The 53,008-nt window shown below is 42.6% G+C and overlaps 1 protein-coding gene across 5 annotated transcripts; it reads right to left on the bottom strand.

Moving 5' to 3' along the window:
• Positions 1–2,098: 2,098 nt before the first annotated feature.
• LOC111858537 (enhancer of polycomb homolog 1) lies at positions 2,099–49,833 on the bottom strand. Of its 5 annotated transcripts, none has more exons than XM_023840387.2 (15): positions 49,497–49,833; positions 41,434–41,515; positions 10,621–10,780; positions 7,278–7,423; positions 6,695–6,901; positions 6,439–6,587; positions 6,177–6,330; positions 5,810–5,974; positions 5,601–5,693; positions 5,352–5,503; positions 4,867–5,225; positions 4,326–4,423; positions 4,102–4,243; positions 3,607–3,964; positions 2,099–3,509 (listed from the first exon to the last, which is right to left on the bottom strand). In XM_023840387.2, the coding sequence occupies exons 3-15, from the start codon at positions 10,718–10,720 to the stop codon at positions 3,437–3,439; spliced, it is 2,196 nt and encodes a 731-aa protein (XP_023696155.2). In that variant the 5' UTR covers positions 10,721–10,780; positions 41,434–41,515; positions 49,497–49,833; the 3' UTR covers positions 2,099–3,436. The 5 variants fall into 5 exon arrangements, with proteins under 5 accessions (XP_023696155.2, XP_072569813.1, XP_023696156.2 ...); XM_072713712.1 differs by lacking the exon at positions 49,497–49,833 and adding an exon at positions 48,331–48,689; XM_023840388.2 differs by lacking the exon at positions 49,497–49,833 and adding an exon at positions 44,421–47,679.
• Between the last annotated feature and the right edge of the window lie 3,175 nt (positions 49,834–53,008).

Below are 53,008 nucleotides of genomic sequence, written 5' to 3' on the forward strand. Positions count from 1 at the left end.
AACCATTGATATTTGGAAAAAACAGGAAAAAGCTCTTGTGTGTTTATCATGCCGTGTGCTTGAAGAATCTCTACATGAGCAGGACACTCAACCAGGCCACCTTAACGCAGTGGTCCTGAAGAGGGTGGGGGGTTCTCATCGTTGCTTATCCTACAAAATCATTCTTTGCAGCATTTCCATCTCAAAACCCATTTCACATTCAAAGGCTGGCCTTGCACCTAAGGGCTGCTTATGACATGTAAGAAAAGGCAGATCAAAGCCAACACGCAGTACTTTACAGGGCTCACACTCTTCGCTCTGCTAGGGTCTAAAGCTAAAGCTCTCTTCTATTTCAGAGGCAAATCAGACAGCAACCAAAAGATCTGTGATGTCCACTTTCAATCATGCCCCTAAACAAAATAAATTCCCCATAAAAGCATAGCTGAAGGCTACATCGTACCATCCAAATTTGTCATTCATATAAAAGCCATACTAAAAATATCAAAAAGCCATACCACAAATCCTCCTTCAGGTTAAAACAAAAAAGAGAATCTGATTACTCTCCTGCATGTCATCTTCTGCATCAAACCCTCTGTGAAAGCCATCAACCTCACATCACATTACTGATGAAAGGACTGTTTGTTTCAGATCCGGGACACCGAGGCCACAGTCCTAGCTTTACTTGCCCCACGAAACCCCATGGTTCAAGTTTAGACTAACGAGCCTGAGGGACAAAACCTGATCTAACAGTTTAGTACTGAAGTTTAGTACATGGACTGTTTGTCCATGACAGCCGCAGATCATTAAATAACTGCTTTAAACAGAGGCCGTCCTGTTCAGACAGATGACTGAAGAACCTTCATTTGCAGGCTTCCTGCATGCAAATGAAGAACCTTCTACCAGGTCCCTTGGGGGCTATCCTATACACTGGATAGGTGAATAAACCTTATGCCCTCTGAGTTTGACCATTATACCTCTGATCCTAACAGATTCCAAGTTAGGGAGACATCCTTCATTAGAACGATATACACAGCTTGATAGTGCTTGCTGCCATCTTGCACACATCTAACATGCATGCAGACTCATATTCCCATAATGCATTGCCAACTTCAAATATGGCAGCTCACAAAGGTCACAACACACAACCATCTTTCTCTCTAAAGGCAGCATTTAACCACTCCAGCCTTTCCTGGTCACACTGTGCTGAAAACTTCAGAAAAGCCAGACTTCAGGTAGGTAAACGAACGCTAACAAACAGGAGCCATCTGCCTCCAGAAGCCACAACAGTGACAGAGGCACCACCTTCCATTTTCAAGGTAATTTCGGTCACATTCCCCACACCAGCCTCTTCCATCCCCCCAGCAACAAACAAAAATTGTAACAGCAAACATTGATGGAAGACATTTAATTCAAAGCCATTTACAGGGCTAATTCCAGGATCACACCAATCTCAACGTGTGATATTCTAACAGCACGTTGCCATGGCAAACATTCCCAGCAGCGGAAGTGAGCATCACTCCCAGGCGAAGTCAGGTAGCCACCTCATGTAAATGGCTTCCTGATCAGGTAAGCAGGGGAACCGGCAGCCCAAATTAGCTCCTGGAGAAGCTGACAATTACCAGATGATTCAGAAATAAATTACAATCCTCCAAAGGTTTTGTCCACCATTGCACACAGACAAGCACACACATGCACAAATATCAGCAGGAAACAGCCTTACGTGATCATGGAAATCTTCATCCACATTGTAGTCATTCAACCAGTCTTTATAACAGCATTGCTCAACACAGTCATCAGGGACTCACAGACAGTCCACATTTTTGCTTCCTCACAGCTTACAGAACAGCTGAACTAAACAATCAAAAACAACCAATACTTGGGACAAGTATATTGGGAGCTGGGAGGGAGCAAAAATGCGGACTGTCTGGGGGCCCGCAAAGACTGGGCTGAAAAACACTGCTTTTGATGACAAGTTAATCAGAAACAAAAGCGCTGTAAAACAGGCCATTAAAACCGGGAAAACAAAACAGATTGAACCCTTAGAAAATCCCAACCCACCCAACCCAAAAATAATAAGCAGAGACACCCACAAACAGAATCACAAAGCACAAGACACATCTGCTGGTCAACATATAATGCCCTGGGGTTTATTTTTTTGTGAGAGTTCGGTCACATTTTCATTTTCCAGGTGGGATTAGAAAACCTCAAGGGTTAAGTGATGCCATTGGACTGGGCATTCAGGATGTGGTACTGACAAAAACTACTAGTAGCCTTGTTTTAAAGTACCATACTCTTCACAGAAGAGAGCATAAGTCATTCCAAAGGAAGGCACCCAAATACTTGTGGTTCTGGCCTTGCAGCTTTCTGGAGAATTTTTAAAAAGGAAAAAGCTGGCTTTTCTCTTTTGTTTTTTTTTTTGTAATTTTTCTCTCTTTTTTAAGAAATTGGAATGATGATACACATACAATTACTGCCATTCATCTCCCTTTTATCCTTTTTCATGAACGAGTAACAAAAGAATGAAGTCTTTCGATACGAGACGCATAGTCATTACCACAAGGAGAAAAAAAATACAAAAATAACTCAATCTGTGTTTTACAAAAGAAAATGAGGGGATTAAAAAGGCATTCGGGACTCCATGTCATGAAAACCAGGGACCCAGGTTATAGAAAAGCAGCAATGATCACGATAAGGAGTATAGTGCTTGTGTTACTTCAGACGCAGGGCCGGCTTCAGGCCCAGAACCCCCTTCTTAGTTTATTACCTGTGTCGGGACAATTTAAATGGAAGATCCCACTACGTAAGGTTACCCACTAACAAATCGCAGCACCCCCAACCCCCCCCCCGCCAAACCTGCCAATTCCATATGTCACCACTGAATCCACACTACACAGAAACCTCAGGAGCCCAAGGGGGACCGAGCCAAAATTCACGATATACAAAATTACAGGAGTCCATAGCTACCTAACATTCACTACAGCACAGGAACCAATGAGGGTACAGTGTACAAAAAAAACAAAACAAAACAAAACAAAAAAAAAAAAAAAAAAAAAACCTGTAAACACAGCACAATAAATAGATAAAACAGCAGGTTGCTCACCATGCACAACGTGATGACATATCTCTGTACAACCCTCTCGTCTCACTCACCAGTTTTCTATTTTTTTCCCAAGTGCAAAACATCACAAATGAACGGTTCTGTATTCAAGTAACGTATATACAAGGGATATTACAAATATGCAGTACTGTACATATAATTGCCATATTCGTATTTACAGTCGCAGATTTCCTCCTATTAACAGTAACAAAACAAAAAAAAATTAAAAGCGTGAGAGATGAGAATTGCCATTAAGTCCCGGGGGTCGCCATGGAGACGCCGCACTGCACGCCACCACGGTCCGAATGCTACGATGCACAGCACCTAGAGGGGGGCCCCCGCGAGCAGGGCCACCTGCCACTACGTCACCTCCATGACCACCGTGGTGTCCGCTATACTGTTCAGTGCTGCCTTCTCCTGCTCATGCTTTTCCCTGCAGAGACAGGAGAGTCACACTCAGCACCAGGCCCCCTGGGATGCTGACCACTGACCGAGAACAGAGGTCATCCTGGGCCATGTGGACGTCTCACCTTGGCACCATGTCCATGGATGATGAGGCGGCGACCTTGGGCATCTGACAGTTCGTGGGCGCGGCCAGCTTTAAGGCAGACGGGACCGCGCCCATAGTCCTGGGTGGATGCCGCGTGTTCAGGGTGCCGACAGCGCCCCCTGGAGGGGGCACACCCAAGCGCACACTGTTCCCGATCAGGACCTGAGTAGTGGAGTTGGCGGCGGGCGTGTGGTGAGCAGGCTCGCTGGCAGAAATGGCAACGGCATTGCTGCTGCTGTTCGTGGCTGGCTGGGGGAAGGCGAAGCCGGCTGCCACTGGCTGGCTCACGGGAGGCGGGACTGTCGTAGTGCTAGAGAGATGCAAGCCCTTGTAGACTCCTGGGAGAAGAAGAGAGACTCCATCAGGAACAGCAGCAAAATGAGGGCCATCAGCAAAATGAGGGCCATCTTCTCTTTTCGGTTCAAAGCTGACCGTGGTAAGAATTTCGGCTTACTGGGTTTGCATATGGACCTACCTGAGGCCTGGACCACACCATTGACACTGGCTCCCAGCACCACCTCCTCTTTGGGCTTGGAGCTGATCAGCTGCTCTTTTGTCACCAAAGCGGAGGCAGCAAACTGGGCACTGACAGAGTCCAGCGTCTTCGACACAGAACCCTAGGGGGAAGCAAATTCAGCATTAGCAGGGCGTCGAGTCCGGTGTGTCACAAGATGGCTGCTGTGGAGCAGTGGCGCATACCTGCGTGCTGCTGCTGAGCTGCAGCTGCGTCTGCGCCAGCTGCTGTTTCTGCATGAGGGCCAGCTGCTCTTGGTGCTGCTGGTACTGTTCAGCCGTGACTGTGGGGACACGGCGTATGCAAGGGTCATAAAGCAGGGGTTGCTGTGGTCAACTATCGAGTAAGCAGGGCTCATGTGATGGGGGTCACAGGGGTCAGCTACCAAATACACAGGCCACTAGCCCCACTAAGCGAAGGGTGACAAACTAGTATCTCAAACTCCAACCATGAAGTTCACATTTAAATATGTGCCCTCTAAAAATGGTAGCTGGAAGTTTGAAGGCAAAATTGATGACTGAAAAACATTCTCTGCTCCGTTTAGGTCATGTCCCATGTAGCGGATAGCCCCCCACCCCCCACCCCTCCTAAAATTCTCCAGCTGATCTTAACATTGACAAGCTGAGGGGATTCCAGACTAATCAGGTTTAAACACTCATTAAAATGCTAATGCTGTGTTTGCGTGACCTATGAAAATCAAATAAACTGAGAGGGGGTGATACTCACCAGCAGGGAATGCCGCAGTGCTCCCACCCCTCCGGTTTTGAGACGGAGGTCCCCCTGCCAAGGTTCCGGATTGTGCTGCAGACAGTCGGCTCAATCCCTGGCATGGGCGATGGGACTGGGCCTCCCCTCCATGCACACTGTGTGGCGGCGGCGTCCGGGGGCGGAAGTGTCTCCGGCGGGACGCTTTGATGTTGGACAGGACGCGGTTGAGGTCATGAGAGGGGCCTCTGTCGGAGGTATTTGTGTCTGAGGTACCGGCGGGGTCTTCAGCCAGGCTGCGGGGCAAGGGGACCAGCCGCTCTGGATCTGGCCCGTCGATCGAATCGTCAAAGTCCGTATGAGCCCTGTCCAGTAACACCCTGTGGCAGGAGGGCAGGGGTCACCCTGAGGCCTGACTGGCCCCCAAAACATCTCCAAACCACCTGGCCACCCCAACGGCTTGGATGCCCCCACCCCCCACCCAATCAGAAGCGTGCAGGGCTCACCTGCCCCCCCGGCCGATTCGCCGGCGTGCTAAGCCCACGCAGCGCCTGGGCACCGACAGAGAGGTGAGGCAGTATCTGTAGAGCACGTCGCCCAGACCTCCTTCGGAAGGGCTGCACCACGGCCAGCCGCTGGCACCCTGGGCGTCTCGAGGCTGGGGTGGGGAAGAGAGAGGGAAAGTCAATCAGCGTTTGGAGAGAGACATACAAAAAAGCCAAGACGACGAAGAAGGCAGCTGCCCGGACACTCACAGCGTAGTACTGACAGCCTGCCCTCCTCCGGAAAGCGAAGGGCCCGTCTGGGTCATTCTCCTCCTCGACATCGGAGGAACCTGATTGAATATGCTGGTTGGAGATGGGAGAGAGAGAGAGAGGGGGGATGAAGCCTGACCGTTGGGGGGGGTTGGTGGATTTACAGAGCTCTTGGCCTCCCCGTATGCAGACTCTTAGGTGGCGAGTACCTGGGAAAAGGGCTCGTCGTCTGAGCTGGGAAAATCGTACTGGTTCAGGTCCTTGACACTGAACACGGACGGACTTGTCTGCTGCAGTGCAGAAGCCGACAGTGGTAAGACTTTGGGCTTCTTCTCATATTTCCGTTTCGTCCTGACGACTTCTGTCTTCTCGGGCTGGTGGGACGGCCAAACAGGGGTGGAGTTACCATATGTGGCCAGAGGAATGATCACTTTACAGTTCCTTCATGTCCTTCAGCCATGAAAAGCAAAGACCTGCACTAGACAGGAAGATGCTGCCCCTTCCCATGAAGCCCTGCTGCTGAGCACCAACACCCAAGTAGGTGGTCTGGAGGAGCAGCAATGGTTTTAGGCTCACCTTAGCTTTGTACTCCATCTCCATGTGATCCTGGTGCCTGTACTGGTTGCTGCTGGACAGTGGAATGATGGGAATGGTGTATGTGGGCTTCACCAGGGCCCTCTGGGCCAGCACCTCCGCCATGACCTCGCCGCCGAAGTCGGCCATGCTGTACCTAGGGCAGTAGACAGGTGGCGCTGGGTCAGGACATACCACTGCCACTACAGCACTATGATTTAGCCTTCCAGGTTTTATATGCCCTCTGAGAGGCGAGGGGGCTGACCTCTTCTCCACGATCTCCAGCGTGAGGTGCAGAAGCTCCCGCTTGCTCTTCTCCCTGCGCTTGATCATCTCCAGGATGGTGACGGCCCGGCTCAAATCCCGGCGCAGCTTCAGCATCTTCTCGTACGACGCCTCGTCGTTTTTGCGGTTCTGGGATCAATAAGCCAACAGTCAGTGGAGCCCAGAAGCTATACCAAGGCACTGGAACGTGGTTAGGTGTCAGTGGGTGAGGAATAGGAAGCCGGCACGCCCCCTACCTTGCGCGTCTGCATCTTCTCCGTCCTTCGACGGAAGGCCACATAGGGATCGTTGGTGCTGGAACCATCACGCTTCTCCTGCTTGATGCCGGAGATGAGGGAGATGCTCTCAGAGGGCCTCCGCTTGCGCGTCCAGTACTCAAACACCTCGCGGATGAGCTCGTCATCTTCCTTCAGCAGCAGCTTGGCCTCTTGCAGGGTCACCAGCTGTGAAGGGCCAAGGGAGGACAGGGGTCATACTGTGCCCTTCAGCCCCGCCATGTGGTCTCACACTGCAAAGCACCTTAAGTCTGTGCCCAAAGGTCACATAACATCAGGCCACAGATGGCAACAGTTTAGATCGGAACAAAGAAAACATGCAATTCACTTTCTCAAGACTATGAGGAAAGCAATCTGATCCAATGCTGTACAAGTGCCCAAAAATGGGCAGGAAAGACAGGCTCAATAGTGAAATCTCATTTAAAATAAAAACAGCATAGATTTTCCAGGGTGTCTTGCTTCAGGAAATTTCTAAATTTCAAATGCGTTAACATTTAATAGGTACAGATACAGGCAAACAATCCATGAGTGAGTACTGGGTTACCTGCTGCCCGCTACCCTTTTCCAGACGGTCTACCATCTCCTCGAACTGCAGAGGAGTGATCTCCATCTTCTTCTTCAGCCTGTTCAGAAACGCGTCATCTTCCGAATCCAGGTCATAGTCTGGTTGCTCTGTGTCCAGACTAAACGCTGCACCAAGAAAGTCAGATGGAGTTTAGTCAAGTCCTCTGAGAGGATAAACACAGGCAGACGCAGACGTGAATAGGGGCAGCTTCCAAACTAACCTGGGCTGTCATGCTCTTTACGCCAGTCCAAGTCAGAGACACACCTGAACACTACGGTCTCCCTAGCCGACCCAGTTTTATACTGTGCCTCTCATAAAACTGAGGGCTCAGAGCTTCAGGAACTGCAAGCATAAGGATACCAGGACTCACACAAGCACAGTCGCCCAACAGCACACATGGGTTCCTTTAACTTACAAACCTATAACTCCAGTCCCTGTTCTGACAGTGATGCTCTCACAGGGCTACCAAGTAATGCTGGGTGGTATGACCAAAAAATTGTATCACGGAATTTAAGATTCTGGTTGTTTCATGGTATCACAGCAGGGGTGGGTGGTACACCGGTACCATAGTCATTACCGGTGTGATTGTGCACTATGACATGGACTGCACTATACCCTCAACTCCATGAGAAATCAACAGTCTAATTATATAATAGGCTATTTATAAAAAAACATTTAATTTTCTTCAAAACTTCAGTTTGAATAGTCTGAATATTTCTCATTATATAGTATACAGTATGTGTAACTGGTTTATCCATGTTGTGTGAATTTTCTATTAAAACACACTCTGATCCTGTGCGTGATAGCAAATTAACAAAACAGATTTTGTGTGATGGCACACATTAAACAAGAACAACCCAGATACAGTATGTAGCAACAAATTCAAAAGCAAAACATTAACGCGTGGTAATGTCGTGCCAAAAGTAGTTACTAAAGCTAGGTATAGGCTAAAAGTTAAGAAGAAAGGTTGGAAAGAAGAAAAAATAAATAAATAAAATAAACGAGTGGAATGTCTGAATCAGCAGAGACGTCAACAAGAGGGGAGATCGCTGTTGTGGAACTGGTTTGATTTTAAATCATTCGACAAAGAGCAAACTTCAGTATCATGCAAGCTTTGTCATCGTGTCAATAGGGGATGCATTGCTACCTCCCCCTCGTTATTCACTTAAGTTACTCTGGATAACATAAATATTTTACCGTATGTTTCAGTAGCTGTGTACCTTGATGCTTTCATTGGTGTGTTTTGGTGTTCCCTGATACAGTTTGGTTCCCAGCTACCATGTGACCACAGAAGTGGTGTTCTTTTGGTACAGCAGAACTGGTCATTTTAGTTGTGTTATAGCAAATGAAAGTTCATATCAAGATCAAGACTTTAATAAATGCCATTGATACTCTCCCTTGTCTCCCAACAAAGTGATACATTCCATGTACACTTCACAGTATTTTTTCACCCCAAGGTCACCCTTACTGAGGCAACAACCTTTTACAACAATAAAATGTTTCTGAATGTTTTTAAAATGTGTATTTTATTATAATCACTGACATTTAGCTTGATATTATTACAGACATGTTTTATTAATGTATATGCAGTTCGACAGCAGCATGCTTTATTGATTATTAGTGTGCACTTAGCTCGATAATTGCTTCACTGACGTGTTTCGTTAGATTAATATTGTATATTTAGATAGACATGTTTACTTAATCGGTTTTGATTTGAATTATTACTACTGTGATAAATCAGTAATTAGATATTTTGCTTTACCGATAAGCATTTAATTGCTGATTGAAGCAGTAGCTATAAATACTAAAACGCTGAACAGGAATATATTGTTGTATCAAAGTTATAACTATAACTGAACACGCACAGTTAACAGGGGTCCCCCTTCAATACACTCTTGCCCAGAGATCCACATAATGCTTGTAGCAGCAAACAATATGATATCATTTGACAACTGTTACAGCTGTAGTTTCAGCTATGCTATGGCGGTATATGAAAAACTCATATCATATGGGAAATCAAAACCAGTATAGTAGATGAACCGATACCACCACCCAGCACTACTACCAAGGGTTACAGAAAGCTAAATAGATTTGTATTTTACACTACAATGTTTCCACCTGGAAAATGGCAAACAATCCCTTTGGCTGTGATAGTGCGCAAAGCATGGAACAGTTTACTACCAGGAAAGCAATATTTCACAGACATGACATACCCCTGCTAAACACAACATAACTCCAAATAAACGTGAAAACCTACTTCTCGGCAGCTGGGAAAATCAGCCATAACACAGTGGTGAAACACCATTAGGAGAGAAAATGCTGAAAATGCTTGAAATGTCGATGGCTGAACACAAGAGCAATCCCAGCTCCATCTAAGGTACATGTCCAGTCCAGTGTCAGCTCCCGCAGCCCCTTGCCAAAGGGGGCTCTGATCCCAGCAGCAGGAACTCCACTGTGACAAGCCAACAAAACCTCTGCAGAACACAGCAGAGGAGAGACGGATCCAGCACTGCACTCTCCTCACCCTGGTGCCATTCGCACATCCTGCTCTATTCAGCAGGTGATCTTACAGCCAGCAGAAGGTAACAACCTGACTCTAAGAACCAGGAAAGCACATCAGCTAGATGGACAGAGTAACAGCTGACTTGGCATTTATGCATTTAAAGCAAATCAATTCCCATCAGTCACACCATCCGCATGCAGACAGCAGTCTGGAAATTACCAGCAACACATCAGCTCTGACAATGGGATATATACACAAAACAACACCCTCATAGCAGAGGTTGACAGGCCAGGCTCCTGTCATACATTTAAGGGCAGACACATCACTTGAATTCCTCTAACCTTATCAAACTTAACAGCATGTACGGTTTCCTTCCCCAAACAGCAGCCATCATGAAGAAGTCCACTTCAACAACTGTCAGACTGAGGGAACACCGAACAGTTATCAAATCTGCACCTTGCACTTTACTCGCTTCCATCTATGCTTATGTGACTGGCGTGAACGGACATATATTCATTCAGTCCATACAGAAACTTTCAAGCTCATATTCATATCATCCCACTATCAAGTTAAGTGCACTTGCACAGATGCATGAGAATGTATGAGATACTGCTTGCACAATCCTGTCAATGTGCCTTTGGGAATAATGACCAAAGTGTGTGTTTGTGTCTAATATTATACAGTATAAATTGATTGGTAAAACTATTGCACTCTCTTAGCAATAACGAACAAATAAACTTGGTCAAAGATTCACCCCCCCCCCCCCCCCCAAAAAAGAAACAAGGAATAAGGGCCAGCTGTGGGCCGACCATGACTCACGCTGTAGGTGAATGAGCTGCTTGGGCATCCGGAACTCCCCAGGGTAGAGCGTCTCGTAATAGGCGATGTTGCTCTCCGCCTGCGGTACGGGGATGACCATGTTGTCCCGCTTCTCCCCGTACACCTGCTGGGCTGATATGGCCCTCTGGAGGTGGTGCTCCTGGGGTGGGGGCATACAGATATGAGTCACAGGGTCAAGGGATACAAATGATCAAGCATACAGCAGAAAGACAAGTGGCAAATGGGGCCAAAGCTTCCAGCCTCCAAACACTGCAATGCACTGACTCCAAAATCAACCAGACAGAAAGCTAAGAGCAGGAATCTGGCACAAACTCAAGGCTGGAGAATGCCAAAATTGAATTTACTCAGCCTAGTGTCTTGGAAAATAGTTTTCTATATGTGACTGTGGACTAACATTTAAAAGTTTCACGTAAGACCTACAGAGAACAAGTTCAAGGGGCAACTGAACACAAACAAATTTAAACTCTCCACAATATCCAAAATCAATATACTGCATTTATCCTGCACGAAAAATTAAGTTTTAGGGAAAACCAAATAGAATACACAACAGGTCTGATAAACCAGTTATGTAACATGTACATTTGACCATTTTTTAAATAATTTTAAACAAATAGCTGTATTACAAAAGTAATGGTAGAGATAGGGTACACAATTAAGCTTGCTGCTGACCAGTTCGTCCTTGTTAACAAGCATCATTAAATCCCATAACAATCCACATAAAGGCACTTGGTTGGCAGGTTTCAGGATGAACCATCTTGAGGCAACCATCAATGAAAGCTTAAAACATGCCAGGAGGTCCTTCAAGCTGCTGACCTGCAATGCAAGTGCCTACACATTCACAAAGCAGCCACAGTCATCTGTATAAAGACGTATGGTGAACAGGCTCAAAGAAATCAAATCAAACTCAATTAAGACCATCCTGTAGACCATGACGAACAACACCAACATAGGATCTGCATTTGTCTGACTGTCAGATTATATTTGCGGGGGCGGGGGGGGGGGATTCCCTCCTGGGCTACATCCTTCTGACAGAAAACAGAAATGTCTCTCAGAGCCTCTGCCATATTGACTCATCACACATTAAGGAACACCCTCACTTATCTGACCACATTCAACTTGGGGAGGGGGGGGAGATTCCATCAAACAAGGAACAGTGCAGACTGGCCCGCATACCCCCAATTAAAGACACTAACACCTAGACACTAGATACAAACATCTAGTTACACTGAATCTGGAAATTAAACTGAAATTCCAGCTAAACTCACAAGCGTGTCCTGTCCAGCATCCCCTGTGTCACTATACTTGATGTGCCTGAAAACTGAGAATTTATGTCCATTATGTTCCGCTGACATTCAAACTTTCTTACAAAACAGAACAGAGAAAACATAAGCATCTAGCAAACAAAGCTTAAGAATCAGCACTGCTATACACCTGGACAGCCTATAATCGACATGGACAGCTTGATTTCACATTCTTATACCATGCTACCTGCTTTACAGCAGTGTTCCTCAGCGTTCACAGTTCGACTTCTGATATTCAGATTGAGTTCTAGGTCAAACTGGTTTGTTCGACTTTCAAGAAATTCGAGTTCTAGAGGTACCACTGTATACACTGATTTAACTAGATATATACAGCCCCAGAAAAAATTGAGATTACTCTATATTTTTAAACAAATCTGCATTTTTTAAATCCTGGCTTAAATCATAGTTTTGTTGGCAGAAGGCTATACTGATCAGCAGGTTGCTTCCAGGTTCAAAATTTCTAAGACAGCAGTACACAAGATTAAGGTGAAGCTGGAGACACAGAAAATGACCAAAAACCAGTGAAGTAGAGGACAGAAGCAATTTTCTGATGCCAGAGAAGATCATTAACTTATGCAACAGTTTCATGTGAATCTGAGGATGACATCAAGTGACTTTCAAAAGGAATGGCAGAAATAAGTGCAGGTATGAAGTACACTGCTAGGATAGTATGCATCAGGCTCCTAGAAGCAGTCCCATAAAGCAAGGGAGAAGCCCTTTATTAATGAGAAACAGCGAAGAACCAGGCTTCAGTTTGCAAAAAAGTATATTATTCACAGCCACACACCCATAAATTTAGAAATGAAACAAAAAAATTGTGCTGTGGTCTCCATTTTTTTCCATGGCTGCATAGTAGTAAATTTCAAAAGTATAACATATGCAACCAGATTATTTTGCTTAATGTGTATAATTAGACCAAATCTGTTTTATTATTAAATGTATTAATTTGCTATCTTGACACAGCGTCAGAGTGTGTTTAATGGACAACTCATACAATGTAGATATACCAGTTACACAAACTATACAAGGACAAGATTGAGATTACTGAAGCTCTGAAGAAAATAAAATGTTTTTTTTCTCTAAATAAATAGCCTGTTGTATAATTAGGCTGATGACATCTCATAGTGTTAATGGTATAGTGCAAATTCACAACGTGGTGCACAATCACAACGGTGATGACTATGACACCAGTGTACCACCCACACCTACATCAGTGCATTGCGCCATTTTTAGTATCACAGCTAAATAAGTTTAAAATAGAATGCTAATGAAAAGGATGAATGGATAATTATTAATTTACTCAATAGCAATGTGGTGAACAAGCATATCAAACAAATATTTTTGACAAATAGCACACTGTTTTGGTCAGAGAGCCAGTCCTGTGATAGAGAATGCGAATGTGAAGATGCTGCTGCTGAGGTTTCACTTACTTTTTGCACTGATCTCATTTTCAAAGGATATTCTGGCTCTGTGCACAAGTGGCACAACAGGTATACAATTCACCACGTCAAAATGTGCAGTGTTAAAAAAAAGAATTTCAAACGCCACTATTCACTGACCCCCCTCACTGAACACCACTAAACCTGTATCTGATCCAGGTGTATATAGGAATGGGTATGTTTGAATTTTATCGATTCTAATTCTGTTTATCGATTCTGGTTCTTATTGATTCCCCATTTTGATTCCATAAAGGTAAAAAAACAAGCAGGACAAATGTTTAGATAAGAAATCTCTCTGAACAGTCCCAGCAGCAATAGTAGTAAAATGCTAACTATAGGGTTCCCCCAGTTCTGGCAGAATACATTTCCATGACTTTTCCAAAACATTTCCAGTACCAGATTTTCTAAACCCGACAAGTTTGCTTTGATTTGATGATCATGCATTGTCCGCTCCTTCCTTGTGCCAAACCCCCTCGTTAACCTCATGTGGAATCCCCGTGTAATCAGCTGTTTCTGGTTGTTGTCGTTAGTCCTCTGTATTTAGTCTGCGTTTCAGTTTGTTTCCCCAGTCCGGTCATTGTAAAGTCACTGTGTGTTTTCTTGCCTGCCCTTCTTTATTAAACCCCGTGTTCCCCAATTTCCTGACCGCCGCTCCTCTGTCTCCGCTCCGCGTCCTGCATATGGCACGACAATAATACTACCATTTTCGGTATGATTCATCTCAAATACGCAAAATCTGCATGAAAACGGATGTTTACCAAGGTAGTTAACTACTGACTTCCATTCATACATTTCTGTTAGCGCGTTGCGGAATGAAGCGGGAAACAAAAATGAACAAGGCTAGTTTCCAAAACTTTTCATTAACTTTTCCTCTCTATCCAAGAATTCCAAAACTTATCCAGGTTTTCCATGACCACGGGTACCCTGTAACTACAATGCATTCAGTGCAGTGTACATCATCTGCAAACAAACTAAATCAAATATAGTTACCGCTCTGTCATACTCCTCAATATTTTCTTTGGTCATCATTCCCTAAGGCCAATGAGAATGGTGTGTCACGGCTGGTGGTCCCTGCTTATGAGGTGCTAGTCCTACCACTGGCTGAAGATGGTTCATTCAGGCTCAGAGACCAAGGCATCAAACACCATGCACTCTTTCAAATCGATCCCATGTGGCTGTAAACATTTGGTTAGGTTGGATGTACAACCATGTGAGCAGTTTATTAGTTTCATGCATGTATTACACTCTGCCTTGTCTTGTCTAGTGTAATAAAGCCACACTTTTGAACATTTGTCACAATCCATGTTTGAGACTAGCACGCAGTCTAGCCCACAATATATATATTTTTATTCGCTAAGAATGGCAGTTGGCGAAGTCTTGCATTAAATAAATAGCTGGCAAATGAGTGAACTGTAGGAAGTTTAAAAAAAAGTGAAAAATGTTATTTGGGCTGAACTCAGGTGAATAATTTAGAAACCTGATGTTAATGGGTCAGAAAGCTGAGCTATCCCCAGTCTAAGGCCTTCTGCGACACTTTGGAGATGTCTTGACTTGCTCTGACTTTTCTGTATGCATCAGTAGCACAAAATGATTCAGTGTGACTTTGCAAAAACATGCTAGAATACTGTCAAAAATCACAAATTTGGCAACATATAGCAAACTTTGGAACACAGACCAATGTAGGGACAAGTCTTAGCTATACACATATAGTCATTCACAAATTCCTTTCAGTTTATTAAAGAGCTATTACTTGTGTATGTATGACAAGTTTCTGTTCAATTTCCTCTACCATGTCAAACAGCTGTGGTCATGAATATGAATGAGATTCACCTGGGGAACCCCCCATACTCAAATTTGCCTGTCTAGTGCAGAATTCAGTGTGAAATGAGACAAAAATTAACATCATTTGTAGTTTTGTTTCTTGAAAACAATAGAAATGGTATCGTAGAATGAGGTAATCAATCGTTCTAGCATGATTAAGAACAATCAGCTTCTTCTATGCCAGTCTTAAAACAATCCTCATCACGGTCACATTTGGCATCAGAGGATAAATTAATTTCATCACTGCTGTCGAGAAATGATTGAACTTCTTGCAAGCTTCACTGGCGGAGAAATGCAAGTGTGCAATTGTAAAAATAGCAAATACAAACTGCCACATTTCGCATGCCATTTTATTTCTGTTGGTGTTTCTGCATGTGGCTTATCGCCGCCTCGAACACACTTATCATTGGCATATCAATAACCGCTCACACTTGTCCACAGGTAAGACATGATGAGAAAACATGTTAGCTGATTATATTAATAATTTCATATAAAAGCAGATGTTTGTGTTTAAGAGTGGGCATATTTGAAAGAAGACACATTAAGGTTTGTAATAATATTTGAAAAACATTTAACAACATTTTAAAGGTGCGGATGCCTTAGGCGACTCGGGGGGGGGGGGGGGGGGGAGGGGGGGTTGTTAACTGGGCTTTGGCCAAAACAGCATCGATTTAGGACAAGTAATGCCAGCAATGCAGTAATTTAAGAATAGATTTGATATGTTCGTTGTTATCTTTAAGTGAAACTACACTTTTGACCGTTCACTCCCTTTCACACTGTTGTCACATGCTAGGTTGTTGCACGTTGATGCATGATGTATTCACCTACAACAGGTCCTGGCAGATAGCCACGCTTGTCCTTGCAGGTATGTAGTGTTTAGGAACCGATAAGCAGAACCAAAATTCCAAAAATTGGGTACCCGGTACAGAGTATTTTATCATCTTTTCTAATTTGGACTGTACTTTCTGTTTCCAAACCTAGGTGTACATTTTCTTTCATAAATCCGAGATCTAAACAACTCATTTTAGACTCTGTACTCTAACGTAAGGACAAATGCTTTTTCCAATGACCGTTACTATGAATGCCATTTTCAAGACACAGCCATTAGCACAGACTGTCAGCATCACATTCATTAAAGTCGGCCTTTCATCCCTAACCACAATTACTGAAACCTGTTATTTAAAATAAACATACTCTGGGTGAGCTGCCAAGATGCAAAGCCATACACTGTAGCCATGCTTTGCAGACACAACACAGATGTCCTTTTAAATATACTTGAAAGGTGGAATCCGCACCTTTTATTTTCATATAACAAAACAATTACTCAACCTTTTAACATTTCACAAACTTCTCGGGAAAGACTGAGGCCTGGAGGTTTTAATCCCCACCAACGCATTTCATAAATTTCAATTGGAACACAAGATCCAGAGTAAGTCTTTTGAAACATCAAGCTTTTTTTCAGATGATTAGCGCCATCGACTCATCAATCATGCAACACAATTGCAAACAATCAGGTCTGAACTCTGATGGCTTAAGCTATTAATTATTAGTGATCCACCATGGGCGCAGCACAGATGTTTTGCACTAGGCTTTCATCGTGATGTGATTCAACATCATTTTAATTACAGGAGGAACAGTATGAAGAACAATTTCATTGGCACTAAAATTACTGGGCCACAAACCGGTGTTTCCTGTGGATCAAGAGGTTTGGTGTGGGGGCAATGTGATGGATGGGAAGGTGGATACTACAAAAAAATGATCCCACTGTCTACGAAGGTAAACTAATTATACAAATGAATATAGGCCAGTTATTTTTCAGTGACAGCTATAACTGCATGTTAAAGCGGATGCTAAATTAAGTCCTCAACCGTCTCCAGTGCTTCACTCAACAGTGTAACAGCCTAACTGCACTGCAAACAGCCCAACTATGTATGCGACTCGGTCTAACTAAGTGGGTCTGTTGTGGGAAGAAATGGGTGCCGTGTACCTCAATTGATATCAATGTAGTAAATAAAAGGTGAGAAGCTCCCACCCCCCACATGGTAATACGTTACCAATTAGCATTCACACTGGAGCCATGTCAGAAAGTTACTGCTAATGTAGGGTGACCAGATAATCCATGTCAGGGAGGACACTTTGAGCTACTTCGGGTTTTACAAACTACTTTCAAATAGAAAGGCTCTATGCTCAGCTAAATAGTTCAGCTCTTCTTGTGCTTTGACTGGTTTGTTTCCTTGACTGAAAGACTCATCCAGCTGTTTCACATTAGCATTAGTGACACATGCATGATTATAGGAGAATGACCAATCAACACACAGCAAGAGCTCAGTGCTCAAGTGAAATCCAGGTCCTTTTATTGAAATGGTAATTTACAATTCCTGTCCTAGCTCAGAGTGTCCTCCCTGACATGGATTATCTGGTCACCCTATGCTAATGTTACTAGGTCACCAGGGGATAGACTACTGTATAGATTTTAGTTTTGATCCCATTCAATCAAAACACCATAATGACAAAATAACAGATGTTGACAGATGATTCTCATCAGCGTTACACGATTGATGCTGTGTTGACACACTGAGAAAAGTGGTCCAGAGTGCCCTGAAAGCTTTTTTTTTTTTTTTTTTTTTTTTTTTTTAATCCAGGACGAGCCTATACGGAGCCAAAACATTCTGACATCCCCCCTTAATCTTTGGAAAGCGCTGAGCATTGGGATCCATCTTTGTTCATCCTTGTGCTTGACACTTCATTCCAAGCAGCGTTTATGTTCATTACGGCATTGTAAATGTCGTATGCCTTCCAGACGTCATGGAATGTGACGCCATCAAGTAGTGTTGCAGTTACAGCCTGGCATAGTGTACGTCTCATGTAGAAGCACTTAAATAGGGCAATGATCCCCTGGTCCATCGGTTGCAGAAGAGAGGTAGTGTTGGGAGGGGGGGTCAATGATGGTGACACCGAGATGAAAGGTGACTATGTTTGTTGGGTGGCCAGGAAGCGTGGTCTAAACAAAAGAAAAATCTTAAATAGGATGCCCTTCTCCTTACAATACTTCTCCACTGCTGGTACAAAGTGGTTGAAGAACCAATCCTCAAAAATTTCACAAGTCACCCAAGCCTTTGATTTGACATCCATATTACTGGAAGAGATCACTTGAGGATGTTCTTCAGCTCTCGAGGATTCTGGGCATGATAAAAGTAAAGCCGCTGTTAGTGTAAGTTGCCCACACATTCTCCTTCTAACATAAGGGTCAAACAGTCTTTTGAAACCTTCAAGCTCAGCATAGCCTTCTCCTCCTTGGATATAAATGAACGGCCTGGCATCATTTTCCATTAGAATAGGTCATATCTACATTGAACATCTGTTCTGGAACAAATCCGTTTCCAGTAATAAGCTTTGCCAATGTAGTATTTGGACACTGCGGTTTCATCAGCTGATGGACTTTCGCCTTGGATCTTCACACTGTGAAGAGTCTGTTGTTGCTTAAACCTCATAAACCATCCTGCACTTGGTTTCAACTGTCGTTCACATCGGGAAACCTTTTCTTGAGGTCTGCAAGGACAACACTTTCTCCTGAATCAACATCTGGCTTATGGGAATACACTGACAAGTCTGCCATTCAATCCAAAGGGAGAGTTTTTCCATGTCTTAATAAATCTTGCCTCTCTACTTGTTGATGAGTGTTGTTCATCCATGGAGCTTCATCCTTAACGTGGGCTAAAATCTGTTCCTTGTCATGCACGATTGTTAATACCAGGGCTGTGGAGTCGGTAGATAAATGCTCCGACTCCGACTCCTCAGTTTCTAAATCTTCCGACTCCGACTCCTCTGTATGTATATACTATGCTAATGTATTTTCTACATCCATTGAAGGAAAGGAAGGCAACATACATGTCATTTCACCACAGAACTACTGGCTAGGAAGCCAACACTCTACTATAATGCCAGATTAAAGAAACACAATGAAAACAAGGATTTTGCCACCGACCGATGTGCGTGTACAATCGCGGCAATTGATTGGCGGCCGCAGATTGCGGGTGTCCACATGGACGGGCAGATCCAGCTTGCCGAAAATCTCGACCACCGCCCCCATCCAAAGTAATGTGATGCCTCTGTCTGCTGCAGTGGCTGTCTCCTCTGTCAGCCAGCCGGAAGTTTAGTGCATTGTGTCACTCACCGGCCAGCTGATCAGCAGGACGAGCCTCTGCTGGAGACAGGTAGGGAGATCTGTGTTCTCGGCTCCTTCGGCCCCCTTCACTAGCGCATAGCGAAGGGGAGCCGACGGAGCTGAGAACACACCAGATGATTTTTCAGGCGTTGACGCGTGATGACTCGTTGAACGGCCGAAAAATCGGCAGTGCATCTGTAAATGTATGGGGGGCTTTAGGCTAGGTTCACAGTTCCCTGTAACAGTGGAACACGACACAATGGAAAGCGGTGCCGCACCTTACCTGTGCATTACATCCCATATAGTGACGCATACAGTCAATGAAAAGCATGCTTCATGGTTACTTGACATGTTCGTTTTGTGGTAACATTATGCACTGCATGCATTGGGCTTTATTCTTACAGCAGAGAAGTAGTTCATTATGACTGTTTGTGAATTGGGACATTTCAACTTACTTTTTTAATTCCCATTTAAATTTAGTAGGAGTCGGAGTCGGTTAACTTTTTGCCGACTCCAGGTACCCAAAATTGTCTCCGACTCCGACTCCACAGCCCTGGTTAATACAGTCGTCCCTTTTGTGATGTTTTATCATGCTAACCTTATCTTCTAATGATGTAGCATGACGCTTTAGCTAGCACTAGAAACACTCTTAGGGCCATGTAGAGATGCACTGATCCAATATTTGGATCGGTATCAATGCCGATCCAGACCTATTTGATGGATCGGGTATCGGTCATGTGTGACCGATCCACGTCCAATACTTGTTTAGTTTTTGGCAATCTCTATAAAAGATAGCTCCTAATTTGTACAATCGCACGACAGCTCTTTCCCACTTTACATGTGTTTTTTGCAGCATTCAAATCAAATGCTTACGCTGCCCCTCAGTCTTTTTTGCTACTCAGTGGGTGTGAGTACAGTGACTTCCGCCTGCTGTGACGTCATGCACATGCCCTTCACAGTACGAGGAGTGTAAGATAAGACATGACGATCTGGGAGTATTTTACGCTTTTAACAGAAACCAGTAGCACAGTGATTTGCAATCTTTGTAAAAGTTTTGAGAGGCAGGAATAGTGTTTAATGGACAATCCCACTTAAAGCGCACGCAACTGTGCGAGACAAAAAAAAGCAATGGATGATTTGGGAGTTGCCAACTTGGACTGGTTTGCAGCTTGTGATACAAGAGGGGCTGCCACTGCAGCAAAAGTAACTGAGCTGATGCCAATGGAATTGTGTTAAAATTTTAAGCATTCGCCACTTGTGTATACTTGCTTTGAAGATATTCATATCGAACTGCAAATGCCACAAAAGTGCTTAAAACAAGACGTACAAACAAGGTGGAACAGTACGTTATGTATGTTTGTAGTAGCCTGATTAAATATTTGTCACATTTTTTTCCATCTGTATTTACTAGCTTAAATTAATATATAAAGTATAACAAAGTAAAAAGAGCTCTTGTAACGAAATCTGTATCTGTATCAGCAGTTGTGTATCGGAATCAGATTGGAACTGGAAAAATGTGGATCGGCCCATCCCTAGTGGGGGCAAATATTAAAGACAAACGAATGGCAAATGGCACAAACAAACCAGAACTGAATTGGTGTGCACAAACAACGCTGCCATGTGGTGGAATTTGGAGTTATCAGCACCAAACACCAGATAAAAAGATGATATTTTTAAATTTCTAAGCTTTAATTTTATATATTTTTACATATTTCAACAATGCATAACTAACGTAAGGCTGAATAAAGTGACTTAAGACAATTTGTATTTTTTTCCCCACATACTGTATGTAACAAAAACAAAGTCAAATTCAACCAAAGATGAATTGACATATGACGTGGTATTACTGTATGTATAAGTGGGTTTCAGTGTGCTTGAATGGGGTGTACAAGAGCGAGAAGAGAGATTTGTCGTTGACCCCCACCTAACTACATGTCTGTTCTGTGATGAGTGCATGTTGGGTGTGGGCAGAAAACAGGCTTCCCAAGCAAGTCACCAAGGAATTGGATTAAACTTTTTTTTTTGATTATAGCAGGAAAATTATAGCAGTTTTTAAAATTATAATTATAAAATTATAATTATATGATTATAGCAGGAAAATGTTATTAGATGAAACACTACAAACACTGCACTCGTGCTAGAGATGCACCAATCTGAATATTGGATCTGTATTGGCACCAATCCAGACCTATTTGATGGATAGGGTATCAGCTATGCATGACTGATCCACATCCAATGCTTATTTAGTTTTTGGCGGTCTCTAAAAAGAAAGCTTCTATTTCATGTTAAATCTATTTGTACAATCAATTGCCAGACAGCTCTTTCTCATTTTAGATGTGTTTTTGGTGGCGTTCAAGCTGAACACCAACACTGCCACTCAGATTTTTTGCTACTCAGTGGGAGTGAGCGCAGTGACTTCCATCTGCTGTGAGCATAAGAACATCAGATAAGAGGGTGACGATCTGGAAGTATTTTACACTTTTAACAGCAACTAGAAAGCACAGCAATTTGCAATCTTAGTAAAAACAAAAGTTGAGAGGTGGGAGTAGCATTTAGCGGAAAATCCCACTAAAAGCACACGCAATATGAAAAATGCAATGGATGATTTGGGAGTCTCTAGCTTGGGCTGTTTTGTGAACTCGCTACAGCTTGTGATACATGAGGGGCTGCTATTGCGACAAAGTAATTGGTGCTGTTGACAGTTTAAGCATTTGCCACTTGCGTATACTACCTAGGAAAATACATATTCAACTGCAAATGCCCCAAAAACACTTAAAACAAGATGTACAAACAAGGTAGAACAGTACATTATGTACGTTTCTAGTAGCCTAATTAAAGATTTTCTGGCATACATTTTTTCCATCTGTGTTTACTAGCTTAAAAATAATATATAAAATATAAATATATTTATTATATTACAATACTAAAGTAAAAAGAGCTATCATATCAGAATCTGTATCGGTACCGGCAGTTGTGTATCAGAATCAGATTGGAACTGAAACATTGTGGATCAGCCCATGCCTAACTTGTACTACATGTCATTCCTCAGCTGTGCCCAGACAAGAGTTCGCCAAACAAATCAAATACAGCCTTTGTTGATAACATGAAGTAGGAAACTAGGGCTGGACAATTTATTGATTTTAAATCGAAATCGAGATTTGAAACAACGCGATTAGGAAACAGCAAAAGCTGCAATTTAGGACAGCTGGGTTTAAAACTGTTGTGAGAATAGTTTTCCAAATTCATGCCGTGCTCCCTGTGTGTCATGCTCACCAATCAGAAGTGGCCCGAGCCTACAGAGTATACGCCCACAAACAGCAAACCCGTGGAACCCGAAGAAAATATTGCGTTCGTGGTGCAGGAAAAATACTGATTCCGCTACTGAGCTGAAAGTGAATTGTCTTCCTATTTCATAGTCCAAGATTGTTTCAGAAAGGTCCTATCATCAATAAAACTGGTGACCTCCTTTTAACCAGCAGCAGAAAAGCCATAGAACCTATAATACAGTTTTTATGTCATATGTTTTTGTGCTCATTGATTTAAGTATTGATTTCCATAGATTAATCTTGTGAAATTAATCTTAATCCCACAGCAGTAATAAAATAAAAGCCTCACTTTAAATACTAAAAGAACAGATCGCTTTAATTGCTATTACAGTTGGTTAAGGGCACGGTCTAATTATTTAGAAAAGACATTAAAAAGTGAAGCATATAATGTTCTCATTCGTTTTGTATTTGTCAGAGCAACAAGGCAAAGGAATGATCAGCTGCTTCAGTCGAAAACTGCATTTTTACGAGCTTATTTCAAATAAAATGGAGGGTTGCCAACTTTGGTCAGCTGTCTGGAGTGAGGCTTTCAGTTTGAGACGAGTCTGCACATACATTTACATGTATGTAAGAGTTTTATTACCATGTAAATAGTCTGTAGGGTTTGCAAACTGCTCTAATGTTTTTGATGCAGCTAATTCTAAGTTCATAATGGAATAATTTAGATTCAGCCCTATAGGAAACTAATCAACACTAAGCCACATGGTGGTCCAGCAGGCCTGACAGACCATAATTATTCACAGTCACAGTGGGGGTCAAATGCTGGGTCGCAGAAAAACCTTTTAAATGAATATTAGACCATAAAGAGCCTTTAGCGATGGCCATCTGCCAAGCACACATGGTTTGTTTAAACTGGCATTAGCATAGTTTTGCCAAATAGCGAATTTTAATCTGCATTGTACAGCCAAACATATGATATTCTTCTCAAACCAAAAATGGAAAACATGGGGCTTAAGAAGGTTCATGCATCAAGGTGACAAATCTCATTATTATTTACTACTAGTCATAATATTATTACTCATACTAGGAATATTTTCATTTCAGCCTTGAAGGATCTCTCGCTGCCTCCACAACCACCCCCCTTCAAGAACAGTCATCAGCTTGTTGACACATTTCACATATATTCTCAGAATAAGACCAGCCAAGTAACCCTCAAAGCCTCAAACGGCCATACCACCAAGTACAGAAAGTATCTTAAAGGACACCGATGTGATGTTAGGTATCCTCCTTGCCCAGAGGAGGCGTTTTGTTAAAAGCAGTCCTAACCCTTATACCGCTTTTATTAATGTTAAGTGCCATTCCAGGTGAGCTGTTAAGCAGGACTGAGGTAAAAATTGAATTTCTGACAAAGTTGGTCCCAATATTTCTCAATACTTGATTTTACCTGGAGTGTTTGCACTTCAGCTCAAACAGGATGGGAGTGGGGCATCCCACAACAGCAGCCATTACCACTACAGTCGAACCTCGTTACAACGTACCCCGTTTATAACGTTTACACCAATACAACGTTCAAATTTCGATGTCCCGAATTCGCGTAATGCATTATTCCATTTGCCGGTATCGCTTAGAACGTACACCTTTACAGCGTAAACTTCGATATAACGTATGATTTTCAGAGGAAAATAGGCAAATTGACCTTCGTTACAACGTACAGCCTCATCTTCCGAGCGCGCGCACAATTCAGAATCGGCTGTTGCCGGCCATCTACATCGCTTAGCAACGCCTAACTGTATGAACCTGTCCTCACGAAGCATTCCACGCCGGCCGGACTCCTTGCATGCAGCCCCCGTTTTTTCATGGTTTTGCATGGTGTCATGCTGCCGCATATCAAGCAAGATGCCTACTAAAAGGAAACGGATTTCGCTGACCGACAAGGTGGAAATAATTCAGAATTATACATGGCAGCCTTATACTGCCGACGCGAACTAAGTTCTGAAACTGTGTGGTTATTGGGGTAATTGTGTGACATATAGTGAAAGAAATTAACAAAAGACAGATGTCTAACACATGTATCGAAATTTATTTCAGCCAATTGAATCATATACAGGTGCATAATTTCGGTTTTACATTAGGTTACAGTAAGGCGATTTGAACGATAAGCCGGCAGTGGATTTTGCATTATGTCGGTTGTCTATGAGTAACTGATATTAACCTAGTTTGAAGAATATAGTTCCTATTATATTCTTCAAACTAGACAAGCTGTATGTCATAGTGTCTACTTGAGGGGTGTTTTCTAAAAGTTTTTTTATATACATTTTGTGTTCTATTATTCATTTTGAGGGACTTGGTTACAACGTACTATGGTTATAACGTACAAATTCTTAAGTCCCCCAAGGTACGTTGTAACGAAGTTCGACTGTACTGCTACTTAAATAATGATTCATCAACAATGAATTGAATTTTTAAAACTTACTTAGCCAAAACCCAGATTTATACAATCGTTTGAGGCACACAAATCGTAAGCTGCCACGTCATGTTTCAGATTCTGTGCAGAAACACACACACACACACACACACACACACACACACACACACACACACACACACACACACACACACACACACACACACACACACACACACACACACACACGTTTGTGCCTTCCATGTAGCACCACAGGTTCAAAGGTAGTACAGTAAACTGGCACTTTGTAAGGTCTACCCAGAGGGGGCTGTCTGAGGAACTGTGCTGCCCATCAAGAGTCATTTACTGTTTGTCAAAACACACAACGAGCAGCAAAACCCAGAAATCCAATTTCATTCTCACAAGAGGTCAGGACATGAGATATATTGGGTTTTTATTAGGGGTGCACCGATTGCAGTTTTCTGGCCGATCAACGATCACCGATCCTTAGGCAACCTTACCTGCCGATCTCGATTTTTTTTTGCCGATCTTGTTTCTTTCATAACTAAAAGACAGTTACTTCAATGTTTCCATTTTTATTGAGTAAATTGATATGAATACTCACAAAACATGAGGTAGTGTCCTCAAATATAAACGAACATATAAATGAGCATTGCTGTTTGAACTACAAAATCATATTTTTTCTTCCAGACTTTAATTTCTCTAATTTTGTAAAATATATATATATATATATATATATATATATATATATATATATATATATATATATATATATATATATATATATATATAGCTGTTATGACACACTTGTCCAAAAAATAGGGGGGGAGGCAGCCTGCACTGCACCTCTCTCAGGAATGGGAGAAAAGGCTGATTTAACCCTCTGGGGCCTAGGGGTAGGCAACACACTTTCACTGACGGGCATGATCACACATTTCATCACACTTAATTCATGGCAAATAAATTATTTCTTATATATTTGTTTTGCCATTACACTCATCTTTATTTTAATATATACTGTATTGTAAATATGTCAGATTTTTGTTAAGTTTGAAATTTGACATCAAAGTATAGACATTGCAAAATGCAGTTTGGAACACTTGCAGAAACATTATAAAAGTACATAGTAAGCAATGCTGGCAGTTTGTTTTGATCCCAGATATCTGATCACCAAAGTCTTGGCTACATGAAGATGACTAAATGGTGTAGATGCAACATTAATTTGGATAAATAAATAAGAAAAACCTAACTCATGTAACTATTTCTGGCTCCTTTCATTGAATATGTAGCAACTTTCATGTGTATGAATGAGCCATTGTCACCTGGCCACGTCCCCAACCCCCTTTTATGGCGCTGAAGGGGATGTATCTGGATCGCGTTTCACCGTTGCGCTGTTAATCAAATTACCATGCGAATGCGATTTGAATACGCGCTAATGCGGCTATTTAGAATGTGAATAGCGATCTTCGGGTGAGAGCGGTACTACACGCCCCCGATGCAGGTAAGACAAAGTAAGATGACATGGTTTACTTTTTTGCCGATTTAACCTAATTTTTAAAACTTTAATACTTCCGACAATGGACGTTTTGAAAAGAAGACAGATTACGGATTTAGCCAGCGTTTTTTTCATGATTATACATTAAGTTTTCAGCGAGATATTTATAAACTGAAATAGACGCGAAAAGTACGCGATGTCGTCGACGACATACTCGACCCCAAAGAGTTAAAAGCATATAACTAAGATCGGTGGATCTCATGGGAATATGGTCGATTTCTGATCCCCTCAAATTAACGTGATCGAGGCCGATCGATCGGTGCGCCGATCGATCGGTGCACCCCTAGTTTTTATAATGTACAGATGTGGTTCACCTTCATCTAGCACTGTGCAGTAAACCATTTAAAGAGCCATTTACAGACCCTTATGTAGAGCACCCTTTAACTGTTCCAGAAAACAAATATAAAAATAAGGTTTGCTAGAGCACATTCAGACATATGTGCATAATGGATTAACCTGGCTTATTGAACATTGCATCTTAGAGTCACACCCTCAAAGGCCAAAATGTTTCCGTAAATCCACAAAGCTACGGCATAAGACAGAAGCTTTAAAATCATTTAATCTGGACATAAAACTTATTTTCCATGAAGAAAAAAAACAAATAAAAAAAAACATGTACAACACACTCTTGCTTAGCATGGCAGTATATTCCTTTGTCATATAGCAAGATTCATGAGACAGAATAGAATTTGAATGTTAACGCTTGTAATGCAGTCATAAAAACAAGAATGTCAGTAAGACATGCATAACGCCATATCAGTGTTTCCCCTACTGTTATATTAGGGGGGCTCCCCACCCCCCCCAACAGCACCTCACGCCCCACCTTGAAGGTCAAGTTAATTTTATTTAATTTAATTTTATTTTCTATACAACATTAGTCATTTAAGGTAACCTGTCCTATAGAACAGGTCTATACGTTGTCCTTTTATTAAACAAACTAAATAGTCCTATGTTATCTTTACACAATAGATTGTCATTTTTGTCTCTACACGGTCGCGCGTTTACAATCCTCCTCTGCTCTCTGTATCGCGCATGGCGAAGTTCCGCCCCGTTGCGCGTGCACTGACATGTGTGTGCACTGACAGCTGAACACACTCCCTCCAGAGAGCACGTGTCGGAAAATGTCGCGTCAACCAACTGAAAAGCAGACAGAAATATCTGCGTTTTTTTTTTTTTTTTTTTAAACGCTCCCACGGTGGTGAAGAACTATCACTATTTTAAGCTATCAGCTATCACTTATGAAGCCTAACAGTTAATGTATTTGCAGGTCAAGACAAACATCCGCTATAGGGTGCAAGGAGACCATCTTGCAGCCTGCCTGCGGATCTCAATAAATGGGCGAGATGTTTCTGACTTCCCATATCAAGAGGCTCTAGAAATCCAGAAGCCCAGAAAGATACACTGCAGTGACAAAAGCTGCACACTTTGTGAATAATTGTCATAAAAAGAAATGTTCTGATGTTTACTTCAGTTGTAATATTGACTGCTGTCATTAAAAGAAACACATGAACACCATGAATCCCATCGGTGTCCATCAGCTAATGTTAAGTTGTGCGCAGGTCAAGTTAACATTTTTGATAAGTGTTTAATAGTTCAGCGTTTCTGGAACGCGAGCTTTACTGACCTCATGAAATTTCTCATAAAGACCGGGATGTCGGTCTTTAAGATACTTCGCCAAGTTTGACATGCTATTTAACTTCGTTGCCACAACTTTGTAGCACTGTTTGCATAGAGACTTAGACATCCTTAGCCTTTCCATGCTCATCTGCAAAATACTTGCGTTTTTTTTTCTTTTTCTAAAGCAGCTTGCGAAGTGCCTTCAACTGCAGCATATGCCATGTTCAGCCAACTTGGTATGTGCGTGTTAATCAGTGCGAATGCGTTCAGTGGTGCCCCATTGAGAGGAGGGGTGGGGCTGCGTGAGTGTGTGCACGCACTGTAGTGGTGCTGTGTGAAGTGAGGCGAATGAGGCGAAAACCACACTGTTGGTATCAATAATGGTGAAAATCCGTATCTAATCAGATACTAATTTTTTATACTGATTAGTATCTGAGAATCAATTTGACAACCCCAGTGTCTCATTATTTTCAACTGCAGCGACAGCTATATCTACTGTTTCTGATCTTTCGCAGTACATTTTTGAAAAAGGTCCCCCTTAAACAGTTTCCAGCTGCGCCACTTTCTGAACGTTGTGTAGGCTATTTAAACCGGTATCCGCGAGGAGTTTAACAGGCCAACACAAGTAAATCAAAGCACAAAAAAAGAGACTCCACCAAATTCTCTTTGGTAAGCAGCCCCTGTCAGACCCTCACTCTATTTTGTGTAGTTTGTTCTCCATACTGGTCACCAGCTAGTGCCCTTTAAATCGTAAAGCAGGATTAATCATAAGTGAGTTGTCAGGGTTTCTTTATTGACATTCTACTTCCATTGTTAAGAAAGTGCTTTATTCCTCAGGGATACATAATTTGTTCAAATCCTTAACAACAGTCTTTAGTACAGGATGCACTATTTTTCTAAGCTTGAAAATACAACCAATCCCTGGTTAGTGACCATTAGCAAATATGGCAACAAATGACAAAAAAAAAATTCCAAGCAATGCACACGTTTGCAACCAAATTTCTGAAGCCTGACAAAGCATGGAGTGACAGATCTTTGAAGTAGAATGTACAAAATGTTGTTAGATTTTAATCCTTTAGGTGGACATTTTTGAGTATGAAAGGCATAAGCACAGTTGCAGTAACGCGTAGTGATTTTCACGAAGCGACCATTTCCCTTAAGCACCTGGTTGGTGGTAGGGGTGGGGGGAAAAATTATTTTGATTAAATTGTGATCCTGGTTTTGATGACTTAATATCGATTCACAAAATCCCAAGATTGATCTAGTTAATTTATGTCTTTTTCCGGCAACTTTGAAAAATACTCTCTCAGAATTGTACTTTTATCAGTCCATTTATCATAAAGTAGTGCTACTTTATCCTCTCACCGATAGGAGGGTTGCAATAGTATTTTGAAATCACCTCGCTCTTAGTGCATTGTCCATCCATCCATCCATCCATTATCTGCCGCTTGTCCGGGGTTCGGGTCGCGGGGGTAGCAGCTTCAGGAGAGACACCCAGACCTCCCTCTCCCCAGCTACCTCTACCAGCTCCTTGAGGGGGACACCGAGGCGTTCCCAGGCCAGCCGAGAGATATAATCCCTCCAGCGAGTCCTGGGCCTGCCCCGGGGCCTCCTCCCTGTAGGACATGTACGGAAAACCTCTCCTCAACTGGCTCCTTTCGACGTGAAGAAGCAGCAGTTCTACTCTGAGGCCCTCCTGGATATCCGAACTTCTCACCCTATCCCTAAAGGAGAGCCCAGACACCCTGCGGAGAAACCTCATTTCGGCCGCCTGTATTCGCAACCTCATTCTTTCGGTCATTACCCATAGTTCATGACCACAGGTGAGGGTAGGGACTAGTGCATTGTCAGTCATGGTAATAGAGCAGTCCAACCGGGTGAATGCAAGCAAATCAAATGAAGTAGGGCCATATTCCCACACACATCATTTTCAGTACAACGCTTATGGTGACATGAAAGTGTTAAAGAAAAATAAATTAAATGAAATAAAAACAAACAATGCAAAGAGAAAATCGATATTATTGGAATTGAACTCCTGTCAGTTATGAGAATGTTGTGAACAATTTTTTTTGATCGTTGTGGGTAACACTGAAGCAAATGAAAGCGAAAATCAGCAGGTGTAATTTATTTTATTTCTGGCTGGGTAAAAGAACCGCAAAGGGAAGTGTATTTACAGTGTATTCCTTATTATTATTATTATTATTATTATTATTATTATTATTATTATAATTATTATTATTATTATTATTATTATTATATGTTCCTCAATTTAAAAGTTGTTTGTATACAAGCCTTTGGGCCTTTCTTCAGTGGTTTCCTGTGACTTTGCATTTGTAAGTGTGTTCCATTTATAGCTTTTTCAACATCTCTCCAAATATGAAAAGTTGCTATATAGTACTTCAAATCTCATTCCTATCGGATTGATACTGAATCACAATCAAAATCAGATTGAATCGAACTGTTAGTTTGTGATTTGGAATCAAATCAAATTGGGGCATCTGTGCCAATACCTAGCCCAGTGGTTCCCAAACTTTCTCTGCAGGGCCCCCCTTTTCTAGATGGGAAGATTATTGAGCCCCGCCCCCCCCCCTCCCATAAAACTACATAGGTTCAGATTCAAAATTTATTTGAAATACAACTCCCTTTTGTAATTGAGCGAAACAAATGCAATTACAAAATACAAATGGTGCAATTTCACCACTGTGGGAGAAAAAAGAGCAATCAAAAATAAAAGCCCACATAAATTTGAAATTATGCAAATGTAGATTTAACGTTTCTTTTAATATTCATTGGTGTACACAAATTAAAGTTTGTTTTACGATTACCGCATTTTGTTTTTAATGATAACCACAGGTTACAGCCTATACTATAACACAAAACAACACTAAATCATACCCATTAATTGACAGTCTCCCTGCACTTCAAGTAGAAAATTTTAAACCTCGTTTTTCATGATATGGTTAGGTTTTTTTTGTCCAGCGCTGCAAAATGTCACGCGTCACCATGTCACATGGTACAAAAACCTTGCAAGAGCAAGACGACTTATGACAGATCGTATAGCACCTCTCAGCCGGCTGAACAAACTGGAACTGCCTCCGTGACGACACAACTTTGCCCTTATTGGCTGAAGAATGTGACATTTGCATGACGTTTGTATCCCAGGAAGTTCTGATGCGTTACCTGCTATTTCTCCTGAATATCACGTAAAGCAGTGAGAACTGGTTTTCAGTTAATTTACCTGGTAAAATAAAGTTTAAATAAATTACATAAATGCTCTAATAGTACACGTAAGGTAGTGGTTTATATATTGTTAGTTACTGTAATGTTGCGTTGCTTTATTTGTTTAATCGTCCAGTCTGTGAAGAGATTATTTTGCCCCTGAGGCTATTCCATTGGTGCGCTCTTCCCGCAATACCTCTGCGCCCCCCCAGGGGGGCGCGCCCCCCAGTTTGGGAACCACTGACCTAGCCCTAGTCGCTGGAATGGAACTGGGTTGCATAGCAGCATTTTAAAGTAAACAAATATGCAAAATGGTCAAAAGTAATACCTAACAGCAGCTAGTTCACAGCACAAAACTGTTAAAAACCCATTAATGATAAACAAACCTATTAAAGAGGAAGAAACCCCTACAGACAGGGCAAAAACCAGCACCAATGCTGACTGAAGCTGCTGTTCCCTGGGCATGTGTGTTTGAGGCCTCCTTGCTGCCTCCTCTGGCAGAATGTGGGGGGGGGGGGGAAATGCGAGAGTGGGTCAGGGAGCCAGACGGCCGGAGATATTTCAGCATAATGGCCCCGGAGAAATGCCAGGCCTAGATCTTGATTGTCGCTCCCTAACTGTTATGTAACACTGTGCCGCCTGAGCGACCAGCGGGAGGTGATCCGCTGACAGATTTTCAACCTGCCCTGCCCACCCCAATGCCAGCTGCCAAGGCACTACAGAACAACCCCCCAACCTCCCTCCCAGAGGCTCCAAGCCAAGGGTGCATGCTCAGCTGGGAAGCATCCAGCCTGGCCCACAGAGTAAAATGTGGTCAGACCTTCTGCTGACCTCATGGGATCAGTCACCTGGTCCAACAGCAGGGAGGAGAACCAACAAAACAGTAGGGACAAGGCCACACCATTTAGAAAGTCAAACAAAAAACTGCAAGCATATTAATAAAAGGCCTTAATTATTCCCAGGGATCACGTCAGTGCCAGAGACCATTAACATAAACCAGTTCTATTCATTTTAATGCCTCAGATGTTAGCATTCCTGCAATTTAGACATTTTCTGATATTCATAAAAAGATAAATGAACCCAACCCAGAAAACCAATGCAAAATCAGATTAGCGGCTGTAAAACGTTCTTTGCCTTTCATAGAAGTGTAGCAGTCAGTTTCATGTAGCTAACAAAATAAAACTCATATTTGGAGCAGCAGTTAAATTTAATATCTGTCTTGGCTGCAAATATACTGCAGAGGTGCACAAATGCTCTTGCCCATTTTTAACAATGGGTGTGGGTGGGGATTTATTGGTATCTACAAAAATCAGGATCACCAAACAAAAAAGTAGAGATGCTCTAAAAGTCTGAGAGTGTAGAAGAATTAACCACCAGTGAGTTGCTATCAATCAACACACCAGAAATGAAGAAGGCATGCCTTAACACATTCACATACAGTAAAACCAGCTACATTTGAAGTGTTTCCCCATAATAAGAGACAGACTTCTTGACACAAGGCTGGAGGCTTCAGCCAGATAATAGGTTTGCCAAGCATCAGTTATAACTCCAACAGTGCTGCTGATCATGCTGCCAGGTATTTTTAACTGCCGCATGATGCCGAAATTACAAACTGGAGAAGAAAGGAGCTGGAGAAACAAGCTGGTTTGTAAGCTCAGCTTACAAAATCACACAAACGATTGGTGTACTCATTCTGTAGTAACTGTCATCATTGTCATTAACGTAATGCCACCAATTGAAATTCCATCACTTATTGCATCGCACAAGTATGAAACCCATTCATACCCATGTTTCTAAATCAAGAGGCTTACATGCTTAAGATTTCTCTGACAGTTATCAGTAGGGCTGATTGCCAGCAACCTCACGATATGATACGTATCATGATGCGGGGCAACGATACGATATGTGTCACGATACATGATACATTCTGAATAATGCCAAAATAAGTATTCTAAACAGCTGAAAGGATTTTTTTTTTTATTTATTATTTTGAGGTCCACAATTAGAACATATATTGTTTATGGCTTTCATAAAAATTAAAAAACACAAGATAAACACAACAAAACAGCCCATTGTAACAAACTTAAATGTTGCTTGTACTGGCATATATGGCTTAAATGATTTCAGATTTTTGTGTAGAAAAATCTGGCATTTATTTAGAAAACGCCATAAAGTGAGTTACTGAGTTACCAGAAACTCTGAATCATTTAGTTCATAAATAGTTCTGGCAGAAAGGAGATATCTTCAAGTTGCTATTTTATGTGTGTTGTGTTTTTTCCCGGAAAGTTAGGATTTGTTTGAGAGAGATACAGGGTACAGGAGAGTGACAGGGGCATTTAATAATTCCCGCGAATCCAGCGTTCATAATGCGGGACTTAACGCACTTAAACTACCATAGCAGTAAAAAATGAATAACGGTAAAATGGAAAGATACACCTACAATATATAAAGTGAAATTTAACAGCAACAGTTCACGGGAAAAACTTTACAGCATGACCACTGAATCGCCTTATAAGGCGACGTGACGCCACACCTCTGACCCCGATATACCCCTCCCCCTCAATGTTAATATAAAACCTACGCTCCTGGCTGGCACCCTGGGGCTGCATTGCACACTGCACTTTCACAACTGCTGTTGCACCATTGGATAGCCTGCCAAATAAAAGTTCTTAAACTGGCCGTATCGATAATACACGCATCGTTACAGACGTGCTGTGTCTAAAAGTATGTCACGATATTTTGCATTATCGGTTCTTTGAGCACAGCCCTAGTTATCAGTGAGATAATAGTTTGTATGTCGATTAAATTTAATCACTACCAAGAGTGCTTTATACCATCTATGGTGCAGGGTTTCGATTAAACCCTGCCCCTTCCTCAGGGGGTATTCAAGGTGACAGCCCCCTGCAAATGACATATTAAAGGTTCATTCCATTTGAACTGGATACTTGAAATTTCTAAGTTCATGGTCAAAAATTTCAACTGGAACGTCCCCTGAAGTCAGAGTTCCGACTTGGAAAGTTGGAGGAACCCCAACCCCAGAATTCAAGATGACTGCACCCTTCACTTCAGAAGTGAAAGCTGTAGATATATACTGTTTGTTTGCACTTTTGTCAAACTTGTATCTCATTGAAAATCAGTCGTACGTACAATGCTGTCCAACCTGTGGGCATGTTGTTACAGGGTTTGTACGCACAAAAGTTTACATGCAAAAAATACCATGTAATGCTAACAATGCCTAACAATGAACCTGGCTAGAAGTAGCATTATTAAATGGCCTTTGACTTGGTTTGGAACGCACTTAACACGGTGTGACATTATTCCAAGCTCCAACTTCCGACCTCCGAGGTAAATGGAACGCATTTACCACACAAGTACTACTCTGCAGTCAGACACTCAAAATGTTCTCCACCTGAAAAGCTTCACTTTCCAGTGAACAACTGCAGCTTGGATGGTGTTCAGAACATTGCAGAGAGCATACGGATTTGGAAACATCCTTGGAGAAAATTCTTTAGCACATTCAAAGAAGAATGACACACAGTTGTAGCTCAAATGAGTAATTTCAACAAGCAGCCCACTCAAATATTTTCATTAAGGTCAAAAGATCAATTATGCAAAAACCCTAACCTTGTTAATACCAAGAGGAGTTTAAAAATAAACAGAAAAAACAGACATCTGCAGCAGAGACCATCAGCACATGTACATTCAAAAGCACATGAACCAAATCTCAAGATCTTGTTTGTAGCGAAAGCTGATTCATCTCACAATCATTCTGTCATTCAGTTTATGTTCTTAGAAGCTGATATTCTGGCAGAGGAGACTATGGTTCTTGGTGCTATTTCAGCACACAACTGATTAAAAGCAAACCATTTAAACAAGTAAAAAATTTCACAAACATAAAGGACTCCTGCTTTACTCTGGGGCATTAAAATGCTGCTATTTGCAGGTGGGAAAAAGATGAATAGGAGTGAGCAGTCACCTAGACATCGAAGAAGCCTGCTTTTACATTTCCTTTTACTTCAATTTAAGCATGTTAAGCACAACTTAATCTTCTGTATGAAATCACCATTAAGGCAGTCGTGTTGTATTGTTGGTATCAGACCAAGATCCAGCTTCTTAAGCTACAGCAATAATGTGAAAAACTGCCAGCGTACTGTTTATGGGTAGAGATGTAGTATGGATTGTTGCCAGAGGTGAGCAGTATTTCAAAATAACCATGCAGCCCACCCTTTATCTTCTCTAAATCAGCTCTCCCAATGAAGCCTAATTAAGAACAATGGTTTGGGATTCTAGGTATGTTTACAGCACATACATTTATTGGATTTTTTACAGGAATATCTTGTCTGATTCCTTCAAAAGTTGTGGGGGGGGAAAAAATAAATTTTAACCCATAAATGACAAGCTTGCTTAACTTGTTTTGAATCCCTCCAAAAAGGTGGTTTATTGTAGGTAATTTTCCACAATTAAACGTATAATAAAGAAACATACATGCTCAGATTCAACCTTAGATGAAAAGTAAAAGTGTTAATTGGTAGTGCAGCCAAAACGCAAATTCGCAAATGTGTGACTCATGCAAAACTTGGGTTCAAGACACTTTGAACATATTACCGATCCGGGAATATTGCCTCATGAAGACCTGACATGCAAACCGTCTGTGGCCAAAAGCACATGCAGTATAGGATGGATTTCCCAGATAGGAAGCAGTCACTTTCCACAACAGTGATTTCGGCCTTCAGAAGCTCCCAATTGTAATGTACATCAAAATTGACATAAAATATGAAATCCACCTCAGCACAGAAGCACAATAAACTCTAGACATGCAGAAAATCTCTAAAAGAAAATCACTTAACTCCCCTGTGTATCAGGCAGAGCTGCCCATGAAAGATATCTAAGCAGGCGTGCACACAGGTCACACAAATCCAGCAAAATTCACCTCCAGTGTCACTGCAGAGCCTGCCAGTGGTCATCATCAAACAGGGACAACTTCACACTTATTAGATCTTCTACCATATTAGCAGCGAGAACAGCTTCACAGAAACTTGCCTCTGATTTGCCTGTACTGAACAATTTTAGAAGACATCAGAAAAACCTCTCATTCTCAGAGTTCAAACAACAGGTGTGTAACATAACATTTCGGATGAATGACAGCAGGTCATGTGCCATCTCAATTGCCCTGAAATCAATGGAGTACTACAGGCCCCTGCTGAGAGGGAGTCCCGCTGGAGACAGAAAGCTTGCACTCCTTCATTCCTTCTTCCAGAGGCTGCACCATCAACAGGACTCAGACTTTCAGAGGTCAGACTTGCCATAAAGGAAGAATGAACCAACAAACTGCAGGCCCCTCTCATCCCTCCACCAAAATCAACAGGGCCCACATCCAGAACACAGTTACTAGGGGCTCCACTCATCCACCCGCTTCAATTTAAAATGCAGCAATGACTTTGAATGGATACGAAAACAACTTAATGTAGAAATATTAAACCTGTCCCACTGGCTCCATCAAGGAAGTAATTTTTCACCCTATCAAGCAAAGTCCTTTCAGCGAAAATGAACTACCCGAGAAACACCTGAAAAGCTGTCAGGGCATGGGGAAATTTAACCAGCTGCTATTCTGTGATATGACACACTTTCAACCAGAAAACAAAACCACGAGCCATAGTGGGAAAAATCCCAAAAAGCTACTGGCAGGTGTTTTACAGTTTGATGTTCCTGTGAAAAGCATGTGCGCTGTGCACAGACAAGTGGAACACACACAAATTAAACCTAATATGAACACTGCTGCAGAGCTTCTATTTAAAATTAAAACGCAGCATTGTTAACCAATCCTTACAAAAAACAGTCTATAGCTAACACTGACTGATGGAACTATAAAACAATTCTGATTTGGCACAATTACAGCATATCCACAAAGAGCAAAATTAACCACTAATAAATAATTAATACAGTGTGCTACAGGACCGAAAGTTGCCATTCTTTTAACCTTAGTCAAGGTTAACAGTCAAATCACCAAAAACGGGACTTATTTCTTGCAGACTGTCTTCAGTACAGAAACTTTAAACATTAATTAGCATAGGATACCCAGTCTGACACATGCGAATTGTGTCTGCACCCCAGTGTAATGGAATCTGCCCGCAGTTGTGTTATAAACGCATAACAATGGGATTCATAATTCAGGACTGTGCATTTGTGGGAGATTCCTGAGAAATACTGTATTTAAAACCTAGCAACTTTTGAAATTCTGTCTAATAAAAAGTCAGTTTCCCCCAAAGCACAGGGTACAGCACATTGGGAATAGTGGCAACGAGGACATGGCAGTGTGTCTGTGCAATGTCACAGACACACTGTCAGGTCTGATGTGGTGTATCAATACAAAGATGCTGGAAGGGGGTCACTTCCAATTACACAAATGAAAACTGCAGGCTTGCCACACAAATGCAGCACTCATCACAAGTTTCCACAACCAGATCCCAGGCTGGTGTGTCACACATTCCTGTGACCCATACGGTGCAGTACTGTGTTCGCTTAAACCTGCCAAAGTCTGATTAAATTCTATCAGAAACATAAGAATGAAACAGCACCCTTTCAGCAAAACATCCCACAGAGCAGAAAGGCTAATTCACCAAAAAGGGGCCAATGTAACCTTTTCATTCAAGGCATGCAAGTCACAACTGACAGAATGTAAACACAGTACAGGACACCCACCCAGCATGCATAACAAACCCCACAAACTGGCAGAACATGCTCGTTACAGAATGAACAATTCAATGACCACTGATTACAGAATGTTTATTGCCAGGAGGATCCATCACAATTGTCATTGGAAGGTGGGAATTCACACACATTTGATGAATAGGTATTTAGCAAAGACGCAAGACCAAAACCCGAATCAGAGTTTTAATTGATCCGCAATAACAAGTCATGCTTTCTTCCACAATTACTTAATACGTGTTACCTTCTAAACTTAACGACAAAGTTGCATGCATCTCCCGTTCTATCGCCCGTGCGTCTCTCCCACGCGGACTAAACATGCAGCGACAGACAGGCGAGCGCGCTCCCCAGCCCCGCTCGGCTCGACGGCACCCCCTGGCTGCGGCCCGCCGCAGCTGCAGCGGTACAGGCGCGCCCCGGAGCAGAAAGACCGCGGACAAGATGGCGGGCTCGACTCCCATCACGTGACCCCTTTGTGTTCGGCGAACCGATTCCAGGAGAAACGAGCCGCCGCAACCGGCCTTTACCACACGATTTAGAGATAACGGGTCCTTATGTCCGTGTTCGCGGCGTTTTATTCCAGCTGGCGCGGTTGAGGCGCATCATAATAGCGCCTTTCTGAAAAGAGGGACATGGCGGCCATTTTGTGCAAACCTGCGCAGACAGGACAGGGGCGCCCCTCGTACACTGATAGCCCGGTGTCATTATCCGACTCCCGCTTCGGGACGGCTAAACGTACCGATTCCTCTTCCTTCTCCATCCCGGTCGGCATCTGCGGTACTGCCCGGTTGATCGAGGCATATTCGTGCAGGTCGGGTAAATCCTCGCAGCGGAAGACGGGTAGAGGCTTGGCGGCGTCCAGCGCCCGCGCCCGAAACGACAGTTTACTCATTCTTATGATTAAAGACGCAGCATAAATCTACGTGATCCCATAAAAAGCGCAGCCGCTCCAGTTTTAGTTTTCATTGATGCGTCCGTGGTGCTCTCCAGGACGACGCCGGGAAGGCCCGGATCTCGGTCGCTCCCTCTCGATGTGTTTTTTCCCGTTGCTCCGCTCTCTCTCTCCCCGGCTCAGTACGCCATGGCCAACATGGCGGACATTAAAAACTCCGTAACCGTCCGCTCGCTCCTGGCGGCCCGGCCCCCCCTCCCGTCACGCGACAGCCATTCCCGCGCGGGCCCGCGCGCGTGCGCGTTCGCGTCGCCCCGGCGACAAGGTGGGGGGTGTTGGGTGTTGTGCGAGGGGCGGTGCGGACAGGGCGTGGGGTGTCTGCTGTTAACTATAAGAAAGTTGCGTTTTAGTGATTTTACAACACAAACGTGTATAAAATCTTTTTTTTAAAAAAAAAAAAAAACCAAAGGTGTTTATGTGCATATAATCCCCATATACAATAATTAGAAGTTATTAAAATCTAATAAAAATTAATACATGCTTTTCAAGAACAATTAAAATATATAAAAAATATCTTAATTTTGCATATCCAAATTTTGACAAATGACAACATAATGAATGTAGTAAATTGTTAAACCGGGAGGGCACACTTTGAGAAGTAGAGATTATTATGCCCGATATTAAAAAAAAAAAAAAGAACTTGACAGGGGGTGAAGCAAATTTTATATATTAGTCTGCAACCTGTTCGTCATCTACAAAAACCCACACGCTCTGTGGGCATTATGAGTACTTTTCATTTGGAACACCAGTATTTACAGTATTCACCAATAAGTTTGCTGTGTCTTAAGTCTAAAATTGCACCTGCAATTTAGTCTCCCAGATAAATTTTATGAAAACCGGAAGCTGCTCCGTTATTTTGTTTTTATATACATTCCCTCTTGTGGACAAATCTGTAATTACAAGATGCTCAAACCAAAGCCAGAACTGACAAACGGATACGCAGCTAAATGAACATTATGGGAAAATGGCTTGGGGGGTGGGGGGATAAAGAGCACAATAGGTATTCATTTGTTTTTGAACTTGTCCTGCTTAGTAAAAAAGCATGAGGGCACATTTCATTTTACCTGCATATTGTTAAATTTCCACATTTTTCCAGACTGGATGATATACTTTATAACTTCGTTGTTTATTTTTCCCTACACTTGAACTATTTCAACAGAATATAATCAAAACAGTCACGCAAAAAGTTCTCTCTGATTCAACCACACGCCCAGCTTCCTAAACACGTGACAGTCTGGATGTGATCTCAGCAGGTCCCCGTTACGGTGTAGGGTTGGTGTATTTCTTTATAAAGGCCAGTTTTAGGCCAAAACAGCAAAGGGGCCACTTTTACATCAAGCTGTTCAACAGACTTTCCCCCCTAATGTGACTGAAAGCTGTATGAATGAGAGAAAAAAAATGGTATTGTCCTTGTATAATTCTAAATGTGCAAAAGCATAGCCCCTTCCAAGAAGTCAAACTGCAACTTCCAGGATAGTTCTCCTAAAATTTCTTGTTACCTGCTGTCTACTGATACACCAGGCTGGAAAAGAACTTGAATGCATGTACACTGGACACAATATCCAGCTGAAGTATTCCACCATCTGGTCAATGGATTCAAGGTCACATGATGCTCGGACAAGGTGACAGGTAATGTAAGAATCTGTGAAGTACACACTGTAAACAGACATTAACTTTAGAAATACCAGATGACAACTTCTATGATTTTGGGTTTTATTCAGTCACTGAAGATGTAACACAGCATAAATGACAGAACACCCCTCCTGTCAGATGGACACCTTGGGTAACTTGCATAAGACCCATTCAACTAGGGCTATTTTACTCTATATTTACCAAAGCAATTCCCCATTGCAGAGGTGTACAGCATCACTGCACCTTCTGATGATGTCGACCACTACCTGGTCATGCATGCTAATTACTGACCAACACTTGACATGGAAATGTGTCAAGGATTTGGGGGCGGGGGGGAGATAGCTCTCAGGACACCTCGTATACAAAGTCAACAACACTTAACACTTGAGGCCCTGAGGGACCTCTCACCACTTTAAAAGAATGATACAGATCTGCCGTATCACCCATACTGCCGCAGTCAGAGCTCTGTTTTGGGAGAGCTGTACTCTCACTATTAGACCAGCCACCCCCTGCAATTCCACCTTCAGCAATTAGATGGCACCCAAGAGCTGGAAAAAGAAGGGAATAGTGCCATATGCAGTGTTCATTCGACCTGCTTCAAATACCAACCCCCCCCCCCCCCCAAAAAGACAGGCATTTTACAGGAGGATGCCCCCCCCCACCCTAACTGTCAGATAAATATAAGTGCAGCTTACCTGCCCATTCTGGGGGGAGTACACCCATCCTTGGCCCTAAATAGTCACATTCTTCAGGATATCTGAAGAGCATCATGGAGGCCTGCAAAGGAAAGATCCATAAATGGCAAGACATTTCAGTAGAATCGATGTGCTGCTGGGTCTCGTGAGATGTTTCCGGGAAGGACCCCGACCCAAACTCAAAAGTTCTCTTAAAAGTACCGTTACGTTTACTGTATTCTACGACCCAGACAGAGAAAGGGTACTGAAAAGAACACAGATTATGCAGAATACAGAACACAGTCGCCGTGCAAACGGCTAGTGTTGAGCTTCTGAGCATTTCAGAAGAACGTGAGGAGTGATGTCATTGCTGATGGTTCACTCCAGAAGAGAGCTATCCGAGGCACTCAGCAGTAACAGAGATGTGAATGTTTCCTGCCTCACACACTGGTGTCTCTGGCTTTGTTCAGGGCATGTGACACCAACAGGCCCCCAGATGGTGCTCCAGAGCAGAAGATCTCAGCCAGCAGGCTCAGCCCTGATGGGGGCACTGCAGCTGGCTCTCCAGCACGCGTCGCCATGGCTGCCGATGTTGCAGGGTAACGAACACTAACGGTGCGCCAATCACCTCCACACCAAGCAGCAGAGCCTCTAATGCAATGCAGAAATGAGGTCATGGCGATGACATCCGAAATGTGGCGTGTGCCACCTGCCACCTTGACAGGAAATAAGGGGTCAGATCACGTCGAGGGAAGCAAGGGGGGTGGGGTGGGGCGGGGCAAAATGAAGAGCAGCTTTTATCCTTCCATGCGAGGGCAGGAGATTTCAACCATTTTAACAAACATAAAGCAGTCCAATTGGCTTTACTGAAAGGTCACAGGTTTGAATCTCAATAGCTGGGTCAAAGTCAACCATGCCTTAGTAAAAGAGCTTCATGGGTTCGAATTAGCCAAGATTTTATATATATTTACACACACACACACACACACACACACACACACACACACACACACACACACACACACACCAAAAATACCATGAAGTATCAACAGTAGACAATGAAGGCTTTGATAACTCATTTCATAAAGTGATATTTTACAGAGGAACATTACAACAAATGCATACACCCAATTACAGATGGTGATAGCAGAACAAAGTCCATGTGTCTATGCGCAGACGTAACAGGAGCTCAGGCTGGGCTTCATGGAGAAATCGAACGTCACCCAGATGGGAAGTCCAATGCCCTGCTGTCCCATCAGTCTCCCTGCCCCCACCCCCCAAGGCTTCCCCTACCAGGAGCAACCTTGATGACCCAGACACCTTCATGCTCACAGAAGCATAATCTTAGGGGTCTCCCTGACCCCCGGAAGACATGACGGACTTGGGCTGGGTGATATGACCTCAAATTAATCAAATTAACTGAACATTTACCTCAATTACGATTAATGAACGATTATTTTGTTCCTGGTGTTTTTGTTTTTTGCCCTCATTTCATTGACAAGGTTTGTACTGTAAATATGGTCAACTATTGAAGCTGGGATTTGCTTTCCAATGAGAGATTGTCCATCTGTGTTTCCTTCAGTTGTTTTTAAATCAAAGATATACAATTTATGCTTATTCATTGTATATTTTGAAAAACTGAAAGCAAAGCACAAAAACATGAAATGAAAACGTCTTGTAAAAAAGGTCACAAGCAAGTTCCCTAAAAAGTAGAAAATAGTTTGCATTTCTTGCAAACATAAATCATTTATAGTGATCACATCTGTCTTGGTGAAATTGATCACTATAAAGCGGATGATCATCATAACAGATTCTTTTTCTTTATGTCTCAGGCAGATTACCATCTAATTCAGATTTGTATATTTATTACACAAATATAAGGTAATAAAACGTACAGTGTCGCTATTTTTTTTGACGATTTCAAAATACAGTACAGCTGTTTCAAATGCTTTTGAAATTACTGTACTGCACAAGTTAATGAACTGTGTAATATTCAAATACGCTACAATACAGTACTGTATATAAAATACTATATATACTGTATATAAAATACTTATTAGCTTATTGTACTTTTGCTACTGCATCTTGTTGGCTTGTTTTTGGCAGTTTATTATATGGTGTGATGAGTGTATATTTTTCATTGAGAGAAAATGACTTTTTCCCCCCGTCAGGTTTTCTGTGCATGCAGCATTAGCCTTAGGTAGCTAGCCAGAAGCAGACGGGTAACCGCAAGGCAATGTAGGGCTATCAAAGTAAAAAAAAATAATAAAAAAAAATACTGCAGTTTTATTTTTTCCATATATTATGTTTAAAAAGACCCAAAATGAATACTGTAAGCAGATTACTTAATGACTATGCAAATTGCTGAAACAGTATTTGTACAGGAATGATTCTGTCCCAAGCATTTTGATCCATAACAGCAGTTGATCACTATAAACATGATCACTATAAGCAGTCTCCACTGCATTTTAAATATTGCTAGTGTTGAAATGGTTTGGTGGTAGGGGTGGGTGATATACCGGTAGACACGACTAACCGGTAGAAATGTGTCAACCGATAGAGATTTTGGTCTATCGTCTTAATCGCAATTGAGATAACGTGACGTTGCACGTTAGGTAACCACGCAATACACATTCACTTTGACAATGGAAGAAGACGGTGCAGCGTTGAGTTTGCTTACATGTGACAAAACCAACAAAGAGGAGATTGTAAAGAATACTATACTGTCAGGCACTATGTTAGTACCTGTTGTTCTGAGAAAAAAAAACATAAAACTTACAATACATTGCAGTAAACAGTATGGTTGTTTTTTTTACTTAAAGTAATGCTGCAATTCACAGTTTAAATAAAATTACATTATATAAAAGTTTCTTTGTGTTTGAATTTTTATTTATGCATTTCCAGATACAAATTGCTATATTGTGATATATCGTTATCGAGGTAGAAAATTGCTTCAACCGTATTAGAAGATTTTGGTTATATCGCCCACCCCTACTTGGTGGTATTACCTTTAGTAGCTAGAACGGTTTTTCCACAGTGTTTCCATTTGACCTCTTTTTGTTGCAGTCTTCACTAGACCCACAATGTGTTCAGACAACAGACACAGCATTTTTCTTTGGTACAAGATGCTGGAGTTGCTCAGTCGGTCCACTCAGTGTTTGAGTTCTCCATGTTTCCATGTTGCAGACTGGACACGGCGGAGTCATGTGACAACACACGCGGTAGTATGTTTCTAAGGGGAAAGGACATAAACGAACAGTGGGGAAAGTATTAACAGAATTTTTTAAAAATGAAGTAAACCACATGGGCAAGATTACATTGATTAGAGATTCCAAATGTTGGTTTTGATTAATTTCAATTAATTGCCCAGCCATATGATGGACCATGTCAAGTGACAGGAAGTGTAACAAACAGAGAGCCTCTCTGACGCAACATCCTTTTAAATACCCACTGCGGCAGTCCAGGTGCTCGATTGCCTCATCACCATCTGTATTGCCCCCTCCCCAATCCATCTGAACTCATAATTAGGATTAACTGGTGCATTTTACACACTCACCATGAAATACCCTGGCATTTCAGATTTCTGACTTGCTGTACTTCTACGAAAGCTTTTGGCTCTTAATTATATAGTATAAATAATTAAGTACATCACTTGATAGCTATATACCTTTGAGTATTTAAATGGCTGGTTGATGCAAATTAAGCTGAATGATCTTTCTCCTCACCATTGTTCAAGGCCTACAAACAAAGTAAAATCAATGAAACACATTTGACATTTTTTTCCCACATAGTGAAATGGCACCTAATCCTCTGAAAGAAGCAATAGTTTTTGCCTTGGTAACTAGAACATCAGTTCATAATGTTGTAAAGATCCAATCAAACTGAATTAATTAGTGGGCTGGATGAGCCAGACACCACCCTACACTGTAAAGCAACAGCCACTTCACACAACCACAGGCCTAAAGTCCATCATCACTTAGGCCACCAGACTGCTTTTCATTAAAAATAATTCATCATTAAATCCATGGTTGCCTTGAGAACACTCTACGCTACGGAATACTTAATTTTCTTGCATGGATTCAAGACCCATTATTGTCTGGAGAACTTGCCTATATGACTCATCCATGGACACTGGGAGGGTTTTTAGTCCAGGAGAGATCAGCTTGGGACAGCCAGCACCCGGCACCAATACAGCGAACCACAGCCATCTGGCACATACCGAATCCCATTAACTGCACTCAATCGTGCTGGCATAATCAATTAAGAAGCTGAACGCAAGTACAATCATGCACTTGAGTCACTGGAGGTGGATAACGATGCAGTAGAAAGCCAGCACACTAGCTACCGTAGGCAACAAGGAGCTGGAGGTCCAACTGCACTGAGGCACATGTCAGGTGAATGAAAGCTAGTGGAGATCACTGAGCTTTGGTGTCCACCCTGCAAGCATCCTACCAACACCAGCACTGAGGACAAGACGAGAAGGACAGACCACAGAAAAACCTTTGACGTCATTGCTTTAACAGTAGAAAGATCCAATTCATTAAAAAACATTTGCTGGAACGAACAGATTCACCACAAGCATCCAAGTCATCCAAGCAGGCAGAAGGACTAACCAGCACAATGTTAGTCCAAACAACCCACTGCATACTCTGGGCCACCACAGGCTGTGCTGGCACCCAGTGAGTGAACTGCGGCCAGGACTCCGCCCACCAGGCATGTGACCACTCAAGAAGATTAAACCATCCCAACAGGCTAAAGACTGGCAAGCAGGCAGGGGGAAACATCTAAAATCGCAGTCCTCCCTCTCTGCCCTGCTTCGAACCTGTTAAAGGTAGACAGCTGGCTACCACATGGGCCAAGGAAACCCCACCAGAAATACAACTCACCCAGCCAAGACCAGCTAGCCCCTTAGCAAGCTTAGCTACCTGCCTCAAGACTGGTATTATGCAGAGACCATAGACCTTCCACCTATAATATGTGAAAGAACACTGAGGGAAAACTTTAATACCAAGGAGGCTATTCCAAACTACCACCAGGCAAACAATAAAAGGGGCATTAAATAAAATTTAGGCCGCGACTGGGAATTTGACTAGGTAAGGCTAAGCTAACCACTTCAGCACGTCGTACCAAAAATTTTAAGATCAAGAAACCAAACATCTCAGCCATATAGAGCATCACCACAGAGGACATTTAAGTGGGTAAGAGACAAGCCTGAAGTCCAGAACTACGGAGCCTCCACATCGAACAGCCGCATTTCAGAGCAACAGTCTCCATGTGCTTTTCCTCGGATTGAAATCAGATGGCTGCTACCACCAGCCAGGCAAATTCATTTACTCGTTCAAAGAAACCCTCTTTTTGCAACACCAGTGATTGCGACCCCAGCTGCGATAAATACATCCACACTTAATAGACACACCAGGAGCCTGATCCATCAAGCTGGTTCTTTAAAGTCAAAGGATTTTAACACCGTTTTTGTCGATTAGCTGACACTTATGATAATCAGTAATTTTTACCCATCTGTACCGATATCTTGCCAGAGCAAATGGCTCTTAAAGGCAGCTGAGCCCCTCCTGGCACTTATAGCCAGGCCCGAAAACCCTGTAGGACCTACAAACCCAGCTGAAATGTCAGTTTGTGTCTTACATTCCCTTTACTTACCAGTTGTTTTCTCCAAAGAGATGCACATTTGAGAGGACAGGGTGAGCCAGCTGCTGGAGAAACTGGAAGTTAAGGGCCTAGCTCAGGGGCCCAATGGTGACACCTTGCTGACTGGAGGATATGAACTGGCAAGCTTCTGATCACAGGCACTGCATCCTAACCCACAGAGCCACCACCGCCCTCTCACATATGTGTATGGTCTTAGCAGATATTTTGGCATTTGTTGGACGTTCGACTAACCTGTAAAAAAACAACTGCGAGCCACCCCTCTGTCTGTTGATTCCAGCCAAATCGTTCACCACAATCACCATGTTCAGGCTTGTTATGGCTTCCATTTTTCCAGCTGACTGCCACTAATGTGATTTTTAGCTCCGCACCCAGAAGCTGAATCACTTCGCCTCTGGTGGAAAGCAGCCTAGAGACAGAACTCAGGGCTTTCCACACCAACCAGCTCCATGCTACCAATTCAGTGCAAACCCAGAGACAAATGGGCTGCAGAAATACAGCCAACCGTGCATTACCCAACATGCCTTGCTGCCACTGCCAAACACTGTTCATCCCTACCAGAGAAGGGCAGGCTTTTACATGTCAGTAATACAGAAAACATCCAGGACGTTTTACGTAAAGCTGCACCCACCCCAAGCAGTAATTTTATAACCCCCCCCCCCCCCATTTCCATTACTGTACAAGCTGCCCCCCACTGGGCTGTTCAAAAATCTGAATTGTCCAGTTTCATGGAAAAATTTTAAGTACAGCTAAGAAAAGCACACCCTTTGCAGTACACAGCTCCATTTCAAACGAAACCTCAGCACTAGCAACAGCATTAAAATAGATGTATTAAGAGCTCTGAAGGTTTATCACATCTATACTGTAAAAATTTACATTCGCCTACTGTCAGTCAGGCCAGTTTATGACTAGGGACGTAACCTCCCAGAGAACAGCAGACTGCAATCCCCAGGGAGATTACAGCATTATATCTCACAGATATACTGCATGTATTGCCCTGTTCCACCAAACACTCTTCAGCTGCGGGGTATACAGGTCATATTTCTTTGAGCACAAAGGAAAAATTCGCTTCTGGATAGTTATTTTGTCCTCACCAATTCCCTTGTGCAGGAATATTGTTGGATATACATTTGAATCTCCAGATGGTATACTCCATTTTTTGCAGTACACATTTGAAAGAAAAAAAAAAACAACAATAATTAGGTCAAGTTCAGGAAATGTCATCTTGAAAGATTTCAAATCGGCAAAACAGACCTTAACATCGGCTCTTGAACGCATGCATGACCAGTAGCGGCTTAAATGCAGCCTGTGGACGATTTTCAATCATCTGCAATTAGATCCGGCGTCAGGAGGCATCTGGGGGTATATTCCCCTATGGATTTATTTAAGATGATGAGCAGACAAGGCGACCCCGGACTGATAGCTCAGATCTGACGCATGTCACATTACGGTGTCACAACGGACTATGCCCCACTTCTATTTGTCATTAAATTTTTTAAATTATTCGCATGTGTATTCGCACAGCGCCACCCTGAAAACCAAAAAGCCAAAAATGATTCCACACCGAACCGCGTGCCCCCCTTTCCCTCCTCCCTCCCTAATCATAGTTTTGACATGAAACACTAAACGGGTTTTTTGCTAACTAGTTGCTCAGCTAGTTGACGTTAACCGCGCATTTACTGACCAGTCTCTCAGCTAGTTAACATGAAACGCTCACTTAACACGGCACGTTACCCACGATATGTCAACACGCCAACCTCCACCTTTAACACAAGGGCAGCCCCCCTCGCACCCACCACGCAAAATCCGGGAAAAGAAAAGCATTTTCATAGCATGTCCACGGCCGCTTATCCATATCGACACACCATTTTAAATTTATTTTATTTTAATTATATTTTAAAGACACACGCGTGTATTGCGCGCACCCAGACAAAGGTGAAGCGGCTGCGCGCTGCGTACGCAGTTTGCGTTGCGGCTCCGGGGGGCTCCGGTCGGCCGGGGCGGGGGGGAGAAGTCGGACAAGACAAACCAGCAAGTTTACCCCCCCACCACCCATTATAAGATTCGAGCAAAAAAAGACGGCGTCACCTTCCTTTACTTAGATCGCGGCCGACTCTTTGTCCATAATCGGGGCGATATTTGCGCAAGGAATTACTGATAAAAAAAACACCCAGCAGCGCACTTTGGCTCAACATTCAACAGAGGAGGAATAAAAATACAATTAAAATGAAGTATTGTCTTGACGCGACAACCATGGGTGGAATTAATACATATGTAGCCAAGCCGGAGAGACATAATGCTCGCTACACATGAGCACACGTAGAAAATGGCAATCGGTAGTACAACTGTGACACGCCAGTACTGGACGAGATTATAATGCGAAAAATATAAATGATATATAAAAATCAGCAAGAACTTACCAGTAACGCCGCGAATGGGAGATGGAAATCATACTCAACATTCTAACTAGCTGTCCTGGCCAACTAGGTTATCAAAAAGAAAAAAAAAACGAGACTGGTAGGTGTTTGGCAAAGAGCAAACGCCATGCAGCAGAATAACTGGGAGACATTTGTCGGGCTCCCTCCGGACACCATCTCCGGGGGCGAAGCGATCTCCCAGACCCGCCGAACCGACACGCGTCTTGGTGCCTGTAAAATATTATGGAAATCAACGGGAGGGTTTGAAGGAGGGGGGAGGGGGCGGCTGGAAAGAGCACCGGGGAGATTAAAGCTGATCAAGCCGGAGGAATACACTCCGGTATGGGGTTAACAACTTTGCGATGGCGAAACGAGCGCGCTGCGATTGGACGGCGAGTGGCACCAATCACCTGTGGAGAGACGGGGGCTGATGAGCTCAGTCAGCAGCCAAAGTTAGGGGTTAGACTTCCCCCTCCCCCCGGGTCGCTCCACGGATCGCACAAACGGGTCAGCAACATGTGATCCGGGCCGGACCGGTACCGCGATACCGAGAGCAGACCCCCTCCCCCGGCAAGCAGCCCCGTGGTGCGACAAGGTTATAAAACAGCGCAAAGGGCGCGACTTTGTCCAGTGTGTTTTATATGTTTAAAAAAAACCCCGAGGTTCAAGTTTTAAAATGACATTTACAATGAGCGTGCTGCTGGCAAATGCAGTGTACGGTGTTTCCTACTGCAATTTTCCGACTGCAAGTCAACGTCTTTAACCGCAGCACCACCTGCTTTTAAGTCCTTAAACATTTTTTTTACATTAATACGATACAACGGCATGAAGCTTATCAAAGAATCAGATTTTCTTTTATTTTGTTTTACTTTTATTTCCTCTTTACGTTCTTATATGTTCGTGCACTTATTTAAAAAGCCATATATATATATGAATATATATATATATGAATATATATATATATATTCAATAGGCCTATGTGACACACAGGCACACACACACAACGGATCTTTAGAGACACCTACGTAGTAAGAAAAGATGAGGTAAGGTTCTCGCTTTTTGGCACACAATCGCATTAAAGTGTGAGTTAAACAAATAGCGCTAACACCATTATGCTATAAATGGGACGGCCACCAGCAGATTTACCTTTTCCTCAACATAGCAATACACAAGCATGACTCAGTCTGGTGGAGCGTCAGCTGCGCTGCTCGGCCACATAGGGGCGCCTTTTATTTTGCGCCCCCTGCCTTGACGTGAATTTGAAGGTACGCTCAATACAGTTTGCTCGGTTTTATAATAACCGCCGTATTTCCTCAGTGATTAAAACAGCCGAAATCGGTGATAAATGGTATCGTATTTCCGCTATTTCTTGTAAACAAAAAGTCTTCTTATCTCAACTTATTTTCATAAACAAAGAGAAGTTAAGAATAATTGCTTAATTTAATCTGTCGACAAGTTGTATAAACAGTACGACGTAGATTTTGAAAGTTAGCATAATATAATGCCCATATTCCCAATGTATTCCCAAGAGGTACCTCTTGAGGCGTCTTCATTTGGCCTATGTACCTTAAATTAAAAAATGAATTATTAAATCGCACACCCGCGTATTCAGGGTGCTTTGATTATGGAGCTGCGCTCAGGCATGTTTCCGGCAATCTGTCCATTGACACCAAGATCCGGTGATAGGCCTAATGTTGGATAAGAGAATAATAGAAAAAAACTACCAAAATCTGGATTTTAAGCATTTGAATAATATTCTAGATAAGAGATTACAGATTGATTTTGAATATAAAGCATGGTGCTGATGGAGTGGGGTTCTCAGTTTACACATAGAGCCAAAACATCATAAATTTTGGCTGTAATATCTAGGCCTATAGAAATGTCTGTCAAACTGCTGACCTTAAGACCTTAAAAACTTTATGGGCCTGAGTTTATGTGACAAAATGCACAATAATTCATAGACAGGGAGTAGTTTATGAACAATAATAAATAATAATTATTATTACAGGTACATCAATGGACAGGCACCCATCTCCATCAAATGTCCCATCTCGCCCCCTTTGGTCAGCAAACCAATGGTGCTTGTAGCTCCTTCCACCATGCGTAAAGTGTTGGATGGGTGTCTTGTGTGGTTCCCCAATGGTGGAATGAGCTGTTGGACCAAGTCCAGCCACCAGACTTCCTCTCCACCTTCACAAAATGCTTCAAGACCCATCTGTCCCAGGAATTCCTCTACTAGCCTGATGCCTCTTTGTCTTCATGTTCTTTGAATGCTCTTATGTCGCACTTCAGCCCCTTGAATAGTCTTATTAGGTTCGTACTTTGTTAAAGTTGTTGTGTAATTGTTGTTGTGGCTCCATCTCCAAAACTGCGTTCACTTGCACCTGGACCTGGACCTGCACCTGCACCTGGACATGCACTGGAAGCTCAGCCTAGTTACACTGATGCCTATTCGACTCCTTGACAGCATGTATGTATGTGCTGTGTTATATGGCTCACATGTATGTAGCTGTGGACAAAAGCATCTGCTAATTATATGTACGTTTATTATTATCATTATTATTATTATCTTTAAGGCCCACCCACCTACACCTGAAACTGACGTCAACACATAACCCATTTTTAGGGTGCCAGCATGGTTTTGATTTGTTCTCTCCAGTTTGGCATGGTTTGGTTGAGGGTCACATAGCTGGACAAAAGCCAGTGCCACATGTGAGAGTCCCACACCCCTCCACGTGTCTATTGATCAAAAGCCTGTAAATAATTGACCTCTAAGTACAACAGGCACACTGGCACTCACCACTGTATTGCCATGATCTGACTTAGAGAAGTAAGATCCCCTGGGTGCCGTGTGCATCGGTCATCTCACATTAACGTTTTCCTGGAGAGTTTCCGTTTTTTAAGTCAAGGAGGCCGCATTCAGATCGGCATGGGATCCGGCCATGTATCGGAAAATCCAGAAAGCCTGGGCTTATCCATGTTTCCATCTGCCGCTATAGCTTAGGGATGGGATATCAGCAAGGAAAGTGATGTGTGGTTTATCACAAGGCTCTAAGTCATTAGGACCAAATGGCTGTAATCACTACATAATTAACACTATTTCAAATTGCTGGATATTATCGGAAAAAGGTGGAATAACGAAGAGGAGGCTCACATATGGTTATGATAGACATAAAATCCTTTTCATGCCAATGATGTCTGTAGTCTTTGGGCTTCACTGAATGGTTATAATGCGCCTTAAGGCTTCATGAAGGTACATGCCAAATTTACACACTAATGAAGAGCTGAGCTCATCATGAACTATAAAAAAGCCTGCCTCTGTCAAATACATCTGGCTCTCTGAAGATTTATGCTTATGCTATTGCTGATGCACATGGAAGTCCTTGATTGCTCCAGATTTTGGGTTATGCCACATTTGAGCTGATTCTGGAACAGCAGGTTTGAATAGCATCTTTTCCAGCATTCTTTGCTGCATTGGATCCCAGCTTTTACAAAGAGGTCCACCTGGTCAATAA

The sequence above is a fragment of the Paramormyrops kingsleyae genome, chromosome 1 (assembly GCF_048594095.1).
Source record: "Paramormyrops kingsleyae isolate MSU_618 chromosome 1, PKINGS_0.4, whole genome shotgun sequence".
Classification (NCBI taxonomy): domain Eukaryota; kingdom Metazoa; phylum Chordata; class Actinopteri; order Osteoglossiformes; family Mormyridae; genus Paramormyrops; species Paramormyrops kingsleyae.

Excerpts from the sequence above, each read along its gene's own strand:
- LOC111858537 (XM_023840386.2), bottom strand. The coding sequence starts at position 39,046 with ATGAGTAAACTGTCGTTTCGGGCGCGGGCGCTGGACGCCGCCAAGCCT. Across the intron at positions 6,588-6,694 it reads AGAAGATGCAGACGCGCAAG|AACCGCAAAAACGACGAGGC; the intron begins GTAGGGGGCGTG and ends TATTGATCCCAG. Across the intron at positions 5,975-6,176 it reads AGATGGAGTACAAAGCTAAG|CCCGAGAAGACAGAAGTCGT; the intron begins GTGAGCCTAAAA and ends CCGTCCCACCAG.